Raw genomic sequence first — 72,089 nt, forward strand, 5'->3', positions numbered from 1 at the left:
AACAATAGAGAATGTCACTAGGTGGGTGGGGTTTTTGGGGTGAGGGATTTGAGGAGAAGAGACAGTTGATCAGTATGACTTTGATGATGTAGAAGCAGTTTGTCTTTGAAACTGACGACTTATGCTGCAAGGCTAGCACTTTCCTCTTTGAGTGCTTGCAATTCAGAAGAATTTGGTCCCTCTGATTGTGCTGTAGCTAATTGTGCCTTAAGCCTCGCAATCTCTGCATTTTTATCACTTAAAAGTGTTGTCATATCTTCCAACTCATGCTTCAACTGCTCCTGCTCGAACAACAATTCAGACATCTTGCTGACTTGCCTAGTTTTCCCTCAACACATTCACACTCAACCAAAGTGTTCATGGAGAATGTTTGCTTAGTAGTTCCTCTTACACCGCACCAAGAGGAACTTTAAAATGGTTGAACACTTTAGTAAGGCAATATCCATACCCCATTCCATCCTTACCATCCTTGGCAGAGATAATCTTATGCATATGCTCCAAAATGATGGCTGGTAAGTTGATGAAGTTATCCTTGCTCAAAGTTTCCATGATAAATAAATCAGAAGCAGAAGTCACTGTTCTTTTCTTTGATCTCGGAAGCATTACCTTGTTCACAAATTCAAAATACAGTTGAACACTCCTTTGAGAAATTTCTTAGGAATGCCCGCTGTATTCAATATTTAGAGTTTTCCACACTCCTGAATAAATTTCTTAGAACACCCTATCTCTAAAATGGATTTGATCCTTCGATTTTTACATTCATTATTTTGCCAAGCACAAATTCATCCAAACAAACATCTACTCCTACAACATTGGTATATAAACACCCATCGTCTCTAAACTCAGCATTATATAGAAGTCACGAACCTGTTGTTCATGCAACACTGGAATATGATCTCTGAACAAAAGCAACAAATCTTGAACCTCTACAGCATCGTCCAAGTTGCACATTCCTAGCTTATCCAAGATATCTATGTCAAATATTCTTTCATTTAGAACCTTTTGAGTTCTCAGAATTTCAACTATTTCTTCTTTGGACAGCTCCGTCATAATCTATATTCTTTTACTGCTTGAACCTGGTACCTTTTCAGGTTCTGGATCATATGCAGGAAACAATTCATCAGTAACTCCTTCTTCGAGACTGCTCAGGAGATATCTCCCTCTTTTTTTTGGTTTGTTTATTTTCTTCCTTCACCTTCTCACCTTTTGTTTTCCTTTTCCTGCTTGCTGGTGTTCTTGCAGAATTTTTCCTTGTCCTAGGATTTGTGACCCTTTTACCTTTACAATCATTCTTCTTTGAACTCCTTTCAACCCTTTCCTCACTCTTGTTTTACTCAATTTCAACATCATCTTCTGCATTTGACACTTCAATGATTTTATCATCCTCAGGTATAACATACTCATCAATTTATTTCAATCTTCTTCTTTTTCTCTCAGTAGTTTTTTCTTTGCTTACTTTCATTGCATCACTTCTCAAATTTTGTGAAGAACATCTTGTAGTGGGGTGAGATTTTGATTTCAAACGTGCAAAATTCACTACTTTTTTCTTACCTTTGCCTGAAATTGGTACTATTCTTCTTTTCAATCCCCAAGACAAGGGCATATTGAACTCATCATCAGGAGTATTTACAAATAATGGAGTAGTTTCCAGAGTTTTGTTCATTCTAGGAGATAGTTCCTCATAAAGAGAAGGATTAGCATTACCTGGTTCTTCTTTTGAGAAAGAAGGTACAATTTTGTTCTTCATGGTTGCGAGACTTTCTGCAGCCACTACCAATTCTTCACTCATAGCAATAATCTTTGACTCTGTTCCTTTTATTTCTAAAAGATTGTCTTTGAAATATTGCTCTGTAACCTCATTCAAAGACATACTCGGTAGAGACAATGGGAACTAAGTTTCAAAGGAGGGTTTAAGATGAATAGACTCATTTGGTGATAGGTTTCGAGGTTCATTCAAGTCCAGAGTAGAGAAAATGATAGGAAACTCTTGTTCATTGACTTGAATAGAGGAACAAAGAATAAGATTCTCTGACAATTCATCCGCGGTTTGAAGGTAGAACAGAAGATGATGGAATGTGAGAAGTTTCAGGAAATCCAGTAGGATCAATATCTTAAAGGACCGTGAGCATATCCTGAGTGGTCGAACTTGGGTTAGAAATCTTGGAGACAGAAGACAGAGATAAAGAAATAAAGTTTTTGTGAGAAAGAAATGAATTTCTTAGGACAAGTTGGTTTGATTCGAAGAAGGAAAGATTATATAAAAGAAAAGAAAAGGATATATCAGGTCCCGTCTAAAGAGTCACGACATTTGAGTTTTAACTGATGGGACAACAGTCAGAAGACAGATAGCTGACATATGGAAATCACAAAGTTTCACACAGTTAGTTAATAAGCAATTTAAGGAATACTAACCTTGAAGTAGGACGAGGTCCCTCTTCAGTGTTTTAAGAACGAATTTTCCAACCTTTTAGTTCTCTTTTTTTTCAAGCTCACTTCTCATAGGTGTATACCTGCATAGGTACTTAATTGGCTTTTCATAAACAAAGCAATGCACACTACTAAAAAATATTCAAAAAGTGACGAAAAATCCTCTGAAAATTGCCTCTCGAAGCTCTAAAATCACCAAAAATGATGAAAATCGACTAAACCTCGACTTAGTCACTATTCCAGGGTCATTTGCTCTCCGCGAACGTGGGTCACTAACTCCGCGAATGCGAAGGCTAATCAGACATCCCTCCGCGAATGCGGCATAAGCTCCGTAAATGCGGAGGAGGGACAACTATCCTCCCACGAACGCGAACAAGCCTCCGCGAACGCAAAGAAGGAACTTCGTTCCTTTCAGGAATGCAGAGAAGGACTCTCAGGCACCAAATGACAACAATGTTACTTAAGTCTCTGAATGACCTCGAGATTCGTTTGGGATCCCGTATACACAAACCATATATACAACCCTACTAAACTCGACATTCCGGACTCAACGAAATCATCAAAATTTGATTTTAAGGCCTCCTTAACCCAAAATAAAAAACTCACAACTAGACCAACATTATGACTCAAATGACCAAAACGACCTCAGAGCTTTTGAAAATTACACAAAAACTCTCCCTAGGCCTAAAATCACCCTCCAAATCCAATATAGTAATCGAAATTTAATTCCAAGCATCCGATCCTCAAATGTTGTGGCCAAAAACTCAACTATTTCCAACTCATCCCCTCAAATCTATGATATGACCCCAAATGCAATGCCATCAACTCTCCTAGACCAATTTCAATATTTCAGAACTGATGGAATCAATAGAATTCCGTTCTGAGACTCGAAACTCTGAATGACCTTAAATACCACTTTTGAGTCATTCTAAACCTCTAAAACTCAAAGTTTAAAAAAACTCTCAACTTTTCAAGAAAGACTATGGAATAGACATCAGATATTAATCAAATATGACTTGGAAAAACTATGGGAAGGGGTAAAATAGTCTTTTTATGAGAAAATTCAAAAATGACCTTTAGGGTTATTACATCATCCACCATTAAAAACCATGTTCGTCCTCAAACATAAAGTAAAAGAAAGTACCTGAAGCCTCAAAACGTTATGGATATCGAGCCCGCATGTCATCCTCTGACTCTAAAGTCGCCTCTCCGACTGAACGGTGTCTCTATCGTATCTTCAATGAAGCTATCTTCTTGGTCCTAAGCTTACAGACCTGTCTATCAAGGATAGCTGTGGGCTCCTCCTCAAAAGTCAAATCTGGACCCAACTCTACCGTGTTAAGAGATAACACATGAGACTCGTCCTGCACATACTTCCGGAGCATGGAAACATGAAACACAGAGTGTATCGCTGATAAGCTAGGTGGAAAAACCAATCTGTAAGACACCTCTCCCACTCGCCCCAAATCTCAAATGAGCCAATAAATCTAGGGCTAAGCTTGCCCTTCTTTTCGAAACGCATCACGCCCTTCATGGGAGACACTCGGAGCCAAACATGGTCACCCTCTATGAACTCTAATGGTCGAACACTCCTATTTACATAGCTCTTTTGCCTACTCTGGGCTGTCAAGAGCCTACCCTGGATAATTTAAAACTGCTCCATGGAATCTCTAAGCAAGTCCACGTCTAAAGAGTCTATCTCAACTGAGTTGAACCACCCAATAAAAGATCAACACTGCCTACCATACAATGCCTCGAATGGGGCCATCTGAATACTAGAGTGATAGTTATTATTGTAGGAAAACTCTGCTAAGGGAAAAGTTTGATCCCACCTAACACAAATTAATAACACAAGTTCAAAGCATATCCTCCAACACCTGAATCATCCACTTGGACTGACTATCAGTCTGTGGGTGAAAAGTTGTACTCATATCAAGCCTAGTGCCTAGGACCTCCTGTAAAGCCTGCCAAAAGTGCGAAGTAAACACTGAGCCTTGATCCAAAACAATAGCTACTGAAACTCCATGAAGCCAAACGATTTGACTGATATACAACTAAGCTAGCTTGTCAGTCGTGTACTTCACCTTATCTGGAATAAAATAGGTAGACTTGGTTAGTCTGTTGACCACCACCAATATAGAATCATAACCACCCATGATGGGAGGTAAACCCACAACGAAGGCCATGGTGATCCGCTCCTACTTTCAAGTAGGATTGGGCATCCTCTAACTCACACCTCCTAGCCGCTGGTGTTCACACTTGACCTATTGACAGGTCAAACACTTGGAAACAAACTCAGTGATATCCCTTTTCATCCCATATCACCAGTAATGCTGACTAAGGTCATGATACATCTTTGATGCGCCCGGATAAATAGAATATCGAGAGCAATGAGCCTCCTCTAGTGTCAATCTAATCAAGTCGCCTACCTTGGGCACACAAATCCGTTCTCCAATTTGAAAGACAACTTCTGAATCAAGTTTAGCCTCCTTGGCTTTACCCCTCAACACCTCATCTTGAATGAGACATAACTTTTCATCATCTAACTGTCTATCCCGAATTTTCTCAACTAAAGAAGAACGGGCTTCAATAGAAGTAATAAATCCTCCACCCTCCTTAGAAACTCACAAATGAACAAGGCTATTAGCTAGCCTCTAAACATCTCTAGCTAAAGGTCTCCTATCAACACTAATCACTGCGAGACTCCCCATACTAGGAGCCTTCCTACTTAAAGCATCGGACACCACATTGGACTTCCTTAGGTGGTACAAGATAGTCATGTCATATTCCTTTAGTAGCTCAAGCCATCTATGCTGTCTCAAATTCAAATCCTTCTGACTGAATAAATACTGAAGACTCTGATGATAAGTGAATACCTCATAATGCACACCATACATGTAATGATGCCATAACTTTAACACAAATACCATCGCCGCTAACTCTAGTCATGGTTAGGGTAGTTCTTCTTATGAGCCTTCAACTATCTAGATGCATAGTCAGTGGGGCTGCAGTAATAGAGAATCCAGGCATGAAGCGTCGGTAATATCCAGCCAAGCCTATAAAACTCCAAATCTTGGTGGGGGAAGTAGGCCTGGTCTAGCCTCTAACTGCCTCAATCTTGGTTGTATCCACCCTAGTATCCTCCTTGGACACCACGTGCCCTAAAAATTCCATAGAACCAAGCCAAAACTCACATTTGGATAACTTGGCATACAACTTTTGCTTTCTCAATTTCTAAAACACCAACCTCAAATGGATAGAATGATCCTCCTTTGTCTTGGACTACACTAGGATATCATCAATGAAAACAATCACAAAGGAGTCCAGATACGGCCTAAACACCCTATTTACCAACTCCATGAATGATGTTGGGGCGTTGGTAAGCCCAAATGACATAACCAGAAACTCATAATGGCCATAACAAGTACAGAAAATGGTGTTAGGAATAGCTGATGGTCTGATCCTCAATTGATGATATTCAGACCTCAAATCTATCTTGGAGAATAAGGTCGCTCCTTGAAGTTGGTAAAACAAATTGTCAATATGAGGATGAGGATATTTGTTCTTAACTATTACCTTGTTCACCTGTCTATAATTGATGCACATCCTTATAGATCCATCATTCTTTTTTAATATCCCTATCCGGAGGAACTCCCGGAAGATCAGTAGGAAACACATCGGCGAACTCCTTAACCATGGGAATAGACTTCATGGGAGGTGACTCAGCACTGGTATCCCGAATAAAATCCAAATAAGACATGCACCCTCTATCAATCAATCAATCTCTGAGCACGTATATAAGAGATGACCTTACTAAGATATGAACCACTAATGCCGTTCCACTTAATCCTCGAAACACCCGGTATCGCTAAGGTCATAGTCTTAGCATAGCAATCAAGAATAGTATGATAAAGAGAAAGCCAATCCATGGCTAATATCACATCAAAGTCTACCATCCCCAGTATAATCATGTCTTCCCAATTATCATACCCAGCTAAAGAAAAAAGACATGATCGATACACTTGATCCATCACTAAGGGCTCACCCACGGGTGTTGAGACATGTACAGGCATGGGCATGTGATTACAAGTTAAATCAAATCTAGATGCAAAATAGGTAGACATATAGAAGAATTTAGATCCAAGATCAAATAACACAGATGCAGATCGATGGCAAACCGAGACGATACCTGTAATGATTGCATTTGAAGCATCAACCTCGGGTCTCCCTGGAAAAGCATAAAACTGAGCTCCTCTACCACTACCCGCCTAAACCATACCCTTATCTCGCGGAACCACAGCACCACCACCAGAAGCTCTACCACATCTATCTATCTGAGCTCTACCTCGATCCCTAGTCAGATGCACTGAATCTCTCTCTAGGGCTGCTAAATAAGTGCATTGTGGCCCTGAATGATTCTATAGTGGACACTGGTACATCAAATGGCTTGGATCTCCACAACTAAAATACAACCTCAGGATAAAAATTTGTTGCGACAACCCTATGGGAATACCATAACTACCTCAGCCCAAACTTTGAGACCCTCAAACTAACCGACCACTATCAGCTGCTGGCATAAAAGCATGAACAGGTCTCTAGCGCTGAAACGGAGTGCCGCATTTATGTGAACCTCTACCTCTAAATGAGGTACCCAAAACTTACCACTAGCATGGTCCCTCTTGGGGTCCCCAAACTCCTCTCTAACCATCAATTATGCCTTATTGGTGGTTCTCATAATGGACTGGAAGGAAGCCCTCTTATGGGCTGATTCGAACACATAGGATCGGATAGAAAAGGTCAAACCCTTCACAAACTTACAAACCCTTTTCGCATCATTCAGTATCAACGCTATAGCATGCCTCAAACTAATAGAAATGGGCCTCATACTTGGCAACTGACATGCCACCTTGAGTCAAACTCTCAAATCTCAATCTACTCTCCTCCCGTATGCTCCATGGGATGAAACGATCCTCAAAAGCACTAGTAAAAACTCCCCACTTAATTAGAGGGGATCCAACTGGTCTGAACCTCATAAATGTCCTCCATCATTCCCTGGATGACCCACAGAGCTGGAGTGCAACAAATTGAACACCTCGAGCATCAGCCAAGCTCACTGCCTCCAATATCTCATGACACAATGTCAAAAACTCATTTGCATCCTCGCTCTTACCACCCTAGAATTGGGGAAGTTTCATCTTTTGAAACCTCTCACAATACTGCCGATCAACTATAGTCATAACCATTTCTGGGGTAATCTTCAAATCGTAGCTAGTGCGGGAACCAATGGTGGCTGGCCCACCTGAACCTGAGCCACGAGGACCTAACGCTGCTCTGGAGTTTGTACACAACCTCTAGTCTATGGACCCTTTGGTGTGCTTACAACACCCTGAGTAAAACTCTCTAACATACCCAGCATCCTCAATAAGGTCTCTTAAAGCAATAGTGGTGCGGGCTTTGGAAGAACCTGGTCCTCAATAATCTCAACCTATGTCTCTAGGGAGGCCTCTCTATCACTCAGCCTCTACCTTTACCCCTATTTAGGGTCTCAACAACTGCCTCAGAGACTGTCTTCCCTCTACCAATAGACATAGATCTGGTTTTTAACATTTGCCAAAATAACACATCACACTCAACACTAGCGATAATGACTTGGCACGATAAAAAAGAATGAATAAAGGAAGTTTCCTAACAGTCTTCACAGTCGCTCGAAGATAAGTACAGACGTCTCCGTACTGATCCTCGAGACTCTACTTAGACTTGGCTTATACACGTGAGACCTATGAACCTGGGGCTCTGATACTAATTTTTCATGACCTGAATCCGGGTGTTTTGGTACCTGCTCTTTCCCACCGAATAAGTCAGCCTAAAACCCAATATTTTGATAAAATAAAGTAGAAATAATCTAAATAAGTAAATAATAATCAAAATGCGAAAGTCTTTCACTTAAATATCCCCAAAAATTGGTTGTCACATCTATAAGACGCTAAAGAAAGTAAACTAAAATGAAAGTACAAGTTTCAAAATGTCTTCAACTCTCAAATAGAATAAAGCATAAAAATATAGAAAGTACGAGAGTTCGCTGAATATCGATGGCTACCTCTCTCAACTCCCAAAAGCCTCAAATGATCAAAAAAAGAGACGGTGATCAATGTCCAGTCTTGGAACCTACACAAGTGTAAAAGCAAGGATGAGTATCAAATAACGCGATATCGAGCAAACTAACTAGAAAAAACTAAGTAAATCTAAAAAAATACACGAACTCTATTTTCAACCCAACCGAACCTTCAGACTACAACCTGCAGAGAAATCATTCCAATCTAATAGTTCATACTATACAGTTCAATAAGATACAAATCACAGCTAAATATCACAAGATGTATCGTACCAGTACTCACAAGTCAGAAATAATTATCAAACTGTCAACATAAATATGCAGAATATATATATGCACACCCAATGATCATGCATGTGTGCAGTTTCCGACAAATACCTCTGTATGATAAACTCTGACTGAAAATGACCTCAGTTCATAACCTCGCCGGAAATGACCTCGGCAATATAATCTCGTCAGAAATGACCTCGGTAATATATTTCTCACCGAAAATGATCTTGAAAATATAATCTATCACCAAAAATGACCTCAGCAATATTATCTCACCGAAAATGACCTCGGCCTATCAAACACCAGAAATGACCTTGTCTATATCATATCTCTGATCAGAAACGACCTCAGTCTCGTAATGATATACCTCTCATCACAATGTTTCAGAACCAATGCAAACAAATGCTCATAGAAGTAATGAGGAATAATCAATTCACACAAACTGCAATCACAATTAGACTTTCAAGTATTTCATCAACTACACATAGATATCTAGATTACAGCATGTAAGTTTCAATACTCAATAATATCACGCCTCATCTTTTATTAACCTCGTCGATTCATTTTTAGATTAATTCATATCGTAATTAAATCTGTAACCCCATCCCCATTACATCCTAACACATATACAATGGGATATTCGAGAATTCTAAGAGATTCACGGATTTTTAAGAGACCTCTTGCCTTAGCCAATACGCGATCAGTCACTCCACGTGAGCTTTACCCTTCCGAATGCACTCTAATTCACTAAAATATATACAAATTCAAGTTCCCAATCAAAATATGGAACCAACGATATCCATATCATATTTTTGGAAACCAGGCCGAAATTGACCAGCAATGCCCAAAAAACCCGATTCCAAAATGAGCAGAACATTTCAGAAATTTCTACTTAAACAACATCCTCAAGGTATTTGGAGTTTACTAGTGAAAACGGAAGTGGATTTGGACTTAAAACAAGCTCACAATCATCAAAACATTGAATCTAATTCAAGTTCTTGAAAATCTAAATCCTTCAATTCGAAAAAACCCTCAATTCCATGCTAAGACTCTTAAATAATCAATGGGTAATCAAGATTTGATGTTAGAATCACTTACCTCAAATTTTTCCCATGAAATCTCCTCTGAAAATTGCCTTCTCGCGCTCTAAAATCACAAAAAATGGTGAAAATGGACTAAACCTCGACTTTGTCACTTTCAGGGGGTCATTTGCTCTTCGAGAATGCGGGTCACTAACTCCGCAAATGTGGAGCTAACCAGACGTCCCTCTGCGAATGCGAAGGAGGACAACTATCCTTCCGCGAATGCGGGCAAGTCTCCGTAAATGCGGAGGACTCTCAGGCACTGGATGAAAGCAATATTGCTTAGGTCTTCAAGTCTCGAATGACCCTCGAGATTCGTTCGGGATCCCATATACACAAAAAATATATGCAACCCTACTAAACTCGATATTTTGGACTCACGGAACCATCGAAATTCAATTTCAAGGCCTCCTTGACCCGAAAACCAAAAAATCGCAACTAGACCAATATTATACCTCAAATGACCAAAACGCCCTCGAATCTTTCAAAAATTACACAGGAACTCTCTCTAGGCTTAAAATCACCCTTCGAATCCAATGGAGTCGTCGAAATTCAATTCCTAGCATCCGATCCTCAGATGTTGACTAAAGTCAAACTTATGACCAAAAACTCAACTATTTCCAACACAACCCCTCAAATCCCCGATATGACCCAAAATGTGATTTCATGAACTCTCCTAGACCAATTTTAATGTTTCAAAACTGATGAAATACACGAAATTCCATTCCGAGACTCAAAATTTTGAATGATCTCAAATACCACTTTTGAGTTATTCTAAACCTCTAAAACTCAAAATTTACCAAAACTCTCAAATTTTCAAGAAAAACTATGGAACCGACATCAAATATTAATAAAATATGATTGGAAAAAAACTACCAGGAGGGGTAAATAGTCTTTTTATAAAAAAATTCAAAAATGACCATCAGGGTCATTACAAATTAAGTTCAAGTTATAATTAAATTCAATTTCTAATTAATGCAAGTTATAATTAAGTCCATGTACTAATTAATTCAAGTAATAATTAAGTTCAAAGCTCATGACATTCAAGTTGAAGTTCTAAATTCAAATATCCTAAAATCAAGTATCTAAGTTATTCAAATTAGTTCTAAAGTCTAAAGAGTTCAAAAATTATACAAACCTAAATTAAAGTTCAAAATTAGTATCTAAGTTTAACATTAAAAGTCCTAAAGTTCAACATCATGACTTTGAATATCTAACTCTAATTAGCTTAATTAGTTCAAAAGGAATACTAATTCAACAGATTTGTAAAGTTAAAAAAAAATTCAAGTTCAAAGTTCTAATTAAGTTCAAGTTCGAAATTCAAGTTCTAAATGTAAGTATCCTAAAATTCAAATATCTAAATTATTCTAATTATAAGTTTTAAAGTCCTAAAATTCAAGTATCTAAGTTCCTATATTTTTTGAAGTTTCAAACTTCAAAACTTCCTATATATATTCAAGTATCTAAATTATTCTAATTAGTTCTAAAGTCTAAAGATTTCAAAAATTATACAAACCTAAAGTTCAAAATTAGTATCTAAGTTATTCTAATTATAAGTTCTAAATTAAATTCCTATAATTCAAGTATCCAATTTCCAATATATTTCTAAGTTTCAAACTTGAAAACTTCCTCTATTCAAGTATCTAAGTTATTCTAATTAGTTCTAAAGTCTAAAGAGTTCAAAAATTATACAAACCTAAATTAAAGTCCAAAATTAGTATCTAAGTTTAACTTCAAAAGTCCTAAAGTTCAACTTCATGACTTTGAATATCTAACTCTAATTAGCTTAATTGGTTCAAAAGGAATACAATTCAACAACATTTCTAAAGTTAACAAAAAATTCAAGTTCAAAGTTACGTTCTAAGTTCAAGTTTGAAATTCAAGTTCTAAATTTAAGTATCCTAAAATTAAAGTATAAATTATTCTAATTATAAGTTCTAAAGTACTAAAATTCAAGCCTCTAAGTTCCAATATTTTTCTCTAAGTTCCAAACTTTAAAACTTCCTAAGTTACAATCCAATATACAAACAAACTAAATGGAATAAACTAATTAACTAACTAACAAATCACAAATTACTATCTAATTTACAATCTAATTTAAAAATCCCAAATCTAACTTAAAGCCTAAAATCAAAACTATAACTACATTCACTAATTTTACAATCCAATATACAAATAAACTACAACAAACTAAATGGAATAAACTAATTAGCTAACTAATAAATCACAAATTACTATCCAATTTACAATCTAATTCAACAACCCCAAATCTAACTTAAGCCTTAAAATCAAAATTATAACTATATTCACTAATTTTACAATCCAATATATACAAATAAACTACAACAAACTAAAATACTCAATTCATAACAACAACAACATACCAGTGAGATCCCACAAGTGGGGTCTGGAGAGGATAGGATGTACGCAGACCTTACCACTACCTCATAGAGATAAAGAGGTTGTTTCTGAAAGAAAATACGCAATTCATAATCTAATTCAAAAAAACTCAATTTAAAGTAAAGCCATAAAATTAAACTATAACTTCATTCACCAATTCACAATCAAATATATAAATTAACTATTTTAATAGTCTAAAATAAATAAACTAAATAAAATAAACTAACTAGCAAATCAAAAAAATTCATAAATTACAAAAAAAATTAAAACCCTAACTAACCTTAACAATGAGAGTAGAAGAGAGAATCTGACGAAGTGGAAGGACGGCGCTAGGGTGGGGAGCTTGACGATGAGGTGACACCGGCATGAGAAACTTGGCTAGCATCGAGGTGGTTGGGGTGGTCGGGGTCGGAGGTGGGAGATCGTTGAGATAAGAGAGATAGAGAGAGAGAAAAGAATTAGGGAAATGAGAGAAATCCTGCTACTATATTCAGATATCTTAAAAGAAGCAACGGACTGCATCGTTCAGTCCATTGCTTTTTAAAAATATTTGACTAGACTTTGACCAAAAAAGCGACGGACTAAGGAACACAGTCCGTCGCAATTTTAAATTTTAAAAATATATTAATAAATTAAAATTATTATTTTACGATGGACAAAGTCATAATATTTATTTTATAAATAATTATTTTTTTATAAAAATATATAAAATAATTATATATAAATAAGATTTATTTTTGGCGCAAAAATCTGCCAAAATAAGAGATGGACTAAGCATCTCTGTCCATCACTTTTAATTAAAAAAATTAAAAATAAATAAAAATAACGGACAACGTCGTATTATCCATCGCATTTTTATAGCGATGTTGTCCATTGCTTTTGTTTTCGTCGCTTTTTCCCCTTTTTTTAGTAGTGGTAAAGGCATCCTGATAATAGTCAAGCAGAGTTGCAAGCGAATGAAGCACCTTCTCCTTAAAGTGCCTTTGAGTGAGATGAAGTCTTTACTTTTAATGTAGTTTGTTCATATCTTCAACATAAAGCAAATACGGGCTTACACTTCACTCATTTCCCTACAACATAATTTAATTGTTAAGGTTGGAAACCCATTTCAAACGAAGTCCCCAGTAATCAGATAATGGCATAATCAAGGAATTTTTGGTCCAGTGAGGCCAAATATTCTTTCTCATACTACTCTTATGTGCATAGTTAGGACTAGGTCCCTTGCTTTGTTTCGCCTTTTGTTTAAGGTAGTTTGAGAAATTTTCTTGAGAACTCTTTCAGGCAGAACACTCATTCTTCAGATGGCCATTTCTTTCACAATGGAGACACAGAAGATTATCAAATGTAGCGACATATTTGTTGTAAGAATTGTAAAGAGGACTGATGTTTAGGCATCCCAATCCTCTTCCACCATTATGTTCCTGACTTGTCATATTTTCAGGCATCTTTGATGAAATAGTCCATTTTAGAGATTTTCTCAGATCTTGTTTTTCCTGGATGAGATCTCCTTCTAGTTGAGTATTTTTTTAAAGAGCCATGGCTAACTTCACATCAGCTTCATTCAACTTATTTTCAAGTTTCAACTGTAAATTATTAGCTTTACCTTTTCCCTTTAAGCTTTCTTATGATTGAGTTCTACATTGTTGGTCATTAACACCATAATCTGCTCCTCCAGATCAGATAGCTTCAGTTCAGCTTCATTCAACTTCTCTTCAAGATCAACCCTTTTATTCTTAACTTCATTGTTGGAGCTTTTACTGCTCTTTCTCAGCTTCTTGAATTCAATATCAAGCTCTACATTATCAGTCACTAAGACCATTATCTTTTCTTCTAGATCATACATTTTTATCTCAGCCACTTTTAACTTTTCTTCAAGCTCAACTTGTACACTCCTGGCTTCATTCTTGTAATCTTCACTGCTTTTGTTCAAATTTTTCAGCTTTTCTTCAAGCTCAGCTCAACATTGTTGCTTATTAGGACCATAATTTGTTATTTCAAATTAGTGATTTGAGACACTAGAGCAAGCTTTTCATCTAGAAAAATATATAGTGTTATTCATCACGTCCTTCTTATTTGTCAACTCAGTGACTGAATCAATCAATACTGCTTCTAAGCTTCTTAAATTTTTAGCAGAGTAAATATGCAAATTTTGTCTAAGATCAGCAAGAGCTACTTCTGTTTCATCATCAACATCAGCTTCCTTTTCATCTGACTATGCCATGAACGTAAATAGTGAGTCACAGACTTCTTCATCACTTTTACGTCCACTATGGAAGAATCTTGTGGATGATTAGACTCCTCAGAGTCACTTGAGGAGTTTCTCTATACAGCGAGAGCCCTTTTTATGACATAATCACTTCAGCCTTCCTTCCCTTCTTATCAGGTACCAGGTCCCTCCTTTTTTCAGCTCCATTTTTGACATATTATTTGTATTCTACCTTATGCATTGAACACTCTCTGATGAAATGCCCTGGTTTGCCACATTTGTGACACATATCTGTGGTATTTGCAAGTTGACTAGAGTTACCTTTCTTGACGAAACCTCCATGTTTTCTTACAATTTTATGAAATCTCCTAGTCAAATATGTCATATCTTCATCCTCAGCTGAGAGTTCGCTTGAAGTAACTTTAAGAGCAAGAGTTTTCTCCTTCTTTGTCTCCTTCTTCAGACCATCCTAAGCTCGATTTAGTTCATGGGTTTGCAGACTCACAATCAGGTCATCCATTGTAAGAACCTTCACATCTTTTGCTTCAGTTATTGCATCTACTTTGCTAGCCCGTGACTTGAGAAGAATTCTCAAAATCTTCCTGACCTGTTTGCTAGGATGAGCAGGTTCACTAAGACTTCGAAGCTAATTGGTGATGAAAGAGAACCTGGTGTGCATGTCATAGATAGATTCTCATTCTTTCATCGTGAAATTTTCATATTGAGTAGTCAGAATATCAACCTTTGATTCTTTAACTTGCTTAGTTTCTTTATGAGTAGTCCTCAAACAATCCCAATTTTTTTTACAGACTCACAAGCAGAAATTTTGTTGTATGTTTTAGCTCCAATACCACATACCAACAGTTTCTTAGCCTTATAAATCTTCTCAATCTTCTTCATATCAGCCTCAGTATACTGCCTACGAGTTTTAGGAACGATTCTTGTAATCTCTCATTCTTTCTCTTCAACAGTAGGAATATAGGGACCGTCAAGAATATTGTCCCAATGTTCACTGTCCTCAGCTATGAGAAAATCATGCATACAATTTTTTCACCAGCTATAGAACTGGCCATTGAATCAAGGAGGTCTGGTTGACGACTGACCTTCTTCCAAATTTAGTGGAGAAGCCATTCTTGCAGAAAATTTTCTTGGTCTTAACTTGATAGAGAAAACCCAATCTAATACCAATTGTTAGAATGTATGCTTCCACCAAAACAGTTGGTACCGAGTCCCTTATTAGAAATTAGTGCAGAAACTTAAAGAATAAAAAAATAAAAAGACACAAGATTTTTTATGTGGAAACTCCTTACTTAAGGTAGAAAAACCACGACATGTCCCACAATATTTTAGCTCAAAACTTCACCAGAACAACTGAGCCAAAGATTCAGATTAGAAGCTATTGTAATCTAGGAATTGCACTCACAATACCTCTTCTCTCCTTGTAACAACTTTATTACAAATTTGAAGCAATAACTCTACTGCTTCCTGAATCACTAACCTCCTAGCTGATTTATAGTTCAAATATTTTCCATAACTAGCTCTAGTTACTTCGACAAGATGAAAAATAGAAATGAAAAAAAAGAACTAGTCTAGCTTCCTTTATAGATTAGGAGTAGACCTTACACGATTAACACCAAGATATTATAATTCTAAAACAAGAACAAAACAACTAATAACTTTATCAGATCCTTGATCTTCTTCAAGAGCAAATTTCAGATACTTGAGAGCATGAGCTTCAATGACTATTTCCTTTTTATGATTCCAAAATGCCAAGTGAGAATTAGTTGTAAATAATGTATATATCAATGATATACAATGCGTTGGACGATTTGTATTGGTTAGACAACTGACCTTTTGTGCAGGGACTCGACCGTGTACACACAGACCTGCAGATTTGGAAAAATCTATTTTGTACTATTTGTTTGGTGTCGTTATCAACAAAATGCCCTCAAAGGGACCAGGTCCTCTACCTACTCCCTGAGTTTATTAAATCATCAAATCCAACTAATATCGAGCATTATCATCATGTTTGTGTTATATGTGCCTATTAACTGCAATTGATAGTATTGTGTGCATGTATGTGATTGGAGAAGGATGTAATGAACTTAATGAAATAATGATTATTATGCTCTATTGCATGCAATGAATCCGATACTTGATTATGCTAGTTTGTGAACTATTCATTGTTGATTATGATTGTAGTTATTGGATCAGGTTCCACTCTGGTACATATTGGATTAGGTATCACTCTGATACATAATTAGATCGGATACCACATTGGTATACACTACAAGAAAAACAACTTCTAAGGAAGGAAATCTGGTCCCTGAAAGTTCAAATGTGGTCTCAAATGAGCATTTACAACCCAAAAAACTGGCCGTCGCCCGTTGTAATAGCTTCTGTTGCTAATAATCAACAACAAAGAGTTTAATAATCTGGTCGCTAAATAATTTTGAAACGGGCATCGCTATATCCATTTAGAGACCAAATTTCTGGTCTCAAATAGACCATATATTTTTTGGGAAAGTCTTTATTTTCTAGTCGTTAAAACTCTTTAGCGACTATTAACAGCTGGTCCTAGTAATCTTGTAGAGACAGCAATGATCTGGTCCTAGAACAACATTAGCGACCATCATGATCTAGTCTTAGAATAGCTATAGCGACCATCACGGTCTGGTCTTAGAATTGATTTAGAGACGAGAATGACCTGGTCCTAGAAATAGCTTTAGCGACCATCAAAGACCAGGCCCTAGAATAGTTTTAGAGACGAAGTCGTTTCTAGTCCTAGATTATTCATTAGAGACAACAACAGTTCTGGTCCTAGCTTGCCTTTTAGAGACAAACAATACAAAAATTGCTGGTAGAAATTTCAATACAAAAAGATGCTATCTATAGAGAAGAGACAGAAACGGGAAGATAGAGATAAAGAGTGTGCGATTAATAATAATAAATTGGTTAACATCCGATGATTTTAGTTTCAATATTTACTTTAGAAAAAAATTAGCTAACATCCGAGCTAAAATATGATATCAAGTTTTGCATAACAGTCGTAGCAAACTAATAATGAGCTCGTGCATCATTTTTTAAACTAGTATATTAACTGCAGAATGAACAAAAGCTAGAAATAAATTTAAAGTTTCAATCTTCATGAGGTGTTATCAAAATCATCAACAAAAGTTGCAAGAAAATTGTAAAACCCATTAGAAATGAGTAAGAAAGAAAATAGGAAAAGCTGAAATAAGAGCTGGAATGAACAAAAATATGGCAGAGCTCTGTTGTGTATGAAAACCACTTCTAGAACTAATTGCCAAAGTTTTCACAATGATCCGAATGAGAACAAATTATGCTTTTGTACGTTCTACAACTACACGTTCTACAACTACAACTACAATAGACCCTTGTGGTCAGGCCCTTCCCCGGACCCCGCGCATAGCGGGAGCTTTAGTGCACCGGGCTGCCCTTTTTACTTTCTACAACTACATCTAGCAATAGATATTAAGGTTTCATTAAATTATAGGAAAAAAACTATTTACGACTCAGTCAAGGCAGGAGCAGAAGTGGAGAATCAATCATCTAATACCAAGATTGTTCATGTATAAAATTTAGTAACTAGATTCATTTCTTTCCTTTTTATCCATAAAGTTTCTAGTAAGGATGATAAAGTATATGTTGTTTCTAGTAGTGTAGCACTATATTTTCTTTAGTTCAAGCTCATAGTGTAGCGATACTAAGTTTCAGGTGCTTTTGATTCTATATAATTACAGTAACTTGAGTTCCATATGTTCCTTTGTAACATAGCAAGAACTAGAAAATTAAACTTTATGTTAATACACATTGGCATTCTAAAACCTTTATCTTCTATAGCTCTGTTCCGAAAGTTATCTCTATCTTTTTTACTATATTAACAACCAAAGTTGTGTCGTTGTGGTTAATGTCGAAAACTGTTAAAAATAAAATTGTGCAGCTGTTGTTAATTAAAAAATTAATGTATTATTTCTAAATGTTACATCTTTCTATTTTTTAAAGGCGACACATCAGTTTCTCGCTGCCTCGCCTCATCAAAAACTAAAGCAGTAAATAATAGCTACTAGTGAAGGGTCTAGTGTTCTTTGTTGGAATCAATGCAGCTATAGGAACCATAGACTACACCCCAAGCTATCTATTAGACTGTATGGACATTAGGAAATGATAGACTTTTTGAAGGCGACAAAAATCTTATGATAATTATTTACACAAAGTAGGCTGCATATATGTGCTTAAAGGTTTATATATAACATCAAACCAAAAGTTGGTACAAATATTTCATCAACCAGCTCGACAAAAATCTAGTTTGAATAATTGAGTAACACTCACCAAAGATCAGAAGAGAGTAATGAAGATGATCAAAGAAGCGAAAAATAAGTGACCAAAACAAAGTAACGATTTTACTTCAACCACAAACAAAAAATAACATACAGGGATCCTTGTTACTAACTATGATGAGAACAAGTTGTGTGTCAAATATTCTATCTTATTCTGCTGCACATATGATAATTGGTAATGTGTTTCCGTATATGCCTGTCTTTACTATGTTGTGGTTACTTGTGTTTATTACACTCACTAGATTGACCGGGTGATCCTACTAGTACAACTTTGTTATGTGTACTAATACTTGCTCTTTCTTTGTTGAGTACAGGGTATCTTTAAGCGACTGCTGATAGACCTCAGTAAAGAGATTAGTGATTGTAGAATCCAAGTGTGAGCCAACTCTTTTAGGCTACCGTGGATTCTTCTCTATCTTAGTCTTTTCCTTCGAACTTAGACTAATTCTAGACTTTATTTTCTATTATTATTTTTAGGGTTAAATCCCCTTAATATTAGATTTGTTACCTAGTAGTTTTGGTACAATGAATTTCAGGTTTTAGGGGTTGACTTCCGCATTGTTTAGTGATTTGATTTATTTCCTGAGTTTATGGAAACTCAACTTAAAACTATTATTAAAAATTGTTCTACGTCTTTTAACGCCTAATTCTGTATTAGGATACGAGTATGGGGTATAGTTTTTGGTTCTCCCACAAGAGGGTTAATGTAGGTGTCATTCACAACCTGGTTTGGGTCATGACAAAGTTGGTATCAGAGCCCTAGGTTCGTTGATCTTGGTTTACCAAAATGAGTCTAGTAGAGTCTTGTGGAATGGTACAAAGACGTCTGTACTTTTCTTCGAGAAGCTATAAGACTTTAGGAAATATCTCTATCTTCTTCTCCCTTCGTGTTATAACTTGATCAATTGGTATAAATTGGTATCTAACCTCTTTCACTCTCTTGTCCGCAAATGGTTAACACGCGTTACAATGGTGTCTAATCCGTAGCTCCTATCAATGAGACAGAAGAAGAGCCTGTGGTGAGAGGATGTGGCCGAGGCAATGGTAGGAGAAGAAGATGGGGCAGAGGCCGAGGAAAGGTAGCACCCGCCAGGTATAAAGCTCAAGCTGAGGATGTTCCGAGATGAGAGGCCCTCCCGCACCCCAGGAAGTAGAAAAGAATGTAGAGGTAAAGATTGAGAAGGATACTGATCAGGAAGAGCAACATGAGGATGAGGCTGCAAAACATCCCCCTTTGGACCAAGCTATATCTCAGTAGATCATGATTTTTTAAAGTGGGTTGGTAGGCTCTGGAGCCATTCCCGTAATGTAGGCTGCTCAAGCTTTAGTCGTTTATCTCATTGCTACTGCAGTCCCTCAGGTGGATGGAACATTGAGAATTGATATCTTTTTCCATCCACTTTTGTGCCCAGTGATGACTGGTACTAAGCATGAGATGATGACCAATATTTTAAAGTTAAAGCCTCCAATATTCTAGGGTTCTGAGAGTAAGGATACCTACGAGTTCATCCTGGATTTCTATGAGAGACTTCACAAGTTAGGCATAGTACACAACATGGGATTGAGTTAGTGAATTTTCAGCTTCAAGGTGAGGCTAAGAAGTAGTGGAGAGCCTTTATGGAATGCCGATCCCTAGTTTTTCCTCCACTTACTTGAGTTCAGTTTCATGCCTTATTTTTGGAGAAGTATGTGCCATGGACTTTGAGAAATCGCAAGAAGGATGAGTTTATGGCTCTTGAGTAGGGTGGCATGACTGTAGCTACTTATGAAGCTAAGTTCCATACCTTGTCCAGATATGCTACATAGTTGGTGACTACAGAGGAGGAGGGGATTCATTTGTACGTCAAAGGATTGAATCTGAGTTACAGGTATTGTCTATTCACATGACCTCTACAGGTAGAAGCTTTAAGGAAATGACAAACTTTGTGAAAAACATGGAAGGAATTGAACGGGATGGGCATACCAAAGATTTGGCTAAGAAGTCCGAGAATACACCTAGAGGTTTAGGAAGGCCTACATTTGCAGCCAGACCAATTCAGTTATTCATGCTCGCTTCTACACTTAGGATGGTTAGGGAGCTTCTTTTGCATTAGGCAACAGGTTATCCCTTGATCGTAGTTGTTATAATTATTAGGAACTAGAGCACATAAGGATAAACTGCCCCACCCTCTCATGATTGATCCAATGTAGCAGTAGACCAGAGTAGTAGTACCAACAGGTGGAGGTAATTATGGTAGAAAATATTCATAAGGTGAGTAAGGAGAAAATCATAGAGTCCTTGAAGGTCGTGGAAATGGTAATGCAGGTAAAGGAGCAGTGAAACTAGGCATAGAGGTTTCCAGTTAGGATGACAGGGCATAGTTTTATGCTTTTTGGGTAGAACAGAGGCTGAGGTGTCTAATGCAATGATCTCATGTACTAATCGTGTCTATGTCCGGATGGATACTATCTTGTTTGATCCAAGTTCTAGTTACTCTTATATGTCAGTACAATTTGCCTTGGGTTTTGATGTGATTTGTGATATGCTTGATGCCCCCATCCATATTTCTATAGTTGGAGAATCTATTGTAGTCACCCATGTCTATCGTGCTTGTTCTATTATGTTTATAAGCTTTCAGACTTGGGCTGATTTGATGATCTTGGATATGACTGATTTTGGTGTGATCTTAAGCATGACTGGTTATCCCCCTATATGCTGCGCTTAACTGTAATGCTAAGACTGTGACTCTAGAGATCCCGGGTAGGAAAAAATTAGAGTGAGAAGGGGTGTACAAGCCTAAGCCAGATAAGATCATCTCTTTCATCCGGGCTAGAAAATTAATGGGGCATGATTATTTGGCATACTTGGCTCATATTTGGGATATCAAAGATGAATCCCCCTCTATTGAGTCTATTCTTGTAGTGTCTGAGTTTAAGGAGGTGTTTACTACTAATTTTCTTGGCATGCCTCTGAATAGAGATATAGATTTTTGTATTGACTTGGAGCTAGACACCCGTTCAATCTCTATTTCTCTTTATCGCTGGCTCTGGTAGAATTAAAGGAGCTTAAGGTTCAAATCTAGAACTCCTTGATAAAGTCTTCATCTATCATAACGCTTCCCCATGGAGTACTCCGGTCTTATTTGTTAAGAAGAATGATGGTAGTATGAGAATGTGCATAGACTATTAGCAACTGAATAGGGTCACCATCCAGAATAAGTATATGTTGCCTTGTATAGATAATCTCTTTGACCAGTTATATGATGCATCGGTATTTTCTAAAATTGATCTAAGATATGGTTACCATCTGCTAAATATTAGGCCTGAGGATGTACCTAAAACGATATTCAGAACTCAGTATGGCACTATGAATTCTTGGTAATATCGTTTGAGTTAACCAATACACCTGCAACCTTCATGAGTTTGATGAATGGGGTGTTCAAACCATTCCTGGATTCATTTTTAATTGTGTTTATAGCTGACATTTGATATACTCGAAGAGTAAGAAAGAACATGTACACCATCTTTGTATTGTTGTGAGTGTCTTGGGGAAATTGAAATTGTATGCAAAATTTTGTAAGTGTGAATTCTGGTTGTCCTCTGTGGCCTTTTTGGGGCATGTGGTTTCAAAAGAAGGGTTAATATCTCCAAAAGATTACAGCAGTCAAAAACTGGGTATGACCTAGTTCTGTGACCGAAGTTAGGAGTTTTGTGGGGCTTGCCAGCTATTACAAGTGGTTTGTGAAAAAAATTTCTTCAATTGCCACCCACTTGACGAGGTTGACTCAGAAGGAGGTACCTTTTGAGTGGACTGACTACTGTGAAGAAGTCTTTCAAAAGTTGAAGACTCTTCTGACCATAGAACCTATTCTGACATTGTCAGTAGAGGGTAAGGATTTCATTGTTGATTGTGATATTTCACATTCGGGCTTGAGTGATGTGTTGATGCAGAATAAGAATGTCATAGCTTATGCATCACGATAGTTGAAGGTTCATGAGAGGAACTACCTAGTGCATGATTTGGAGTTAGCAGTAGTTGTATTTTCCCTCAAGATCTAGCGACATTATCTGTATGCCGTCAACTTTTAAGTGTTTATTGATTATCGCAGCTTACAACATGTGTTCAATCAGAAAGACTTGAATCTGAAATATCGAAGGTGGATAGAGCTGCTTAAAGAATATGATGTCACCATTCAGTATCATCCAGGTTAGGCTGCATGAGATGCCCCTTTCTATCATCTCAGATCGTGGTACACAGTTTACCTTAAAGTTTTAGGAAAAATTGCATGAGGAATTAGACCTTTAACTCACTTTTAGTGCAACCTTCCATCTACAGACTGATGGGCAGTCAGAAAGAACAATTCAGGTGTTGTAAGACATGTTGAGGACATATGTAATTGAATTTAGAGGTCATTGGGTTAAATTTTTACCTTTGTGTGAGTTCTCCTATAATAATAGTTATCACTCCAGCATTGACATGGCACCATTTGAACCACTTTAGGGGATGTACATCGCCCATAGGGTAATTTGAGGCTGAAAATATGAAACTTTTGGGGGTTGATCTGGTTAGAGATGCTCAGGATAAGATAAGGTAAGAAGTATCCAAGTTAAGCTTCTAATAGCACAAAGTCGACAAAAGGAGTATGCAAATTGCAAGGTGAGGGATATGATATTTCAGGTAGGGGAGAAAGTTCTTCTAAAGATGTCACCCATAAAGGGTGTGATGAGGTTCGGCAAAAAGGGAAAGCTTAGTCCTCATTGCTACATTGGCCCATTTGAGATTCTTGATTGTGTAGGGCTAGTGGCTTATAGGTTGGATCTATCGCCTAGCCTATCTGGGTTCATCTAGTGTTTCATGTGTCCATGTTGAAGAGGTATCAAGGGGATGGAGATTATATCATTAAGTGGGACTCAGTCTTATTAAACAAAGATCTTCAGTATGAATTAATCCTAGCTGCTAGATTGGCCCATTTGAGATTCTTGATTGTGTAGGGCTAGTGGCTTATAGGTTGGATCTATCGCCTAGCCTATCTGGGTCCATCTGGTTTTTTATGTGTCCATGTTGAAGAGGTATCATCGGGATGGAGATTATATCATTAAGTGGGACTCAGTCTTATTAAACAAAGATCTTCAGTATGAAGAAGAATCGATTGTAATTTTTGATCATGATGTCCAGAAGCTAAGGACCAAAGAGATTACATCGATAAAGTTTCAACGGAAGCATCATCCAATTAAGGAATCTATATAGGAAATCGAGAAGGGCATGCGAGACAAAGATCCTCAGTGTTCAATGATTCAGGTACTACTCTATTCTTGTTTTAGCCAACTTTCCTATTTTGATCATGCAGGGACGAGTGATGGATAAATTGGTATCTATTTAATGACATGTTCCCGTTGTTATGAATAAACCAATAGAAAAGAAATTTAGGCCAGAAAACCTTTGAGTAGTAACTTAGAAATTTTGAGCCTAGGCCAGACTTGGAAAAAATCTGAGTCAAGGATGGTTTGGGCAATATGGTAATGGATAGGTGATTTAATTATGAATTCAATCATATGAGTTTATAGTCAAGACATTATGAAGCCTATACGACTTTACAGAATCAAATTCAAAGGGGTAGAACTCTCGTAATTGTTCTTGGCATGAAAGAGTCATTTTGGAACGTCATGGTTTGAGTGTATGCTGCGAAATGGAGATTTGGGACGCGAGTTATGAGTTTTTATCTCCTTGCAACCCACTACAATAGAATTATTCCTTCTATGGCAGGGCCTCCATAGCAGGATAAGTAGGTCCATGGCGGGACAATTGTAGACTTAAATCAAAAAAGTCTCAAAATTATTTTTATTTCTCCCACTTTGTTCTTGAGAAACTAGAAGTGACCTAGGGATATTTTCCTTCAATTTTCCACATGTTTCTTCTTCAAAGACCAAGAATGATCAAGACCTTGGATAAAGGAAAAGCTCTAGTTCTTTAGAGTCCCCAAGGCTTGTTTCAAGGTAGGTGATGGTTTACTTCATGTCTGCATTATATATGCATGTTAACTGCAATTAATAGTATTGTGTGCATGTATGTGATTCGGGAAAGATGTAATGAACTTAATAAAATGACTATTGTGATCAAATGCATGCAATGAACTGGATACTTGATTATGCAATTTGTGAACTACTCATTATTGATTGTGATTGTGATTGTGGTTGTAGGATCGGGTACCACAACGGTACATATTGAATCGGGTGTCACATCAATATATTTTGAATTGGATATCACATCGGTACATACTAACAGTTTGGGTGTGGGTTCCATGAGAGGATCATAGTTGACTTTTGTAAATTAAGATTGACACTATGAAACTTTTTTTTAATTATAAAATGATAATTGGCAATGTGTTTCCCTATATATTTTTCTTTACTAAGTTGTGGTTACTTATGTATATTGCACTCACTGGACAGGCCACGTGATCCTACCAGTACACTTTGCTATATGTACTGATATTGTACTTGCTCTTTCTTTGTTGAGTACATGGCATCTTCAGGTGGCTGCTGACACACCTTAGTTAGGAGATTAATGATTGTAGAAATCAAGGGTGAGACAGCTCTTTCAGGCTACCGTGGATTCTTCTCTGTCTTAGTCTTTTCCTTCGGACTTAGATGACTAATTCCACACTCTATTTTCTATTATTGTTTTGGGGTTGCATCCCCTTACTCTTAGCTAGTTACCTAGTAGTTTTGGTACAATGACTTTCAGGTTCTAGGGGTTGACTTCCACATTATTTAGTGGTTTGATATATTTCCCGAGTTTATGAGAACTCAGCTTAAAACTATTATTAAAAACTATTCTACATCTTTTAGTGCCCATTTCTTTGTTAAGATGCTAGTTTAGGTTATAGTTTTTGGTTCTCCCGCCAGAGGGTTAGTATGAGTGCCACTCACGACCCGATTTGGGTCGTGACATGAGTGCAATCACAAATAAAATATGATGAAAGAGAGATTTTATTAATGAATATTTATGAGTACAACTTTATTTATCCCTTAATTTTTCTTAACTCCGTGATTCGAAGGTCATTAGGAGTGTATTTCTCAAACCATGAAAATATGGACCTGTTTGTGTTATATTTAATCGTCAAGAATCTTAGACAATACTTACTTTGAGAAAGACAATATTTGATGTCTTTTTCTCTTTTTGAATAAAGAAGATTTTATGAGATGTTTGAGACACGATATCTTGATCTCTCAATCTCTATGAATACTCAATAGTTTATTATGAGGTATTCAAGATATTAATCTCTTTATGAATACCTAATAGTTTATGAGATATTTGAGATACAATTTCTTGATCTCTTTATGAATATCCAAGAGTTTATGGAATATTCAAGATTTTAATCTTTTTATGAATATTCAAGAGTATATGGGATATTCAAGATGCACATTCAAGTGAATATGTTACCTTTTATATAGGCGTAATCTACAGTTTATGGTAGATTAGCCTCCAAGAACCCTATAGAGATTTGATTCGTCTTGTAGAGTCCCACAAAATTCCAATGTCTACAGTATATTACAAAGTCAAAGAAAAAAAACAACGGAAAACTGAAAAACTAAAAAGACCAACCCTCTGATAAATCAACTTAATTGATTGAGTCAGTTCGAATAAATAAAAGATTAATTGGATTAATTTGGTTCTTTTTTTTAAAAATCCGATTCAAACTAAATCATAATCACCGTAAAGTGAAATCAATGAAAAAAAAGGAAACTTATAGAAATTTCACTAGTTTAGGAGATAATTACTTAGATACACTCTAGTTTGCAATATTATGAATTTTATCAGATTTTGGTGTGTCTAGATATGTCCTGATATATGTATCTTGGGATACATGGGATAAAAATTAGGTGTAGTTTATTCTAGATACACTATAACCAAGTGGATTTGCATGTATCTAGGATACATAGACAAATGTTACTCGCCTCTGTCCATCTCGCTCACCACTCTCCTATGTAACTGGTATCTCAGATACATGTGAATCATACTAGATATACACTAGATACATGTATATTTATGTGTCAGGTGTGATTTGCATATCTCTAAGATACATTACTATCTAACTCGCCTCCTTCCTCGTCTCGCTCGTCTTTCTCTCTATTTTGAGTGTATCTAGTAGTAAAAATACATATATCTATGTGAATCTTCCTCAATAGATGACAGAAAACTCTTAATTAGTGGTAAAATATGTTATTATTTAAAAATAGAATTAATATATATGATATGAATGTATGTGTATTTTTTTCATGAAAAAAACAGATACTTTGGGGCATAAGCCAGTGCTCCTCAAGGCCCAAAGTAAAATGAATAGCTCTCAGGTTGGGCCTTCGTCTGTAATACATTGGGCTCTAACAAGACTAAGGCTTGAGTGCACCAACATCTACCTTTAGGTCTACTATTTAAAGTGTAACCACAATTTTAAGCAAATTATAACTATAAATCTCTAATTAAGTACTAATTATAGTCATTTATGGAGTTCAGGCTATTTTCATGAAGTTCGAACTTCAAATTCACTTTAGGCAGTTCAGACTTCAAACTAATGTCCTAAAATAGAGATGTAATTTTGTGATAAACCATGAAAAGCAATGCAACAATAATTTTTTGCCATAATATCTTAAAGTGTTAGTGTGTTTTGACTTGCTACTCAAATAGTTCAAGAGAAAGATCATTTAGTTACCTCACACCTGCATGTTAATTGTTAGTACTAATGAGTTAGAAACATTGATCATAAAGCAAGTGGATGTATTAATATCAGCCTATTGGGAGCGTGTTTGCACATCTTCACAACATGCTACACCACTTATATCACAAATTTCAAAGGTCAAAGCATCTATAGAAGTTTTCCACCTAGCCAATTCAGAAAAAGCTATTTTAGATAGGATAATTTTAAAATACACTAATCTTCAACGTTTGAAGTTCTTTTTTTTTCCGTTTGTAAATAACAAGTAGTATTAATATTAAAAATAATAAAAAGTATATAACTAAGCAGAATATTGTCGAATAATAGTAATCGATAAGAATGGGACCACAGAGTTTCCCCTTATAGTCAGTTTGGACATAATTTTGAATCTGACTAATTTGAAGATGAAATTTTATTTGGACATGCATTTAGAATCGTAGAAGTTATACTTTTTCTTATAAACACGAAAATTTTACAATTTGTGAAAATTATGAAAATTTCTCAACTCTTATATATACAATCTTATCAAATGAGCAAACCATAGTTCAGATCGTAAAGCGTTGCACTAATAAATAGCATATTTCCATATTTGTTTAATTATAAATAAGTGTTTGCGATTGCAAACTTTTAAATACATATAATTTTACAATAATTCACTAATCCAGTACTATGTATTTTTTTAGTGTAATCTTCTCATATGGTGCAAATTATCTGTTCATGACAAGCATGCGACTTTTTTTTTTGTAAAAAATTAAAGGGTCCCAAAATTATATGATAATAAATCTTTTTTTACAAAATATAAACTTATGAGTCATATATTTAAAAAAAATAATTAAAATCACAACTTGAATTATAAAATACTACTTAAAAGGAGGACATGCCCATTCCTCCTTAAACGTGCTGTTTAATTTGCAAAAATTGCAACTAGCATTATTATAGTAATATGAATTTAGTGAACTTAGCTACTTGTACAATATATTGGGAGTTCTAATCCCATCAAGTGCTGTTTAATTTGGCCCTATCATGGACTCCAAGTTACAGAAATATTTCCTTTCCCCCCTTCTTGGTCTTTTGGCTATAACCCTTTTAACTCATTGCAGTCAGCTAGTTTTTGATGATCAATCAGGTAATAAATTCTGGAAAGCTTTAATTTCTTGATTTCTTCTCCTAATTTTTTTTTATGATGTTAATTAAGTGTCTTATCAAATGTTCCTCTTCTTTATTTGTTATAGGATTCATGAAAATCGACTGTGAATTATCAGAAAACTCAAGCTATACATGCAATATGTTTCCAGTGACTTATACGAGCGATGAAACGTTCATAAACACTGGTGTAAATGCACGTCTATTGCCTGAATTCATTTACAATGATACAGAAATTTACTTAGAGACTGTTAGAAGCTTTCTAGAGGGGAAAAGGAACTGCTAAAACCTAAGATCTTCTAAAGACAAAGATAGCAAATTTCTAGTACGTGCCTTTTTCATGTATGGTAACTATGATAATAAAAGTCATGTACCAAAGTTTGATTTGCATATTGGTACTGAGCTCTGGGACACAATTTAACTGGACAATGCCTTTCATGTAGTCACAAAGGAGATTATACATGTTTTTCCTACGAATTATACGAACGTATGCCTTGTAAATACGGGCAACGGGACACCTTTTATTTCAGCGTTGGAGCTACGACGATTTAGAAGTTCAATGTATCCCTCTGAATATGAAATATCGCTGGAGCTTAAAATGCGTTACAATTTTATTTCCGGTACTGCACCACTGAGGTAAAATTGCTCTTTCATTTCTTCTGTTTTGGGATTCAGAAGCCCAGTGCTTGATATATATACATATAGTTTTGAATAGTCATACACTACTTCCCGTATGATATTTGACTTTGACTTTTAATAATCCTTTTTGCGTGAATTTTAGGTGTCAAAATATTTTGAATTAATTTATATACTTTTTATCGTATTTAAAATTATATGACATATTTCTGCGGATAAAGATAGAAAGTTAGTTAGTTGAGAATTATCTCGCTTTAGTCGTTCATGCTAGAAGTTTCTTGTTATTTCATTTCTGTTTTGATTATCATATAATATTTATTTTGTTGTTGATGTTACAATTTTTGCATATATGCTTCATACTTTAGTTGTTATATTTTTCTTCACTATTATTTTTTTTATTTATTATTATCTTGATTTATTTCGTCACGTATACTTTATACTCCCGAGATATTATTATATGAAACTTCACTAAATATGCTAATAGGGACTGTTTAATTATTGAATAAAGACCGAGTTATTCAGATTTAAAAATATTGTATAAGCTTTCCATATTTGATAGCATTTTTATAGCAAATATAAAATTCAAACTCATAAAATACCATGTTTGGTTCGCAGCCACATAATTAAGTTCACCAGTATAGTTCATAATACGAAGTTACGAACCCAAAATTGTATTCTAATATATACTTCTTCTTTGTTTGTTGCAGATATAGCTTTGACGCTTATGATCGAATTTGGGAAGCTCTTCAACTTCCAGAATGGGATATTGTTGCCACAGGACGAGAAGTCGACAGAGATATCGAGAACGACTTTTACCCACCAACTCTTGCCACGGGGACGGCAGCAACGCCACGAAATTCTACTACCTGGACTCTCTCATGGGGTCCTGCGGATCCCAATATTGACTGTTATACCTACTTGTATTTCGCTGAAATAGTGAGCCTTAAGCGTAATCAGACTAGAAAATTTGAGATATCATCATTAATGGTGAAACGGCGACCTGGGCGGAATTGGAGCCGGATTACTTGACCACTTTTGTGATGAGCGAGAAGCGAATGGCTACCAATTTCAACTATACGTTACGTCAAACCAACAATTAGAGATTGCCGCCGCTTATTAACGCACTTGAGGTTTGTGCTGCTAAACGGTTCTTCAAGCTTCATACTGATGAAAATGATGGTGCGTATACTGTGCTATAGCCCGAGTCCCTATTACCGTTTTTTGGATAACGATTGCTTGAAAAATTAGGCAAAATGATATTCATGATTTAATTTTAAACATCTAATCATAAAAAAAAAAGGTAGTATATATTGCACAGTGTGGAAGGTCATCTCTCTGATTAACCCTTGTGTCGCCACAACTAATCTTGTGTAATGACATTTGCTGTTTTTGTGGCGATAAATTTATTATGGTGTACCTTTTTTACTCATAATGTATTTAAAGAAAGGAGAAGTAAATTGAAACATGTCGAATCCGTTTAAATTATGAAAATTTATGTGTTATAAGCTAAAATCTTGATTGAGGCATGTGTGTCATCACAGCAACACCGGCCTTCACCTTCGCCCTTTTTGGGTTTAATGTTTATTTAAGTGCATCAATTTTAAGCCATTGCTTGCTTGTATTAGTTCATTGGAGCATTATCTTATAGGGAGAAATGTTAAAATACCTTCTGGGTAATTGTAATTGGCATTATTTGATAAGGAAAAAGTTTATTAACAAAGAATTTGATTCTACTGTGTTCAATTCAAAGAGTTATGTTCTAAGTTCTATTCATGTTCTCTTTTATTTATATCCCTACTCTGCTTTCTTGGAGTGTAGTTGATGCAATTATGGATATTAAGAAAACTTATGATGTGAAGAAAAACTGGCAAGGAGATCCATGCGTGCCAAAAGATTACACATGGGAAGGTCTTCGATGCAATTACAGTTCCAGCAGTTCTACACGAATTATAGGCTTGTATGTTTCAAATACTTATATCATTTGAGTTGTCCAATATATTGTGCATTGACAGAATAATATGCTTGCGGAATAAGGTCACTTCAAGGTTCTTTGAAAGTAAAGTACCTCTAAGTTCTTCTAAATTCACCATGCTAAATGTTTCAACCTCTTTCCAGGGACTTGTCCTCCAGTGGATTAAGTGGGGAGATTCCATCTTCTCTATCAAATCTAACTGCTTTACAGTACTTGTAAGCTTTCTTAAACCTGAAAAAACTAAAATCTATGAAAATTGACCAAAAGAGAATCATAATTCAAGAGAATGAAATGATTTTGAAAATCTCAGGGATCTATCAGACAACGATTTAAGAGGTCCAATACCAAGTTTTCTTGCTGAATTTGCGTTCTTGAGATTCTTGTAAGTCCTATTTGTACCTCCTTCTTCCTCTTGGTTATGATCATTTTCTCAATTAGAATGATCAAATGAATAAAGTATCTTTGCTACTTTTATGGCAGAAACATAACTGGAAACAAGTTCTGGGGTTCAATTCCTCTTGGACTTTCTGAAAAGGCAAATAATGAAACTTTGTTGCTCAGGTATGTGATAAGTTTCCATATCAAGAATATCAATAGCTAACACTAGTTTAAACGTGGAGAATTACAATCTTCCCTATGTCTGTATTTTCATTTGTGAAAAAACTTAATTTTCAGTATATAATATGTTCTACACATTGAAGGGGAGCCTTGGAGTAACTGGTAAAGCTGCCCTTTTTTTTTAATATGTTCTACACATTGCCAAATAATGTGTAAAACTCACTATAACATATTATCTACTGTAAACTATAGTAAGTTTAATGTGTATTTCTTATAAGTTCATATAGCAATACTCACCTTCATATTCTACAAGCCATGGTTACACATTCACAACCATGAAGATTACAATTTATGCAGCCTATGTGCCTTACAAGATGTATATAGGTGCACTTAAACCTTATCTGAAATATAGAGCCCGTTTGGATGGGCTTTAAGTTGGTCAAAACCAACTTAAAGCCCCTTTTTAGTTTTTGGACGTGTTTGCTTAATGCTAACTTTAAGCCATAAAGTTCTTAAAGTCAGTCAAAAATGAAAAGTTAGGATTCCTAATTATTTTTTTCTAAGTGCTTAAAGTCATTTTCTTTGACCATGAAAATTACTTTTATATCCCTTATATTTTAACTAAATTCCCAAACTACCCTTTTTATTCTTTTAACCCTAAAATTCACATCATTTTCCTCATTTAAGCACTTTTATCCAAACACTCAACTGCTTATTTATAAAAATAACTTTCAGCACTTCAAAGTTCTAAAAGCACTTCATACATAAAAGTTACTTTTTTTAAGCCCATCCAAACGGGCTCATAATTCATTTGTCCCTTCTGGGACATCCGATCAAATTGTAATGATAGAAAGAATATTAGCATAACTCTTGTGTAATAATGACACACACATATCAAGAAATTGTCCAAAATTACTTTAAGAAAGGACAAATATTTAATTCCCACCACTTCGACAAGATAAATTGTTAGTTATGCCAGTCAATCTTGAACTAGAGAACTTTTTCTTCGGTAACCGTAAATCTAAACTTCCTCCTTGGAATTTTCCAAGGGCTTTTACTTAATTTGTCTTTGAGGGTTTGCAAGCATTGACTGGTAGGAGGAGATGCAATCGCGGGACCAAAAGAGCGTGTTGTTCCATTTTGAGATCTTTAGATTCAGAAAATAAGATTGAAAGTGTGGCACCCAAACGTGTGGCCTAGTAGTCAATAAAGTGGGTTGAGAATCATGAGGTCTTTGGTTCAAGTTTCAGCAGAGACAAAAACATAAGGCGATTTCATTCTACTTGTCCTAGCATTGGTGGACAGACCTGATACCTATTTCTGATGGGAGGTGACAAGTATCCGTGGAATTAGTTGAGGTGCACACAAGTTGCACCAGACACCACGGTTATTAAAAACAAGGATCAGACTGAACCTGTGAAGCATATGGTTCTACTTATCTTTTGTCCCATTCCTTCGATCAAAGAAGAATTCACACTCAAGTCTAGTCCCAACAATTTTTATGCTTATGCCACGCATATAACTAAGTCAAGAACAAAATATTTTAAAATATAAAGAAAAATTCTAGCCAGGTACTCAGCAGTAGGTGTTCTTATATGATATCTCTTTCAAACAGCATTTTATGCTCTAAAACTCTAAAAGTAACAATATCGTTTATTTTAAAGTGTGCTTCTGATTTAAGGTGCTTCTGACTGCATTAGATTCAGGCAGAGGGAGATATGACTCCTGTTAGTGGTTAATAAACTTTCGCTTGGATTGGTTCCTTGCTCAAGTGCCAGTCTAATAATGTTATTCTAGTTCAGAAATTGTATGCTATTTGAACATCAATTTATGTCGGTTCAATTAACTGAATATCTCATTGATGTAAATAGAGAGATTATTATGTAAATAGCGAGATTGTTATGTAACTTCTGATTTAAACCTATGCTGGAGTAACACACCTATTTTCAACAGCATGGATGGATTCGTACCCCTCATTCCAAATCATTTTCAATCAGTTCAATGTACAAAAAAGAAGCTTACTATTCCAGTAGTTGCATCAGTTGCTGTACTGTTGATGCTCTCGATTGTGGTTATCACCAGTTGTTATTTCATCAAACGCAAAGGTATGCTATGTGAAAGTCTCTTTTATTTTTGTCATACTCAAGATGAAGAATGTTGCACTAAATTAGGACAATATTACTGTGATCAGGGGATAAAAGGGTCGAGTCTTTTGACTCAAGAAGCCAACGTTTTACATACACTAAAATAGTGAGTATGACCGATTACTTTGAGAAGATTTTAGGCAGAGGTGGATTTGGATTAGTATACCATGGCTACTTGGACAACAAAGAAGTTGCTGTGAAGATGCTTGCTGAGACAGGATACAAGGAATTTCAGATATAGGTTTCAAACTTGAACCTATTGAATTCGTGAACTCTTTAAGGACCTCTCACTATATATTACAAAAGTTTGTAGGGTCTGTAGACTTGCCGAAAGCTTAGAACTAATTCAATATTTATGTATATGATTTTATAGGCTGAGCTATTGGGAAGAGTTCATCACAAAAACTTGATTTCACTTGTTGGGTATTGTTATGAAGGTGCTTATATGGCGCTTGTGTACGAGTACATGTCAAATGGGACTGTAAAAGAGCATCTCAATGGTGAGAGTTTGACAATTTTCATGTTTTAGTCTTCTTTATCTGTTTAACCTTATCTCACTAACTAATTAGTAAGCTTTCATTTTTTTTGTTTCCGTTAAGACAACAATATGATATATTGTTTGGTAATGGACATTCTTCAAACAGAGGAATATGTGGTTATTCAAAGCTATTACATTTTCTTTTGATTAGTTAGTTTTATTAGTTTCATAACCAACTTGACTTCAAATCTTGAAAGATAAATCCTTCTATTTTTTCATCTAAAAAGGAGAAATACTACTATTTCTATCGTTCATGTTCTCTTAATTCAAGATGTACAACCTGAAAATTGTTGTCTAAATAAATTCTTCAGCTTGTTTTGATGTTCAACATATACAACACAATTTCTGATGCATCAGGGGTATGTATTAAAACAATTTAATTTGCTGATGTATAGATCCAAAATCATTGACTTGGATAGAGAGACTTCAGGTGGCCGTGAATGGAGTAGAAGGTAAACATACATCTTTGGTAGTGTTGGTCTTATGTTTGAGTTATCTCAACTTCTTGCATGTCTCACATGCTAAGAGAAGGAAACCTTTTTCTGTCGAAAGCCAATTCCCTGAGACAGACATAGCAATTGTCGCCTACTTCACTAGATTGTGGTTCTAAAATAGAAGATTTAACTTGGTATAGTCCATCAAGATAAAGTCATATCCATTTTCTTGCCTTGGAGGAGTTAGCATATAGTGAGATAAGATTAAATGTTATGCCCTAAAAAGACGGGTTGCCTAATGCCTTATATTTCTGTCTGTTCTCTTCTCACCTGCTTTGTGGTGTCTTCTTCATAATTTATTACGAATGATTAGCTTTTGTCCAAGGATTTGTGGAGGACATAACTTTGTACTTATAACCTATAGATCCGAGATTGTAATAACCATTTTTGTTTCTATTCATTTCTCTCATCTTGGTCTTCTCTTTATCTTTTTACTGAAATTAATGAGTTGGATTATGTGTATGTAAAACTTCTTAGGTCTGGATTATCTGCATAATGGTTGCACACCACCTATTGTTCACAGAGATGTTAAGAGTACCAACATCTTATTAGATGAAAACTTCCATGCAAAACTTGCCGATTTTGGAATTTCTAGAGCTTTTTCTGTAGATGAGAGCTCTTTCGTGTCAACTGCAGTGGTTGGCACTATCTGTTATCTTGATCCAGAGTAAGTAGTTTCTATAATCATCATTCATTTTGTATATTTCATTCTTTGGTATGATCATTAAAATGAATGGTAAGTAACTTGTTATATCATATTGATAGACGGTATAAGAACTATTTGACCCGTCTAGTTATCATGAACTAAATCCTCACGGAAGGCACCATTTTTGGGTTGCAGGTATGCTCATTTACAGAAGTTGCATGAAAAGAGTGATGTTTATAGCTTCGGAGTCGTGCTTTTGGAACTCATCACTTGGCAGCCTCCTGTGATAACAAGCAAGAACTGTCACATAACTCAATGGGTTGGTAATTCTCTTACTTCTGGTGATGTTGCCAATATTATTGACCCCAGTCTAGATGGAACCTGTGATGGTGAATTGGTGGAAAAATTTGTAAGATTAGCAATCAGTTGTTGCTCACCCTCTTCTGCTAATAGGCCAACCATGCATAATGGCCTATTCAGAAGATTCGAGTTTAACAATCCCTGTGCTTCTTGATAGCAAGTTCTCAAGCAGATTTTGATTTTAATTAGTTACAGGAGTATGCAATATGAGGACTCTCTTTGATGTTTGTTTTTAGTTTTCTTTTTATCCATCTCTTTTGGCTTGTAATTTGTACTGGTGGGCAGCTGTCCATGCATTTTTACTTTGTAAACTATGTTGCTGTTGAGAATTTTGAATGTTTCAAATACCATCTTTGTTCACTGGGACAGACTTGATTTAACATGTGCTTGAAATGTTCTTCCAACTTTTGCTAGACCTGCCAAGATGTGCAGGTCCAAAAAACTACTTATTTCTAATAAATAGGCTCATGAACCTATTGCTTTTGCGCCCCTTTTCAAGTAACATCAAAGTTTCGTTTGCGACATGCATATTACTGACCGCCTTGGTTTTATATACAAATAGGCACACTATTCACTGTCATTTACACAAAATTCGACAATTGGTTGAGGCGGTCGTACATGCCACGCCATATAGTTGAGCTTTGCCACACTCAAGCTTTGGCTTCTGTTTCTTTGTAGAAGTAGTTGGTTCAATTTTTTGTTTCCTACTTCCGTCGCCCCGCTGCACAGATGTTGAGCATTTGGGTAGAAGCATGATCTGCTTAATTTCGAGTGCAGGAGTCATTTTGTCTGGCATTCTGAACATCGACTTTCCAGCTGAAGGGTATTCAATATGCTCGATAGGCTGTGATTCATTCTGGTGAGAAGGTTAAAAGGAGAGCAAAATAATCAGGATCTATGTAATATGATGCCATTATTAATACAGAGATAATTCATGGAAATGTACTGAGATAAATTAATGAACTCTTTTAGCTTGATATTGTATAAAAGTTAGGGATAGGGTTGCAACACATTTCTTATTTAATCTCTAATTTTGGATATTCTCTTTCTGCATTTACTTTTCCGCAACAATACTAAAGTATTGAACTATTGATATTCTGAACGTCCTAATGACTCATGTGAGTTATACCTGGTTGTTGCCTAAGTGATGAAACATTTTACTTTACCTGTTCCTTCTACTGAGTTAATTGTCTGCGAAAAAAGTAAAGTAAGAACACAATATTTTACATGAAAAACACCCGACTCACAATGGTGAAAAACCAGGACTTATACCTCCTACACAATTTGTCCCAAATTCACTAAACACAATGAGCCATTTTAGTTACTTACCGAATCAAGTGAATAAACAAAAAGATAGAAAGTGAATACTCCATTAAGTGCAACTGACATCTAGTAAATCACACATTTATAATTCATACAAACACATACACTATATATATATATAAGCTTAGCACGAGACCATCTTTGGTCCGGCCGCTGGTGGTGAACTATAGGAAAGGCGGATTACATAATTTATTAGTATCTTTCAAACCAAATACGTACGTAACTAATACACACCGACGACTGCCAATACATAAAACTTAAACTCTATAATTGACGAGCGATCGGTACGTAGCACCAGGCTGCCAACCAGTGGGAATCACATTTTTGGCTATTAATATCTGGTCAGAATATTGTGAAGTTAATCGAATAGAAAAGGGAGGGTGTAACTCAGAGCCAGCATCCAGCTTCCAAACAGCACCCCAAGACTGCTGCATTTGCCTCCATTTATAATTCTTTCCTCTACTAATGCTGCTTCTTTTTTCCTTCAATTCAACTTTAGCAAGATCACCATCTCCTTCTTCAAATTCTATCACAACTGCAAAGTACTCCGAGTTTGAACCTTGATCAACGTGGAAAGCTATATTTTTCCTTGAATAATCACACGCTACCCTGAAAATAATAAAAATGGGTATGATCGATGCATACATAAGGTAATACTCACTCTGTCTCAATTTATGTGACGTTATTTGATCAAATAATTTTTTTTAAAAAATTAAAATAATAGTAGACAATTGTCCAATTATAAATCATCTAATTAAAACAAAAATGAGAATTTAAAAATTGAATTATATATAAATAAGGAGTATGACCTATTCAAGACATTCTAAAACGGACCGACAAGTATATAGGACAGAAAGAAATTAATAGTTTGACTTTTTTTTTAATTTAAAAAGAATTTTAAGTCATATATACTTTGTTGTAGAGTAGTTTGACAACTACACCGCAGCTCCATCAATTTGCTAAACTCAAGATATATTAATTTAAATAACTATTATGAATTTAATTAATTTTATTAGATTAGTCCATCTTGAGCTTCAAAGGTTTGTTATCATATATCTTACGAGATTCCAGCTTACTGTTTATTAACCATTTACACGTAGTTGACTTTTAAATAACTTTAAAAAATCCTACACAATTGAGTGTATAAAATTAATCTTTTAAAACAAAAAATGTTTGATTTTATACATATTACTAGTATTATAAAGAACTAGTATTAATGTATATATATTATTACATATACTATCAAGTTACTTAAACTCTGCTAATGGTATGTAATTATGTATTGACTATAGTAATTTTGGATGAATCTTCTATAAATTAACAAGAGCAAGTAAATATGTTACGTACACCAAAAATTACCTAAGTCTTAGGATATTAAAAATTGAAAAAATGTAAACCATGTAAATCCAAATTAAATGATAAAGAGTATGCTTTATTTATTTCCTTGGGAGGGGGTAGTTGAGTAAGTGGAATTTGCCTAGCATAACGTATTTGCAAGACACCAGCATCCCTGAGTTTTTGTTCTTGTCCATGAATAGCCATTGAACCAAATGCAGTTCCACTTAAGTCAAAGTGTGCTGATTGGGCTACACAAGGACCTCCTGGACAAAAATCTGTTATCACCACCCTTACTCCCTTCCCTGAACACGATCGATGATCCTTCTTTGTACATTTCACCTATCACATACAATATTAATTAATTATTCTCTTTTGCTTTATTGCTAATTAAAATACTTGAATAATATTAGGGAACCTGGTAGCAAGCTCCACATTCTTTTCCAGAATTATAGAGGGATGGGCCAATCCCAGTAACCAAAGAAGAGAAAGGTGCTTCTGATACTGCACTTCCATATCCACAGGATCCTCCTGCACTCATATATAAACATATGCACGCAGTAACTCCTCAGTATAATTTAATTATTATATAGTGATAAAATAAAATACTATCAGTATATATATATATATATATGTAACTGTTGTAACAGGTAAACTGTCTCTGATTTTAATAACTCATTAATTACTATGTGTGGGGGGAGGGGGTGAGAGGAAATATAATGTTGAGATATAATATAGTACTCAAGTCATTAAAAATGTGTTTCAATATATACACTGATAGTATTTTATTTTATCACTATATAATAAGGCCTTAAGATTTTAATTAGATAAAATGCATGGTCCTGACTTTAACATGGTATTAGAGAAGACAAATGCACGAGATTCAAATTTCACCACTATTTTTTTTAAAAGAAAGAAAATCATGTGCGTGAGAAGGCGTACGTAAAGAGAGAAAGGAAGTTACCGTCACTACCAGCACCATCGGGGCTGCCATACCAAGTAGCGCCGGCCGTCCCCCAGTGAGTAGCATAGGTGGACAAATTGAAGTGTTTAGGTTTGAAACCAAAGCTTTGGCTAGTGAAACAAACTAAAACAATTATTAGATATTGAGAAAGAATGACCAAATGTGATATGCCTAATAAGCCCATGTTTTTTTTTCTTGCCTAATTTTTTTAATTTGTAGTAATAATATTACTAGCTAGAGTAAGTATTTGGTAATGCAAAATGGAGACCGCAATGTTGAAGTATATATAGATGATTGAATTATTGGCTATTGCTATCACATTAATTAATCCTCCACGTGCACTTCAACTTTGCTTTTGTTGTGGGGTAAATGTCAATATATGTCAAATCTAATTTCTATTTGGGTTTAACTTTTATATACAAATAATGTAAAATTAATTCTTGATTAAATTACCTAATAGATAATTACAAGTTACAAGTAATTATTCATAATAGTATGAAATTAATTATCTGCAAACAACCCATTATAATATAATAGTGTAAAATTTTGTTAGTATACATAAGTGAATTAAAGTTCAATTATGCATGTGATTGGAACCCTAATCACTATTACCATGAGGGATAATATGAGTGACCGATTTTTTTTTGGAGATGATTCTTTCTTGTCACGGTTTGTCTTTTAAATAATTGCGATAGAGGACGAACACATACTAATATATGATTAATTAGTATCTAATAAGTAAAAGTATTTTAGAAAGCGACATGGGGCACCTACTAATATATGATTAATTATAAGTATCTAATAATTACTAAAAATATTTAAGAAAGTGACATGAATTCTTATCTCCTCTACTTTTTAATGTTTTCCCACGCACCAAATTGAAATTACCAAAAGAGAAGGAAAGAAAAAAAAATTAAAGAATGCTGTATATATAGTTTGAATTAAAATGGAAAAAATAAATGTTAGCTTTCCCATTTGAAATGCAAATGATCAAGGTAAGATATGTATGCTTTTATTTACTTTACTATATAATATTTTTTATTTTATAGCAGCGTAGAAGAAATTGTCCATTAAAAACCTTTTATAAAGTTCAAGTGTTATATATTGTCATTATTTATGATATTAGGTCATTCAAATATACAAGTAAACTTCTTTAAAGAATTTAATTTTGAAAATAAGAAATGTGATTTACCATAATAAATAAAAATAATTTGATGATGTAAAAGTTTTTTACACTAACATTTTTTTAATATATATCATCATGCATGTCATTTAATTATTTACAAGTAGGCCTTCTTAATTAAAACATGAAATTTGTAATTTTAAAAATAAAAAAGCTTAACTATTTTCAGAGAGCAAACGGTGACCTAATATGAAATAAAAATTATTTACCCTATAATCTATATTATCAGTGTATATTATTTTGAATCCACCATATACAATATACGTATATCCAGAATAAGAATGGCTTGTTATTTTCTCTGTGCATGAGCACTTTAAAGTGAAAAGACAAACTTGTCGGCAGAAATGGGGCCATCCATGCAAATCTTTGTATGTCATTTTTCCGTCTTTTCTTCATATATATAAATAAATAAAATCCCCACTAACCTGCCGTTGATGGTGGTTATTGGTCGTTGACACTTACCCAATTTCTGTTTGTCCATTTCTTAGTCTTATATTATACACCCAAAACTAATCCCCTTCCCATATAATTAAACATCTCTATAACAATCATCTTATACAGCAATAATATCGTACCCTTACAAGTAAGGTTCGAAGAGAGTGATGTATACGCATTCTTACTCATATTTTATGAAGTTAGAGAGTTATTTTTAATAGACCATCATCGTCTCAAGTAAAACATATCAAAATCAATAAGAAAAGAAAGATAATAATTAATGAAGAAATCATATAAACAATAATAGAAAAAAGAATAGTAGCAACCACAAATAGTATGGAAAATGAAACAAATAAATTAACGCAATAGATAATAATAAAATCGAAGAATAGGATAGTAGGAGAATTACTAATTAATAATAATATTGACAAGGGAAACTAAACAATGATCGACTAACTATCTACTAACCGTCTATCCTAATATATCCTCAATTTCCATATCCTCTTAGTGTTTGGTCATATCCTCTGTAAGTTGTAAGTATGTCATGTCATGTCTAATCACCTCTTTCTAATACTTCTTTTGGCATGTACCTCTACCTCTCCTAATTAAAACCCACCATAGCCAGCATTCTTTACATGTTTGAATTATCTTAGTCTCGATTCTTTCATCTTGTCCAGCACTGGGACCACTCTTACCTTGTCTCTTATATCTTCGTTTCTGATCATATCTCACCTTATATACCCACATATACATCTCAACATCCTCTCATCTCCACTACTTGAATCTTTTAGACGTGTGAGTTTTTGACCGGTCAATACTCTGCTTCATATATAACATAAGTCTAAATAATACATTCTTATCACACAAAACACCGAATAATCTTTTGAAGTTGATGTTCATAAATCATGATTATCATTTATTTATGAATCTGTTTTGGGTGTGAGAAGAAGATAGACCAATTCATATTATACTTATAATTTGAATAAAATAAAATAATCTTATAAAAATATTACGTGTTATATAATTACAAGCCTCCTATATTACATTTTGTTGATCTTCTATGACATATGGACTATAAAATCGAATTATCCCGAAACAAACGTCTTCAAAATCTTTATTTGTCCAATGGATTATAAAATCATTAAAGATCAAGAATTGAGGTATTTAATTAGACCTAACTAAATGATAGGTAAGAGTTAGTGTTTCAATTAATTTTGAAAGAAATTCATCCGGTAAGAGTTTTTTGAAAACATACAAAATACATAAATGTGAATTAAAACACTTATCTTTTGTTTTTAATTTTACGTTATAGGTTCTTGAAAGATATAAGTTTTCTTTTCTTTTTTAATTCATGAACCTATAATAAATATAATTTAATAAAAAGTTTTCTCTTTCAAAACTTTTGTCCTATAAATAGAGTTTCTTTTGTTTGAAAAGAAAAGAACTCAAAAAATAAATACTTTCCCTTGAAAAAACATTTGTGAGACATTAATCAAATGGTGAAATCACCGATTCAAGAATAGAAGAGCAACATTGTTGAATGCTACTTGTTTTGTGGCTTAGTTGAATTCCGAAGATAGAGTTGTCATTTATTCTTCCGTTTGCTCGTGGGAGAGACTCCAACTATCTTCAAGTTACATATTAGCGTGCCTCTAAACCAAGCAAGTTTTATTTTGGATTCCGGGTACTATTATCATTCTTGTTTTAACAATTTGAAGATAGTTGTCTCTATGGCATCCACATCAATATCGAATAGTTTTTCATCTTTGCCTAATCCTAATTTTGAAATATTTGATGACAAAGATTTTTCTAGATAGCGTGGAAAGATGGAATTCTTTTTAAGATGATTGAAGTTGGTATATGTTCCAAAGAAACCTTTTCCTGATGTTTCTGGTTCTGAGGTAATGTCACGACCCGAAACGGGCCATGAGTGGCACCCATACACTTAACCTCCTAGGTGGGAGAACCAACAATACAAATCCCAACTTATATTAGCGATTCAACTTATAAAACATGACAATAATGTGGAAGTTCAAACCTTATCAAAGTAAGAAATAACAAAAGTCACTAAAGTCTATTACATAACGTTCCCCAAAACCTAAAAGTCATCACATCAAGGACATCTAATCTTAAAATACTAAGTCTGGGGATATCAAATACCAAAATAAATAAATAACATAGTTTGTGTCAGAAAACTAAGGACATCATGCCATGACTAAGAGAATCCAATACGAGCTAGGAGGATAGCTCACCCTAAAATCTGATATGCTGGAGACTAGCAAGAGATGAGGGCGAGTCAAAGTCGATGGTACACTCGCTACACTCCACAAAATAAAACAAAGAAAAATAAAAATAGGTGTCAATACAAGGCAACATGTACTGAGTAAGTATCATCGGCCGACTCGAAATAAAAATTAATATGTATAAAGTAATAGCAGAAAATCAACTATAGCACTTAACAAGTGGCAAACAAAAAAATCAAGATCAAGTGACAACACAATAAAACAATCACGTAATCAGTCAATAGAATCAAAAGTACACATGAGGACTTAGGCCTCCACACCACGGTCTTTTGGGAAATGAATTATTTGAGATTATGTAGTATTAAGTCATTTATTTTTTTTCCTTTAGTATTACCATGACGGAACATGACATCCGATCCAATAATATCGTATCTCCACGTGACACATCATGCCGATTTGTGGCACCCGATCCCATAATATAATTAATTTATCATTCTTTATTATCACAGTCTACTTCATTAACAATATTTCATCAAGCATTCTTTATTCAAGGCATCACTTTTGATAGGGCAAGTTTAAGATTATGGATTTTACGGTCTTGAAATTACAGACCAATCACAACAACATATCTGTCACGCCCCGGGAGGGTACCCTAGATGTAACCGGCACTCAGAAACCATTTCTGGCTCACAAGCAAACCACATAGCCTGATCACACATCCATCCATTATTTCAATCAGCGAAAAGTTTTAAAATAAAGAATAATTTAGCGGGAAACTCAAAACATCAATCTAACTCAAAGAATAAAGGTCATGGGCCAACAATTCAACTCTAATATTTGTCATTAAAAATAGTTTGACAAGAATAATTTAAGGAAAGAAATACTCAATCGACCCTTCACTATCAAGTCTATGAAGCCTCTATCATTACTATCTAATTGGTGCCAATGACATGTTCATGGCTACCTCAACTCAAAATGAAAAGGCTAACTCGATGCAAGATTACACAGACAGTGTCCTCCGAATATAGGGGAGGACTCACCAATACGCTGAGTGCGAATAGATCCCCAATGATGCTCCTATTGACGATCTCTTAAACCTGTCTCTGCATCATGAAATGATGCAGGTCCAAATGGACGTCAGTACGTGGAATGTACGAGTATGTAATATGGTAGAATGAAACATACCTCAAGGGAGAATAACATCGGTCCACATATCTCAAATCAAAAAGATAAGAGAGACTCAAATAAGGCATCATAAATCTAAAGTAAGGATACAGTTTAGACAGAGACCAATCATATACCATACAATCCAATCCAATTATGTATAATACAGTTCAATCAAATCATTTACAATTCGATCCTTTTCAATCATGTACAATCCAATTATATATACTCAACTCAACAATCAGCTCAAAGGACTCAACTCAGTAAATATGCAAATTAAATTATGCAACGTTTTACAATTCAACTCAAAGAACTCAACTCAATAAATATGTAACAACTCACTCAAGTATCCTAAGTCTAACAAGAAATAGTTTAGACAGGACTAACTCATAAGCATATAGCAACTCACTCAAATGCCCTAAGTCTAACAAGAAATAGTTTAGACAGGACCAACTCGTAAATCACTCAACTCAACTGACTCGGAGCACTATCAAGACCTAAATGGGAGTTTCTCTTATCCGACAACCATCACCTATGAGCCGGTGATAGTACAACAATCAGACGTTGTTGCCACGTCCGTCCATACCTTGTCAGGGCATGAACGCCTCCCTAATCATGGATACCATCGATTAGTCAAGTCCTATCATTCCAGGATAATTAAATGGGAAACATCCGACTTTAACGGTTCGATCCCATGGGAAGCATCCGACTTTAATGGTTCCATCCCTACCTACGTTGGCGGTGTAGTTTCTAGGGTTCGAGTATGGACTATACTCTTACCCGCTTCGGTGCTCGATACTCCTCCCATGACTCCATGCTCATAAGACTCCCTCTAATTATCTCAAACAAGCCCTCACGGCTAGTTTCATGTGGAACATTACCACCTCATCAACTCTGTTCTCATTTCAACTCAATTAAGTCATAATGGCAAGTCTCATTTAGGACCTTGTCCACTCGTCAATTCCATCCTCAAATCAACTCAATCAAGCCTCATTTAGATAAGCATTTATGACATCTCCTTAAGACTCATCACAACCCTATGGCTTTTAGCCCAACAACTCAAGTGAAGTAACATATTCAAGAAAATTGACTTATGCAACATAATCACATGGTTAATGAGATCAATAAGACATATTAACAAGTAAAAATGCTCAACTCATTTATAATCAAAATACTCGTATTCAAAATAATTAAAAGACTCCTCAAACTCAACTCATGCTTAAACTCTTTTTAAATCATAGATGAAAATAATCATTTCTTAAACTCAAAAATAGTGTATAAATAGTTTATGCAAAAATGCTCACAAATCATTTATTTAAAACTCCTTCTCAAAAGATCCTTTATTTTTAAAATACTCATAAGACTCCAATCAACTCAGATTATGCAAATCACATATCTCATAATCATATTAGACTCCAATCCGCTCTATCACATAACATCCTCATCAATATACCTATTCATCAATCATTCTACACATATTAAATAAGCATCATTCACGTCATCACTCACATCATCATCAAAACATCATCATCACATCATCATCATCTATTATCATTTGCATCATCATCAAACATCTACTCCAAAATCCTTATTTTTGTCCTATGTTCATTTTTATAGAAGCAAAGGGACATTCTTAACTAACCAATTCATTCTTTTCATTCCAATCAATACATATATACACACAACTATCCATCTCAACCTCAAAACATTTATGACAATAAATCTCATCTTGGGTTCATGTGAATGAAACATGAACCCATACTCTCAACAAAACTCAACTCAAGAATAGCATCAACATCTATAAAACTATATACAAGGATACATTTGTAGTTAATAATATGAAAAATAACTATTTAGTAACTCAAGTCATTAAAATCAGCAATCAACCATTTGTATCTAAAAACATTCCATAGTTTAGGGAAAACTTTCAAGAAAACCTTTCTACAAGGTGCAACTCTTTCACAACTCCTAACCAACACATCTATGGGCATATGGAAGAACTCAATCCATATTTTAGGTTAGCCTTACATACCTTAGTGAAGACTTGAAGAAAACCTTGATGTTGTGTCTTCAATGGAGGACTCAAATCTTGAAGCTCTTGGAACTCTTCTTGTTGGAAATGGAGAAGAAGAAGAAGAGAGAGAGAAAAACTCCTAGGGCTTTTTAGAGAGAGAGAGGGGGCTGAAAATATGAGCTCAAAATGGACTAGTGTGATACATATATAATTTGGGGAAATTCCCAAATTACCCCTTCTCAAAAGTTCTGAAAATAGGCTAAAAATGCACCTGGCGCGATAGTGGCGCGTCGCGCCCTTGCAGCGCCAGGCTGATTACGCCTAAAACCTGCACACCTCGTAGTGGCGCGCCGCGCCAAGGACCAAACTACTGAGGCACATTCTTGGTGCGATAGTGGTGCGTCGCGCCCTTACAGCGCCAAGGCCAAATCTTTTTGGGTTTTGGAAATTGGCTTGAAAACCCTGCACACCTCGTAGTGGTGCGTTGCGCTAGGGGCCAAACTACTGAGGCTTGTTCCTGGCGCGATAGTGGCGCGTCGCGCCACTGCGGCGCCAATCCCAGCTTTCTAGTAGTTGAACCCCAGGCCTGAAAATCCCTGCTGTGCTAGTTCATCTCAGGATCGACATATCTTTTGACTCCGTACTCCAAAAGTTACATTCTTGGTGGCGTTGAAAAGAAGACTCGACGACCTTTAATTTGATGGGTTGTGGGCCACCCAGATTGTCATCTTTCAAAAGATAGGTTCGTTAAAAGTCAACCTCTTATGCGAACTCCTCCTCAAACTTAGCCACGATGAATCTTTTGGATTTGATTTGGTCCTAGGAGCCCCCTTGTGACCCCACATCACCTCCAACATCCTTAAATTTCTTGGGGACTCATCCTAGCTCATGCATACGCTCTTCAATACTCAGGTTCGACCCTACCCGTATACAAGAAGGGTCCGAATCTTAGGATTTTTTTTTTGAGGGGTGTTACAATATCAACCATCCAAACCACAATAATTAAATGCATAGAAAACTTTACAACATTACTCAACGATTATCAATCACTATTAAAAGTCTCTCTATGATATAGAATAAACCATAACCTACCTCAACCGAAGAACTGAAGTCAAACAAGCTGATTCACCAATGTTTTTCCTTTCTTGAACGTCTCAGAACATTTCCAATTTATCAAGTATACAATATTCGTAAGCAGACAAGTCTATAGACACCCATATTGTTATACATCTAGACTACACCCAAAAATTCACCCAAATCTATAATTAATTTCCTAAATATCAAACCTAAGGTTAAGTCTTAAGTCCTCCATAACTCTTCATTAATTCCCCCCCCCCCCCTCCAGCAGATCACGTGGATGCATAAAAAAATTTGCAACTCATTTCTTTCTTTTTGAAACTAATAATATTATAGTATTGAATTCTATGCAATCTACATATATATTAAAGGCTACTTACTTGATCACCTGAAGCACTCGTTGGTCCTTTCTGCTACTTGTGTCACCGTCGTTGAAGTTCTTTAGAGTCTATGACTCAACGTTGGAATCTCTAATTATTATTAATTAAGTTTTACATAAGGAAAAAATGGTATAGGGTATTATATAAATTATAAATTTAGCCCATCAACTAAATTAATTATTTAAAATTATCCGTCAACTAAATACTATAGTTATCGAATTGTCTAAAATTTAATTTAAAATTTACAGGATGAAACTTTTATCAAATAAGAAGCTCTAGTACTCAAAACGACTTAATGGATCGTTACAAGTAGCAATTGACGAGGCTACTTTGATTAAAGAACAAATTACCAAGTGGCAAGGTGATGATTATTTATGGAAGAATTATATTCTTGGAGGAATGTCCAATAAATATTATGATCAGTATTATATTTAGTGTAAATTTACTAAGGAGATTTGGGATACACTTCAAGTTATTTATTTGGCAGAAGAGGCAAATTCAAAGATTTTTTTTTATTAAACGGACCTAACCCAAGGATCTCCCCCCTCGTGGCGGTCAGGGGTTGAGCCACACACTCCCAAGCCTTAACATAAATAAAAGAAAGAAATTTCTTATTTCAAATTATATGGAGTTCAAAATGGTTGATGACAAGTCAATCACTGAACAAGTACAGGAATTTCAACTTATAGCTAACAAGATTGCTATAATCGAAATTGCTCTTGATTAAAATTTTCATGTTGGTGCTATTGTCTTAAAATTTTCCCCGTCTTGAAAAGAGTACAGAAGCAAACTCTTACACAAGAAGGAAAATTTGATTCTTGAACAATTATTGCAACACTTGCAAATTGAACAAGAGACACGATATCGTGACAATAATATTTTGAAGGAATCCATCATGAAAGCTCATGTTGTTGAAGAAAAATCTATCAAGAAGGAGCCTGACAATAAGAAATTTTCAAAGGCAAAGAAGAGCATAAATTTCAAGTGTACTAATTACAATCCTAAGTCCAATGAATGTTATCATTGTCACAAAAATTTCCATTATGCACATGATTGTAAGATTCTTAAAGCTGAAAAGAAGAAAGAATAAATAAATAACAATAGACAAAATGACCTTGTGTCAATGGTCAAAGAAACATTTGTAGCAGGAGATCAAGTGGAATGGTGGATAGACACTGGCGTAACTCGTCATGTATCAGGTGATCAAAATACTTTCATGACCTATGAATTAGTAGGGGAAGGGGCGATAAAATATTGCATATAGAAAATTCGTCCCCTGCTAAAGTTGTGGGAATAGGAATTGTTGAACTGAAATTCACTTTCGAAAAGATGGTCACATTGATAGATGTATTGCGTGTTCGTGATATTCGAAAGAACTTGGTATCAGATGCGCTTCTTTCGAAGCATGATTTTAAAATAATTTTTGAGGTAGATAAATTTATTTTTTCTAAAAAAGGTATGTTTGTTGAAAAAGGTTATGCGATAAATGGAATGTTCAAACTCAATATTGAAAATGAAAATATTTCTGCTTATGTTGTGGAGTCTCTAGATTTATGGCATGAACGTATTGGTCAGGTGAATTTTAGATCTATTCAACTTATGATAAATAATGGATTAATTAAAGATTGTGGAAGGGATCATACTACTAAGTGTCTTACTTGTAGTAAATGCAAAATAACAAAGAAGCCTTTTAAGATTGTTGAAAGGATATCCACACTTATGAAATTAATCCATACTGATATTTGTGAGATGGATTATTTGTCACGTCATGAAAAGAGATATTTTATCACTTTCATTGACGATTACTCAAGGTATACATATGTTTTTTCATTAAAAATAAAAGATGAGGCTTTTGAGACTTTCAAAACATATAAAGTAGAAGTCAAAAATAAATTGAGTTTGAAGATTAAATCAATTAGATCTGACAGAGGTGGAGAGTATTTAAAATATGATTTTATTGATCTTTGTGAAAAAAGACATTGAGAAACAATTGACTATGTCGTATACACCACAATAAAATGGTGTAGAAGACGAAAAAATAGAACTTTTATAGAAATGATTAACTCTATGCCTTATGGATTTAGTATGACTGAAAATTTGTGGACTGAAGACTTATTTTCAACTTGTCATATTTTGAACCGAATTCCTTCCAAGAAACATGATACATCTTCTTATGAACTATGAAAGAATCGCAAGCCAAATATAAATCACTTTAAAGTTTGGAATTATTTGGTTCATGTTAAATTACCGGATCAACATATGCCTAAAATTGGCTATAGAGGAATAGATTGTGTATTTATTGGTTATTCACAAATCGGTAAGGTTTACAGATTCTTAAATATTGAAACTCCCTCACACAATTATTGAATCATTGCATGCTAACTTTTTTGAGCATATATTTCCTAAGAAAAAAAATCTTGGGAACAAGATGCAAGTTCTTCTATATCTCCTCATAAAAGAAAAGTAGTTGAACCCTTGGAAGAAAGTCAACTAAGATGTAATTCAAGATCTGCCAAATCAAGAAATTTTGGACCTGATTTTCAAACTTATTTGGTTGAAAAAGATCCTAAAAGTTATGCTGAAATAATGTCTTAATATGATGCTCTTTTCTGGCGTGAAGCTATTGATGATGAAATACATTCTATTTTGTCATATTATACTTGAATTTTATCATATCTTCCTTCTGTATGTAAACCAATTAGTTGCAGATGCATTTTTAGGAAGAAAATAAAATCAGATGGTATGTTAGATAAGCACAAAGTTCGCTTGGTAGCTAAAGGATTTACTCAAATAAAAGATGTTGATTATTTTGATATTTTTGCACTTGATTCTCGGATGACCTCTATTCGTCTCTTGATTGTTTTAGCAACAATTCATGGTTTTGTAATTCATCAAATGGACATGAAGACTGCATTTCTGAATGGAGATCTAGATGAAGAAGTTTACATGAAAAAATCAGAGGAATTTTTCATTGCTGGTCAATAAGATAAAGTTTGTAAGCTTCTTAAATCTTTTTATGGATTAAAACAAACTCCAAAGCAATGGCATGAGAAATTTAGAAATGTTATGATTTCTAATGGCTACTTAATCAATGATAGTTATATCTTTATATTTAGTAAATTTCAAAAAAAAATTGGTGTTATAATATGTCTTTATGTAGATGATATGTTGATCTTTGGAACAGATATTGAAACAGTCAAAGAAATAAAATCCTTTCTAGCTTCTCAATTTGAAATAAAAGATCTTGGAGAAGCTGATGTGATTTTGGATATTAAAATCATAAGATCATTTAATGATTTGACTCTTACTCAATCAAGTTATATTGAGAAAGTTCTAAAGAGGTTTGGACACTTTGACGACAAACCTGCTCTTACACCATTTGATCCTAGCATCAAATTAATGTGAAACTCTAGTGTTGTTCTTGACCAACTGACATATTCTCAGATTATTGAGAGTCTTACGGATGCCATGCATTGTATCAGGCCAGATATTGATTACGGAGTAGGAATTTTGAGCAAGTTTACTAGTAATCCTGGAGTTGAACATGAAATGCCTTAATTCGTGTTTTAAGATATATGAAGGGTACGATTAATGTTGGCCTACATTATTCTACCTTTCTAGCAACTCTTGAAGGCTATAGTGATGATACTTGAAATTCTGATCCGAATGACTCTAAATATATTATTGCTTGAATTTTTACTTTGGCTGGAGCAACAATCTCTTGGAAATCAAAAAAATAGACATGTATTACTTATTCAATCATGAAATCAGAATTTATAGCTATGTCTTCCGTTGGAGAAGAAGCTGACTGGCTGTGAAATATGTTGATAAACATTCCTTTCTGGAGTAAGCCAGTACCACGTTTGACTATCTATTGTGATAATCAAGTTGCTATATTTCGGACTTCAAATGATTGTTACAATGAAAAGTCGAGACAAGTTTGTCTCAAACACAATCAGGTGAGACGATTATTAAAGGATGACATAATATCGCTTCAATATATGAAGTCCAGATTTAATTTAGCGCATCCTTTGTCTAAAGGGTTAGGAAAGAAGTTAGTGGTGAAAACTTGTAATGAAATGGGAATAAAGCCTGTTATAAATTAATTGTACTTTATGGTAACCCTACCTGATGATATAGTCTTGGGTTCAAAGAAAAAAATAAGTAAAGTTACAATTGTGAAGACGATTGAGATTCTTTTCTCGTAATTAATCTATAAGACCGATCTCGATTGGAGTTAGTAAGAAAACTCCTGATAGATTTACTAATATTCCTACTAAAGAGAAGGATGAGATTATATTCTCTTAATAAGTCTATAAATCGATTTTGATTAGAGTGTGTAGGAATACTTTTGATAGATATATCAATACTTTGTTGTAAAGGAGGATGAGATTAATTTCTCTTAATGAAATTCATAGACTATTTGATCGGAGTATGCAAAGTTACTCTTGATGAATTCACCGCACTAAGTGCGAATTGGAGGCCTCTTCAATAGGATTTTAACAGAAAAATCTAAAAGCACTTAGATAAAAGGATTCAGGACACATGGCCGTAAGGTGTCAACGGATTTTAATATTCACCAAAACATAGTGATATGCGTGGAGTATTTTTCTACTTCATTCAATGAACCACTTAGTTCAATATTCATTCACTAAGTAGTCAATGATTTAGAAAGTCTTCACTAGCTTATGGTTCAAATCCAAAAGATACCATTATTAATGCATATTGCTTGATTAATGTCACAAAATATTTTTTAATTTTTTCAAAGCTAAAAATTTCTTGAAACAAGTGGGGGATTATAAGAACTAGTATTTCAATCAATTTTGAAACAAATTCATCTGATAAGAGTTTTTTGAAAACATACAAAATACATGAATGTGAATTGTAACATTCATCTTTTATTTTTAATTTTACGTTATAGGTTCTTGGAAGATATAGTTAAGTTTTCTTTTTTCTGAACTTATAATAAATATAATTTAATTAAAAAATTTCTCTTTCAAATTTTTTTTCCTAAAAATAGAGTTTCTTTTATTTGAAAAGAAAAGCACTCAAAAAATAAATACTTTTCCTTGAAAAAATATTTGTGAGACATTAATTAAAAGGTGAAATCACCGGTTCAAGAATAGAAAATCAACATTCTTGAATGCTACTTGTTTTGTGGCTTAGTTGAATTCCGAAAGTAGAGTTGTCATTTATTCTTTCGTTTGCTCAAGAGAGAGACACCAACTATTTTCAAGAAACATATTAACATGTCTTTAAGCCAAGCGAGTTTTATTTTGAATTCCTTGTAGTATTATCATTCTTGTTTTAACATGATATTGTGTACATTTTGACAAATTTAAGTTGCCTAACTTTCCGCTGATAGTGGGAGTACTTTATAACGTTCATTATGTTCTTAATTTAAATATAATTATTCATTTGCTTGGTATCATTAGAGGGATTTGTGGACGTTATTTCAACGTTAATTAATGTATTGATGTAAAATTAATTTAGCATTTTTGGAAATCTTATCAGCTTTAATATTGATTAAAATAAAAATCCGAATGAGAATGATGTCTCACCCACCGAATCTTTGAAAGTATCCCTATAGAGAAAAAAAATTCTTCTAGCTTTTGATTTTATACATACATTTTCACTGGGTTTTTTCTTTCAGATATTTGCTTAGTAAATAATTATCTCTTCTTTTTTTTTTTGTAATTTATGAATATTTTAAGTCATGATTGAAAGACTTGTTTTAGCAAACTGAAAATCTTATTAAAAAAATATTCGACCACAATCTAAAATATTTGTAAGTTACTACAAATATTAGATGGCAATATAATGTATTGTATGTACGATTAAGCAATGGATGAACAAATATTAAATCCAAATATGATATTTTTTGAAAGGTAAATCTTCCAAAGATTGTATTTGCACGATTTTAAAAAATAGATAAAATATAAATAATGGTCTAAATAAGACATTTGCATAAAACAATCGATTTTGTATTATATTCTTAAATCTTGAAATTTTATTGGAAAAAAAATGGGTGAAGTGCATATATACCCTATTTTGATGTCTTCAATAATTCTTAAAAGAGGAGTTGGTCTTAGGGTTTTAATTTGTACCCTTTTTTTTCAAAACATTAATTAATAGCCGTATATATGAGAAGGTAGTTAATCAAGTAAAGGCTCATACATCTAAATATTCGTGTAGCTGATTGTTGTCTGTGTGACATGCAAAGCACAGCAGAAACTAAGAGTAAACATCATTAAGAAAGAACTTATTGAGAGATTAGACACAATTAAGAGTAGCATGAGAGTTCCGACATGAGCATTTGAGAAATAAATTTTTTGGATTAATTTGAAAATGAAATAATATATATATATATAGGTCTTAATGTGAAAAAAATGCAAGGTCAGACCTATAAGAGAGAAGATATGTATTATAAAAGCATGAGATAATTTCAGATATGAGCACATGAGAAATATATTTTTTTGGGGATTAATTTGAAAATTAAAAAAATGGTTATGTCGGACATACGAGACTGAAGTTTGTAAAAAATATAAAGTACGTAGGTTCATAGAGATACGTCTGGAAAAAAAAACTAGGTATTAAAATGTGAAAATGCAAGTTTGGACCTATGAGATCGAATGTATTATGAAATTATGAGCTAATTTGAGACATGATCTCCTGAGAAATATATATATTATGTATTAATTTAAGAAATGTGAAACAAATATATTATAGAATAACTTACCCAAATCTCATAGTGTTAAGAGTTAATTACATTCTATCCCTACTCTTTTTTAAATTACAAAATCCCTTGAAATTGATGAATTTCGGATACATCACTATATTGTCTGATACATAACTCGCCAATGCATTACCTTATTTATTGTTGCTCTAAAAAGGGAAAAGATATCAAATTAAATGTCAGTTCCACAAATCACACAAAAAATATTGATATCAATCTCTCCCAAAATAGTAACAGTTTCAAACAATTCAAATTTCAATTTTCTTCACCCCAATTTATTTCAAATTGTAACAAATTTTCTTCTTCATTATCCATTTTTTCTTTCCGGTTCATCAGTTATCAATATTTTTTTGATTTTTTTTTAGCCTTTTCATCTATAAATTTCTGATACATATGTATAATACTCTATCTTTTAGTATTGTGATTACTCAATCAGTCGAAGAAGGATGTCTCTTTGACTTTAAAATCGAACGCCCAAAAAATGGAGGAGAAGGTCGAGTTGTTGGTGGCTTTGGTAAGGACTTTGGTTCGAGATCCATGGGTAACTCCATTGTTGAAAGTAAAGAAAAGCTACAGGAGTTAATACAGAGCAAAGGAGAAAATGTAGAATGATTTCTTCATTATTCTTTTTTGCTTTCAGCGGTCAGATTGTTGATTATTATTTTTTTTGATTTTTTGTTGTTCATCTTTTTATGATACATATTGGTTCAGATTTTTAATGTATCTAGTTATTTTTGTTTCTTAAAATAATGTATAATGTCTTTTTTTCAACATTATGATACATTACATTTTTATTAAGCACAATATATCGTGTTCGAATATTAATTTTGATACATAACCTTAATTTATTGAAACAAAAATTAGTATGTATATTGTTCATAGTTTTGTATCAAATACATAACTATTATCAGATACATACACCCACACTTATTCAACTAAAAAATTATGTATCTGTAGACATTATCAAATGTTATTGTTTGATACATAAATTCTAATGTTTTTATAACAATATCAGTTTATATCATATTCATAATTATGTATATGACACAATATTGATAGAGGAATTGATTGATTTTTATTTTTGTTGTTAATCTTTTTCTGATACATATGAGTTCTGGTCTATTTTTATAACTAAACTTGTGTCTCTCGTGCCTTTAATTATTTATCTGATACATAATTATTATAATTTGTGTAATATATCATGTATGGTTATTGTTATGTGTCTGCAGTCTTTAATTTTTGTTCAGACTTATTCAAATTAGAATGTTATGTGTTTGTGCACATTACCCAATAAATACACTTGATACATAAATCGTAATATTCTATAGCTAAAATATTGTGTATCAAAATTAATTGATACGTACATGATACATAACATTTAGCAAATTAAATAGTTTTCAAATTTTATTACATGTATCATATACATATTAACTCACTATTGTGTTGTCACGATCCCAATCCGTCATGACTGACACCCACAATACTTATTTCAGTGGGAGAACCATTTCTACAGCCAGCTTATCAAACTCTAGGAGATAACAGTTAAAAAAATTTGCGGAAGTAGGAATAATCCAGAAATAATGCTAAGTTTCCATAAACTCAGCCAACCGGGTTAATAACAATGAAGTGCGAAAGTATACACATCCTAGAAACTGAAAGTCATCATACCAAAACTCTAACTAACAAGTCTAGAACATGAATACAACTCCAAATAGAAGCAATTAAATAAATAGGAACATTATCTGAACATCTGAGTCCCGAAAGAAGGACTAAAATAGATAAAAAAAGTCCATGACAGCATGACAGAATAGCTCACCCTTGGACTTTGAACAACCTGCTAATCTTCCAACCGAGGTCTCTCTGCTACTGGTTGAATATGCCCTTTACTCAACAAAATGCAGAGCAAGAGCAGTATTAGTACACAAAACAACGGTATACTGATAGGATCACGCGGTTAGCTAGTAAACGGATCGTAGACAAGTAAATTTCAACACAATAGGCATATACATATACAGAATAAGTCAACCACATTTCAATATTACAACTCAATGTCTTTCACATGCTATAATTTCACACCAGGGTCCTCTCAAGGGACCTACAAACAATCAACTTTGTGTCAGAACGTGACATCCGATTCAAGTATGTGTCGGAATGTGACACCCGATTTAAATACTTATCGGAATATGACACCTAATTAAAATTATGTGTTAAAATGTGACACCCGATCCCAAGATATTACAATCACAAGAACATTCAATGTTTACAATATTTATACCACCAAGAACAAGTTCATCACAATAACAAGCCAACAAGTGACCATTTCACACATAATCTAGCGTGTTCCCCTATTCATATACACACATGCATATGATAAAGCAATTTAACAAGTACGTGAGACACATACAGGAAACTAGACCATCACCTACCTCAAATTCAAGCTTTCAAAACCTTACAACGCAATAACCTTCCCTTTCCGGGTTCGTTCTTCTCATTTTTGGTTTAGAAACATTAAATATGTATCAAGGATCAATACAGTGGCCTAACTATCAAGAAATATCACACAATTTCATTCCCTAGGCCAAACCCATGATCCTAATCTTACCCTAGGGCTATTTTCCACCATAAATTTTCAATTCAAACCCTCCCCTAATGATTATTACCCATACTTCTAGTTTCCAAGAATTAAAATATGAATCTAGGAAGTAAAAATCTTACTTAAGCATGAAAATATGTGGGAAATTAATGAAAATCTCCCTAGGCCGCCTCTTGGGGTTTTAGAAACTGATCTTGTAGAAAAAGACTGTTTCTGATCTTTTTCACGATTTAAGTTGCAACTGTCCTGCTCTGGCGGTCCCGCTTTGGCATGATATGCAGAAAAAGAGAGCTCGGAGTTTGTGATCCAAGCCCCATTTTACAACACACGCATTTTCAAAGAGGTATTAAAATATATTCCTCACGCAAACTTCAATTCCGGGAGTTTTACTCGCCTGAATGTGATTCTGCGAAGTTATAAATGCTCTTTATTGCCTTGGATATCATCTTGTCCAATCAAATTATAAATTTGACCTTCCATCATTCACGTTATCACCATAGACTTTACCTGACTCAGAATTCATCCAAGTCTAGCCCAGGCTCAAATTTGCCAAAGTTTTCTAGCCCGAAATCCTTCCCCATTGGCCTATCCCTAACAACGGGGGCAGGTTGTTACATGTATTATGTATCACACACAAAAAATATGTTACTAAAAATAATTACATGTCTAATGTATCTTTTATAAAATGCAGTATTTCTCAAACAAAATGATATACATAAATAGTAATGTATCATGCACTAATTTTTTTGGCATGATACATAAATTTAAATTTATACTAAATGCGTTTGATACATAGAGACTACCACACAATATGTATCAACAATTTTTTAAGATGAAAAAACTAAAAAAAATCAAAAACTTGAACTGATAGAAAACATATCTACATCTTAAATAACTTGAAATCATTGATTGAAAAGAAAATATTTGAAATTCAAAAATAGATTAATGGATGTAACTGTGGAGAGATTTGTGGCGTAAAAAAAGGAAGGAAAAAACATAGGTATTGGATTTCGAATTGATGTATCCGGAAAAAGGGATGATAAGAGCAAAAGATAGAATTTTTGATATTTTTTAAAACGGTAGAAAAAATAAGAAAATATGATTAAAAAAGTGTGTAGTTAAGTAATTTTTCCTATATTTATTAAATCGGACTTACAGGACTGATGTTTGTACAAGTATGACTAAATTCATATAGATACGCCTGAAAAAAGGTTTAAATTAAAATATGAAAACCATGAAATTGTGGGAGTTCAAAGCGAAAAACACTTATTTCAAATATTAAAAGACAAATTTTGTTATAAAAATACTAGTTTAATAACAAAAGGAGAAACAAGAACAGAAAGATTGATTAAGAAAAAGAATTTGTAGTTTAATAACAAAAGGAGAAACAAGAACAGAAAGATTAATAAAGAGAGAGAATTTGTTTTTCTTTTGAATTTGTGTTCGTATGCATATCTCATTTTTATGCCAAGAGTGGCATATATAGAGAGGGAGGAATTGCAACATGATAAGAACAAGAAGCCCAAGTGGGCAACTTTCCTACTTTTAAGTGAGCCCCACTTGGGAAAGCAACATCCACTTCCAACACTCCCCCTTGAATGTTCAAGTGAAAAAAAAAACTTTACAAGAAACAATATACATAGTTATCGTAAATATCCATAAATATTGTGTCTCATTAAAATCTTACTAGAAAAAACTCAGTGGGAAAAAGCCTAGTGAAGGAAAAAAAATACACATATCTAGTTATACGCCTTGAGTGCTGCCTCATTGTAAACCTTACCAAAAAAAACCAGTGGGACAAAACCTTAGTTAAGGGAAAAAGAGTGCAGTGTGTATTTTACTCCCCCTGATGAAGATATCATTTAATATCTCAAAGATGACGCATTTCAATCTTGTATCTTAATTTCTCAAAGGTTGAAGTTGGCAATACTTTGGTGAACATATCTGCTAAATTATCATTTGAACGAATTTGTTGAACATCTATTTCATCTTTCTTTTGAAGATCATGGGTAAAGAAAAATTTTGGTGAAATATGTTTTGTTCTATCTCATTTGATATATCCTTCCTTTAATTGAGCTATACATGCAGCATTGTCTTAATACAATATTGTTGGAACGTCTCTTTTCAAAGAAAGGCCACATGTTTCTTGAATGTGTTGAGTTATTGATCTTAAAAAAATGCATTCCCGACTTGCTTCATAGACGGCTATTGTCTCTGCATGATTTGAGGATGTGGCAATCATAGTTTGCTTTGTTGAACTCCATGATATAGCTGTACCACCACATGTAAATAAATAATCTGTCTGCGATCAACCTTTATGGGGATCATACAAATATCTCGCATTTGCGTAACCAATCAATTGTGATGGGGATTCATTCGAGTAAAACAATCTCATATCAATGGTCCCTTAGAGGTATCTGAATATATGTTTAATTCCATTCCAGTGTCTTCGCATTGGGGAATAACTAAATCTTGCTAACAAATTTACTATGAAAGCTATATCTGGTCTAGAATTATTGGCAAGATACATTAATGCACCAATTGCACTAAGATATGGTATTTCATCACCAACAAGCTCTTCATCATTTTTATGAGGTCGAAATGAATCTTTATTAATATCAAGAGATCTCACCATTGGGGTACTCAGTGAGTGTGTTTTATCCATGTAAAATCTCCTCAAAATATTTTCTTAATATGTTGATTGATGGACAAATATCTCATTTGCAAAATGTTCAATTTGTAGACCAAGACAAAATTTTATCTTTCCGAGTTCTTTTATTTCGAACTCCTTTTTCAGATATTTTACTGTCTTTGAAAGTTCTTCAGGAGTTCTGATAATATTCAAATCATCAACATATATTGCTATTATGACAAATTCAGATCCAGACCTTTTCATAAAGACACAAGGGAAAATTGAATTATTTTTATATCCTTCTTTTAGCAAATATTCGCTAAGACGATTGTACCATATTCGCTCTGATTGTTTCAGCTCATATAAAGGTTTTTGAAGTTTTATTGAACAAGTTTCCCGAGAATCTTTATATATTTCAGGCATTTTAAATCCTTCAAGAATTTTCATAAAGATATCGTTATCCAGAGAACCATATAAATAGGCTGTAACGACATTCATTAGATGCATGTCAAGTTTTTCATAAACTGCCAAATTTATAAGATACCTGAAAGTGATTGCATTCACCATAGGAGAATATGTTTCCATATAATCAATGCTGGGTCTTTGCGAAAATCCTTGTGCCACAAGTCATATTTATATCTTACGACTTTATTTTTCTCATTTCTTTTTTGCACAATAATCCATTTGTGCCCCACTGGTTTTATACCTTCAAGAGTTCGGACTATCGGTCCGAAAACTTTGCGATTTTCAAGCGAAGCTAATTAAACTTGAATTGCATCTTTCCATTTTGGCCAATCATTCTTTTGTCTACATTCATTGACAGATTTTGGTTCAAGATCCTTATTTTGTTGCATTATTTCCATAGCAACATTATAAGCAAAACTATTATCGACAATTACATTATTTTGGTTCCATATTTTTCCTGATGAGACATAATTTATTGAAATTTCTTCATCATTTTCAGGCGCCTTAACCTCTTCTAAGGTTTTATCAATTGTTATGTCTCCTCGCTCTTTTTGAGCAGGTTCCGTCATATCATGACCATCGTGATTATTTGATCCTTTTCTTTTTCGATGATTTTTATCTTTGGAACCGATCGATCTACCACGTTTTAAATATGGTTTAGACTCACTTGCATTATTTGATTGTCCAACTGGGACATCAACTCAAATTGGAGCATTAGCAGCTGAGATATGAGATTTAGTAACTCTTGATAGGTAGTGAATGCATTTGACAGTTGATTTGCAATATTTTGTAAATGAATTATCTTTTGAACTTTCAATTCACATTTATTTGTACGAGAATCTAAATGAGATAGTGATAATACATTCTAATCTATTTCTCTTTTCAGCTGCTTATTTTCTCCCCCTAATGTTGGCTATACTGATTCATCAAAATGACAATCAAAAAATCTTGCGGTGAATAAATCTCCAGTCATAGGTTTCAAATATTTTATAATAGAAGGAGATTCATACCCAACATATATCCCAATCTCGTTTGGGGTTCCATCTTTGTGCGTTGTGGTGGAGCAATCGATACATATACTGCACACCCAAATATTCTAAGATGGGAAATGTTCGGCTCATGACCAAAAGCCAATTGTAATGGAGAGATTTTATGATAACTTGTGGATCTGACCCTCACAAGACTTACTGCATGTAAAATAACATGGCCCCATAATGAAATAAGAAGTTTTGTTCTCATCAGCACTGATCTAGCAATTAATTGAAGATATTTAATTAATGATTCTGCTAGACCATTTTGAGTATGAACATGAACAACCGGATGCTCAACTGTTATCCTAGTAGACAAACAATAATTATTAAATATCTGAGATGTGAACTCATCAGCATTATCAGGACGAATTATTTTTATTACATAATTTGGAAATTATTCTCTTAACTTGATTATTTGAGCAAGTAATCTCGCAAATGTCATATTACGAGCTGATAGCAAGCACACATGTGACCATCTTGTAGATGTGTCTATTAAAATCATATAATATTTAAATGATCCACATGATGGGTGAATGAGCTCACATATATCACCATGTATACGTTTCATAAATGTTGGGGATTCAATGCTCACTTTGATTACTGATGGTCTAGTAATCAATTTGCCTTGAGAACATGTAGTACAAGAGAATTCTTTAAATTGAGGAATCTTTTGGTTCTTCAAAGATTGTCCATGTGAACTCTCAATTATTTTGCGCATCATATTAGAACCGAGATGGCTCAACCAGTCATGCAAAATAATAAAAAAATTATTTGAGTTAGTAAACCTTTGGTTTACTATGGCATGTGTTTTAACCATGCTAATACTTATGAAGTATAAGCCGGATGAAAGAGCGGGTAACTTTTAAGTATAAACTTTTTGCCTGACATTATTGTAAGAATGTAAAGATATTCATTCTTTTCATTATTTGTAGTCTCAATATGATAACCATTTTGATGGATGTCTTTGAAACTTAATAAGTTTCTTTGAGACTTACTACAACATAATGCTTCATTAATTGTTAAATCTGTTCCCCCCAAAAGTACAACTTTAGTTTTTTCGGATCCTTCAATTAATCTTGAACTACCAGATATTGTATTAATATTAGCTTCTTTCATAATTAAATAAGAGAAATATTTTTTATCTCTTAAAATAGTGTGTGTTGTGGCACTATCAAGAAGACACATATCATCATAATTGATTTTGAATCCAACTGATGAGTGGGAAATTTCCATATTTTTTATAAATAAAAAGAGATACATTATAAGAATGTGAAAAACAAATAACATAAAAACTTTAAAAAATTGCACTGCCTTAAGAAATATTTTTACGAAGTACATCATAATATTAAACATAATAAGAAAACAGTAACTATTTTATAAGATTTATCCCCAGTTAGATGATCAATTCCTCAATCAATACTCATAAAGTCTTCAGCTTCCAAATGAGTAATATTTGGTAGATCTCCGAAATCATCATCTTTATAAGCAATATTTACCTCAGTATTTTCATGTTTATTTTAGGGGGTTGCTTCATCATCATCATTTCAAAAATTCAAGTGTGCTTCCATATTATTATCTCTTCTTTTGAGAGAGTCTTGGTAAAGTTTCACAAAATGATCGGGCGTACGACATTCGCGTGCCCAATGACCCTTCATACCACACCGGTGACAAATATTGAATTTACCTCTAGAAGAATTATTTTGAGGAACTTTATTGTTCTCATGTCTATTTCCATCATGATGACGATAATTATTTCGTCCTCTATCACGGCCACGACCGCGGTCACGATAATTATTTTTTTTCGATTCAGACTGATTATGCGTTGCTACAACATTCGCTTCAAGGAATGGAGCAGATCCAGTAGGACGGACTTCATGATTTTTCATTAGCAAAATATTATTTTGCTTAGCCACAAGTAGGCATGTAATTAATTCAGAAAACTTCTTAAATCCTTTTTCACGATATTATTGTTGTAGTAACACATTTGAAGCGTGAAAAATGAAAAACAATTCTCAAGTAAGTCATCATCAGTGATAGAATCTCCATATAATTTTAACATGGAACTTACCTTGTGGATAACAGAATTATACTCTGTCACAGTTTTAAAATCTTGAAATCGAAGGCGTATCCAGTCATATCGGATTTTTGGTAACACCGTAAGTTTTAGGTGGTGATACCGATCCTTCAAATTAGTCCATAATTCAAGAGGGTCTTTCACAATTAAATATTCACTTTTTAATCATCCTTAATGAATATGATGACGGAGAAAAATCACGGTCTTTGCTTTATCTTGGCTTGATGCGTTATTATCTTGTTTAATAGTATCACCAAGACCTTTAGCGTCAAGGTGAATTTCAGTATCAAGGATCCATGATAAATAATTTTTTTCAGAAATGTCAAGTGCCACAAATTCAAGTTTTAATAAATTTGACATGATTAAACTGAGATAAAAATTAATTTAGAAAGAATAAAGACAACTAAAATTAAAATTTTTCATTAGATATACCTGATATAAAAGTTAATATATCTGAAAAAAATTAAAATTTTGTGCTGATAACGTGTTATAAACAATACTAATTTAATAACAAAAGGAGAAACAAGAATAGAAAGATTAATAAAGAGAGAGAATTTGTAGTTTAATAACAAAAGTAGAAACAAGAACAAAAAAATTAATAAAGAGAGAAAATTTGTTTTTCTTTTGAATCTGTGTTCGTATGTATATCTCATTTTTATACCAAGAGTAGCATATATATATATAGAGAGAGAGGGGAATTGCAACATAATAAGAACAAGAAGCTCAAGTGGGCAACTTACCCACTTTTAAGTGGCCCCACTTAAAAAATCCAACAAATTTATATTTTTACACACTTTTAATTACTAAAAAGATTGTTGTTACAAGTGTGACAGTATCCTGATCACTTTATCAGAGATGCCCATTATCTGGGCCTGATGAATTAAAAAAAAAAAAAAACTTCTCTATTTTATTGTTTTATCAATTATATTTGCTTTAATTACCTGTGTTGCTATTCATATTATTAAATTAATTTGGATTAATTATATTAATGTTTGTGACACCATTCTGTATAATTAACCTGATAAGAATTTTAGATTCATAGACAAACATATCATAGACTAATTTGTAAGTTTATTTTTAAGCTTGGTCATCATAAGTTATCATATTATATGCTAAGAATTAAGATTTTTTATTAAATATGATTAAAAGCCTCTATCTTGCTACTCTTACATGCACTTTGAAGTTTAGTAAGGAATAAATTTACCCTTTTGATCGAAAAAAAAGAAGGAATAAATTAATCTTGAAAAGAATCAAGATTATTTAGTGAAGAATTTTAGAGAGAGAGTTTTGGGATTTTGAACAATCACACTGTACAATGAGTGCTTACATCTATATATACTAGCCTCTAACTGATTACCATCTAACCAACTTGACTACCATCTAACTAAATTGTAACAAACTATCTAACTGACTAACACCTCGAGTTAACTAACTAACATGTGGTTACAATTAATTAATGAATTAACTAACTATTTAAGCTGCTATCTTCAATATTTAGCTTTGAGGTAAGTTGGAACTTTTTATATTTCAGCTAATCCAGTTATTATGTATGAGCGTGCATGTATATAACAAGGATGAACATACATCAACTTAAATAGAAAATAAATTTAATAAGTACATATTATTTTGTAGTTTATGCGCTAATTTATTAATCTTTGAATTGGAATGGTAAAAACTAAAAAATATCAAAGAATGAAAATATCTGATAGGCTCATTGCCGTCATAACAAGACAAGTACATATAATTTCGATTCTCTCAAAGTAATTCAACTATAGAAGGGTCTAAACAAGAAATAGTTAAGATTAGAGGTGTATAAAGAAAACTGACAAATCACATTGAATCGATAATTTGATTCAAATTAAGAAAACAAAATCTGAATAGTAGTTTGATATTGAAAAAAAAAAATACAATCATAATTGATTTGGTTATTTAAATTAAAAAACGCAAATCGAACTAAATCAACCTTACACTATATGTATAAACTTTTAAAAACTATTTCATATACAAAAATATTTACTATAATGTAATTTATAAATTATCTATCGAAAATAACTTTTTCTCTAAAGTAGGGGTGGAGTCTGCGTATAAAAAATATGTTTTGTGAGACTACCCGTTAAGTCATTTCGAGAACGAGTCTTCTCTCCTTCATAAAAGACTCTTCTGTAAATTTAAAGTGGGTAATTTGGACTATTTGGGTACTACAATTAATTAGTTGATGGATAATTTTAAATAATTGATTTAATTGGTGGATTAAAGTGTTAATTTATTTAATATTTTATAGCACTTTATTTATTAGGAGTTAGTGAGGTTTAATATTCTTTTATCACTGTACAACATAACCGCAGCCTCCACACCTGATTCATGGAGAACAACTTCTCCTCGACAAGAAAAGCAAACTATATCAGGTACTATATACATATATTTAGCGCTCCAATTTTTGTGGGATTCTAGGATGTATGGGCACAAGTTATTATTACATGTTGGTGGGTAAGGAGTTAGGTTTTCAATTGTTGCAATATTGGTTTTCAAATTGGTGGGTTAGTGTTCGGTTGAATGGTTAATTATGGCCAATAATTGGTGATGATAATCCAATCATTGGGGATGTTATATTATAGAAAAAGAAATTGCACTACTAGCATTCTACCTCAAAGTATTTCATGAGCAAATATTGGTTTCGTGTTTAAGTACTGTTTTCATAACTTTGTTTTGGTTTCAGATTTTTTTTTTCTCTAACTGTCACAATTTAAGTTGATAAATTAGTTTACCTAATTGAATATTAAGTGTATTGTATTATATGAATACCATTAAAGTTATATTATTTGGAGGAATTAAGGCTTAACCCTAGGTTTGAGATGTGGAAAATTAATTATAGATTTGGGTGAGATTTTGGGTCTAGACTAGACATATAGTAATATGAGTGTTGTTAGTTTCAGAATCTCATCGTGATTATTATTTTATTAGATTACATTAATTTGAAAATCCAATGAAAGGAAAAAGCTCAAGTCCCCGGAGTGATTGCTTGATTATTTGAGGCAAGTGAACTTCCAAAACTATGTAAATCTTTAGAATCCTCGAATTTCCTTTCTTGTATGCATTGGGGAGTAATGGGAATGAAGTGATGGATTATGTTTTCATATAAGTTGATCTTAATAAATGAACGGGGTTAATAAAAATATAATGTGTTGATATGATCGTGATTTTAAAGTTTGAAATGTTTGATATTGACATTGATGCGAATCTTATGATATGCCTTGATAGTCCATTGTGATTGTGAATTGCCTGAACTTGTCATTTTCTCATTATTGTGTGAACATTTCGAATTACATTTTGTTCTTGAACACTGTGATGAGGTGGAGAGTGTGATAGTGAGGTCATTGCCGGTAAAAGTGTGATGCCGAGGTCATTATCGACGAGAGTGTAATGTCAAGGTCTTTTTCGGTAAGAGTGTGATGTCAAGGTCATTTTCGATGAGAGTTTGATATCGAGGTCTTTTCCGGTGAGAATGTGATGTCGAGGTTATTGTCAGCGAGAGTGTGATGCTGAGGTCATTTACGGTGAGAGTGTGATAATGAGGTCATTGCCATCAAATGCGACAGATACTCGATTATTGATTGTGAATGAGCATCCTTGCATACTTATTTGTGGTGTATTGACTCTTGTGGTTGATTCGTGTGATACTTGTGATTTTTGTCTGTGATGACTTAACTGTGATTGTGAAACATATTTAAATTGTGTATTGTGAAATCTAGGTTGGGCTGATTTTTTGTGCAGGTTGTAGTTATGGAGGTTCGGTTGAGAAAAAAGAGTTTCTGTATTCTTTAGATATGCTTAGTTTCGTTAGTTGACCTGTTGGGTACTGTGTTGGATGGTACTCACTCATTGCTTCTACACTTGAGGAGGTTCTGAGCTGGACACTAAGTTTGAGATATCCATTATCATCTGAGGCTTCGAGGTGACTTAGAGATGTAGATATTTGACGCCCGACGATCTCCCTTGTCCCTTTTTACTTTATGTTTTGTTCTATTTGAGATACAAAGACATTTGAGACTTGTATTATCTTTTATTTCATATTTATAGTGGCATGTACACGTGACAACCAGATTTTGGGGGTTATTTGAGATTATCTAAGACTTTTGCTTTTAATTATTTGATATATGTAGTATTTTTACAGTATCTCCTATAATTATTGGGCTTAGGCTAGCTTGTTTTTGTGGGATAGAACAAGTGACATCACACCCGTTTTCGGTTCGCGATAAAATGGTATCAGAGCCCCAGGTTTATAGGTCTCACGTGTGTATAAGCCAAATCTAAGTAGAGTCTTGAGGATCGGTACGAAGATGCATGTACTTTTCTTCGAGAAGCTATGAAGACTGTTAGGTAACTCTCTTTTGTTCATTCTTTCTTATCGTGCATGGTTACTTCTCTAGTACTGAGTTGGTTCATGTTCTTTTGATAGATGACAAGGACTAGAGCTATTATTGCTGGTGGTATGGGGGAGAGATCTCCCGAGAGAGTTGTTGAGGCCCCAACTAGGGGTAGAGGTAGTGCTAGAGCTAGAGGTGGTGCCCGAGGAGCGGCACCAGCTATAGGCCGTGCCAAAGAGGCTTCTCCAAAGCCAAAGTTAGAGGTTAGAGAGGACCAGGTCCCTCTTAAGCATACAACTCCCTCACTTCAGGATACTTTGATGAGAGTGTTGGGGGTACTAAAGGACCTTTCTTAGGGTGCAACAGACACGCCACAGGGTTCTCAGGTGAGAGTAGGGGCATAACCCCAAGGTCAGCATCAGATTCTAATTTTTTGTGATCAGGTGGGTCAGCCACTATTAGTTCCCGCACTAGCTGTCGGTGTGCAGGTTGCCCCAGATATAGTGATGACCATTACAGATCAGCAGTCCTATGAGAGGTTTTAGAAGATGAAACCACCCCATTTTTAAGGTGGTCGGAGCGAGGAAGCTGATGAGTTCTTGATACTGTGTCATGAGATGTTGGAGGCTGTGAGTATGGCTAATGCCCGAGGCATTCTATTTGTTGCACTTCAGCTCTGTGGGTCGGCTAAAGAGTGGTGGAGGACATTCATGAGGTACAGACCAGTTGGATCACCTCTAGTGGAGTGAGATGCTATTGCTAGGGCATTTGAGGAATGCTTTATCCCGTAGAGCATACGCGAGGAGAGAAGTTTGAGATTTGAGAACTTGACTCAAGGTGGTATGTCTGTTGCTGATTATAAGGCATGATTTTGTCAATTATCAAGGCATGCTACGACGTTGATCTCAGATGAGGCGAAGAGGGTCCGGAGATTTATGAAGGAGCTGACTTTTTCTATTCGATCCTATGTGTTCAGATCGGCTCATGAGGGGACCTCCTAACAGTCCATAGTGAGCACTGCTAAGGAGGAAAAATTGATGGTTCGAGAGGAGTTTGGGGACCCCAAGAGGGACCGTAATTTCGGTAAGTTTTCTGGTGCCTTATCTGGAGGCAGGGGTTCGTACAGAGGCGGTGGTTCTTCCCAGTACCATGGGCCAGTACATGCATTCATGCCAGTAGTTGATAGTGGTCAAATGTCCAGTGGTTCTTACAATTCTCGCTGGGATGGCCATAGTGGTTCATCTGGTACACAACATCACTTTTTCACATCGAGGTCTTATTTTAGGTGTGGGGATCCAGGCCATATGGTACATCAATTCCCTTTCCAGACCTATTTTGGACCCCATAGTACTTATTTAGCTGCTTTAGATAGAGACATGACGCCTCCTACTAGGGGTCAGGGCAGAGGCCAGACAGGTAGATGTGGTAGTAGCTTCTGGTAGTAGTGTTATTATTCAGTGTGGAGGTAGAGGGGTTTTTCAAACTGGAGGTGGTAGAGGTGCCAGTGTTATGCTTTTCCAGGAAGACTTGAGCTTGAGGCTTCAAATGTTGTCATCATAGATATCGTCCCTGTCTGTCATCGACCTATGTCAGTATTATTTGATCTGGGGTCTACCTTCTCCTATGTGTCTACCTATTTTTCTTTTGGGTTAGACTTGATATGTAATCGTATGCCTGTGCTTGTGTATGTTTCCATACCCGTGGGTGAACCTTTAGTGGTGGATCGAGTATATCGATCATGTCTTATTTCTTTGGTTGGGTACGACACTTGGGTAGACATGATTATTTTGTAGATGGTAGATTTTGATATTATATTGGGTATGGACTGAGTCTCTCCTTATTATTCTATTCTTGACTGTTATGCTAAGACTATAACCTTAGCAATGCTTGGTGTCCAGAAGATTGAGTGGAAGGGTACTAGTAGGTCTTACCCTAGTAGAGTTATTTCTTTCATTAGAGCTCAGAGGTTGATTGATAGAGGGTTTTGTCTTATTTAGCCTTCATCCGGAACACCAGTATTGAGTCGTCTTCTATGGAGTCTATTCCCGTAGTTTAGCAGTTTGCAGATGTATTCCCTACTGACCTTTCAGGAGACCATCCAGATAGAAATATTGATTTTGCTATTGATCTGAAGCCAAGCACTAAGTCCATTTCTATTGCTCCGTATCATATGGCTCCGACAAAGTTGAAGGAGTTGAAAGAGAAATTATAGTATTTGTTAAGAAAGGGGTTCATTCGCCTTAGTGTGTGGCCTTGGGGTGCACTGGTTCTATTCGTCAAGACGAAAGATGGGTCTATGAGGATGTGTATCGATTATAGGCAATTAAATAAGGTGACTGTCAAGAACAAGTATACCCTTCCCCGCATTGATGGTTTTTTTGATCAACTTCAAGGAGCAACATTGTTTTTTAAGATAGACTTAAGGTCCGGTTATCATTAGTAAAAGATTAGGGCATCTGATATCCCTAAGACAACTTTTAGGACTCGTTATGTCCATTATGAGTTCTTGATGATGTCCTTTGGATTGACTAACACTCCTGCAACATTTATGGAGTTGATGAACAGGGTATTTCGCCCGTACTTGGATTTTTTTGTGATAGTATTCATTAATGATATCTTGGTATATTCCAAGACTGAAGAGGATCATGTTTGTCACTTGAGGATAGTGTTATAGAGATTAAGAGAGGAGAAGTTGTATGCAAAGTTCTCCAAGTGCGAATTCTGGCTGAATTCAGTAGTATTCTTGGGGCATGTGGTGTCCAAAGAGGGTATTAGAGTGGATCCGACCAAGATTGAGGCAGTTAAGGGCTGGACGAGACCTACTTCCACTATCGAGATTCGAAGTTTTGTGGGATTGGCAGGTTACTATAGATGGTTTGTGCAGGACTTCTCCATTATTGCAGCTCCATTGCCTAGATTAACTTAGAAGACCATGGATTTTTATTAGTCCGATGAGTGTGAGGCAAGCTTATAAAAATTCAAGACTTTATTGATTTCGGCTCTTCTTTTGACGCTATCCAAGGAGGGTGTAGGATTTACTGTGTATTGTGATGCTTTTAGTGTTGGTTTAGGTGGTGTGTTGATGCAAAAAGGAAAATTCATTTCCTATGCTTCGAGACAGTTGAAGGACCATGAGAAAACTATCCTACTCATGATTTGGAGTTAGCGGTCGTAGTCTTCGTGCATAACTTGTGGCATCATTACTTATACGGTGTGTATTGCGAGATCTTCACCCATCATAAGAGTCTTCAGTATATATTCAGTCAGATGGATCTGAACTTGAGGCAACGTAGATGGCTTGAGTTGCTGAAGGAATACAACATGACTATTTTGTATCACCCAAGAAAGGCCAATGTGGTGGTAGATGACTTGAGTAGGAAGTCCTCTAGCATAGGGAGTCCTGTGGTAATTCGAGTTGAGGTGCGACCATTGGCTAGAGATGTTCCGAGGCTGGCTATTAACCTTGTTCAATTACAGATTTCAGAGTTGGGTAGTGTTCTTGCCTTTGTGGAGGCATATTCTTCCTTGGTTGAGCAGATTAGGAAGAGACAGTTTGAGGATGAGAAGTTGTGTATCATTCGAGATAAAGTGTTGAGAGGGGAAGCTAAGGAGGCGGTACTTGATTCGGAGGGTGTATTGAGGATTGGCGGTAGGATTTGTGTGCCTAAGATAGGTGATTTGACTAGATTTATTTTGGAGGAGGCTTATTGTTTGATGTATTCTATCCATTTGGGACCGACCAAGATGTATCATGGTCTGAGCTAGCATTATTGGTGGTGTGGTATGAAGAAAGATATATCAGATTTTGTGTCAAGATGTTTGACATGTCAATAGGTCAAGTGTGAGCACCATCAGCCCGGTGGTATGAGTCAGAGGATGTTTATTCCCACTTACAAGTCGGAAATGATCATTATAGACTTCGTTGTGGATTTACCTCCCACCATGAATGATTATGATTCTATATGGGTTGTTGTTAACAAACTGACTAAGTCTGCCCATTTCATTCGAGTTAAAGTGAGGTACACAGGGATAAGCTA

General features: G+C 34.5%; 1 protein-coding gene, 1 long non-coding RNA gene, 1 other non-coding gene and 1 pseudogene across 3 annotated transcripts; 3 read left to right on the forward strand and 1 right to left on the reverse strand.

Annotated features, from left to right (window-relative positions):
* Positions 1 to 28,571: 28,571 nt before the first annotated feature.
* Positions 28,572 to 36,419, forward strand: LOC129896256 (putative leucine-rich repeat receptor-like protein kinase At2g19210; annotated as a pseudogene).
* LOC129898066 (U6 spliceosomal RNA) lies at positions 32,671 to 32,773 on the forward strand. The gene has a single exon (XR_008768984.1). It is a non-coding gene; the product is annotated as a U6 spliceosomal RNA (small nuclear RNA).
* A 987-nt stretch (positions 36,420 to 37,406) lies between the features above and the next one.
* On the reverse strand, positions 37,407 to 39,917 carry LOC129895237 (expansin-B15-like). The gene is made up of 4 exons (XM_055970922.1): positions 39,662 to 39,917; positions 39,116 to 39,228; positions 38,840 to 39,039; positions 37,407 to 37,971 (listed from the first exon to the last, which is right to left on the reverse strand). Exons 1-4 carry the CDS (start codon positions 39,843 to 39,845, stop codon positions 37,620 to 37,622), a joined length of 849 nt encoding a protein of 282 aa, XP_055826897.1. The 5' UTR covers positions 39,846 to 39,917; the 3' UTR covers positions 37,407 to 37,619.
* A 26,103-nt stretch (positions 39,918 to 66,020) lies between these two features.
* On the forward strand, positions 66,021 to 67,834 carry LOC129894015 (uncharacterized). The gene is made up of 2 exons (XR_008767606.1): positions 66,021 to 66,093; positions 67,588 to 67,834. It is a non-coding gene; the product is annotated as an uncharacterized LOC129894015 (long non-coding RNA).
* Positions 67,835 to 72,089: the final 4,255 nt, after the last annotated feature.

This window comes from Solanum dulcamara, chromosome 7 (assembly GCF_947179165.1).
Source record: "Solanum dulcamara chromosome 7, daSolDulc1.2, whole genome shotgun sequence".
Lineage (NCBI taxonomy): Eukaryota > Viridiplantae > Streptophyta > Magnoliopsida > Solanales > Solanaceae > Solanum > Solanum dulcamara.

Coding starts and splice junctions, on each gene's coding strand:
- LOC129895237 (XM_055970922.1), bottom strand. CDS start 39,845: ATGGGCTTATTAGGCATATCACATTTGGTCATTCTTTCTCAATATCTA. Junction 39,229..39,661: donor CGATGGTGCTGGTAGTGACG/GTAACTTCCTTT, acceptor ATATGAGTGCAG/GAGGATCCTGTGGATATGGA. Junction 39,040..39,115: donor AATGTGGAGCTTGCTACCAG/GTTCCCTAATAT, acceptor TGTATGTGATAG/GTGAAATGTACAAAGAAGGA.